This window comes from Benincasa hispida, chromosome 8 (assembly GCF_027475165.1).
Source record: "Benincasa hispida cultivar pf3 chromosome 8, pf3_genome.v1.1, whole genome shotgun sequence".
NCBI lineage: Eukaryota > Viridiplantae > Streptophyta > Magnoliopsida > Cucurbitales > Cucurbitaceae > Benincasa > Benincasa hispida.
This window is the reverse complement of record NC_143485.1, coordinates 36,742,699-36,814,787: the sequence shown is the minus strand read 5'-3', so window position 1 is coordinate 36,814,787 and position 72,089 is coordinate 36,742,699. Positions and strand designations below refer to the sequence as shown.

At 35.0% G+C, this 72,089-nt stretch overlaps 3 protein-coding genes, 1 long non-coding RNA gene and 1 pseudogene across 7 annotated transcripts; 3 read left to right on the top strand and 2 right to left on the bottom strand.

Annotated features, from left to right (window-relative positions):
* Positions 1-2,170: 2,170 nt before the first annotated feature.
* On the top strand, positions 2,171-6,005 carry LOC120082825 (uncharacterized). 2 transcript variants are annotated; one of them, XM_039038156.2, is made up of 3 exons: positions 2,222-2,441; positions 2,544-2,637; positions 3,831-6,005. In XM_039038156.2, exon 3 carries the CDS (start codon positions 3,858-3,860, stop codon positions 5,832-5,834), a length of 1,977 nt encoding a protein of 658 aa, XP_038894084.1. In that variant the 5' UTR covers positions 2,222-2,441; positions 2,544-2,637; positions 3,831-3,857; the 3' UTR covers positions 5,835-6,005. The 2 variants fall into 2 exon arrangements, with proteins under 2 accessions (XP_038894083.1, XP_038894084.1); XM_039038155.2 differs by lacking the exon at positions 2,544-2,637 and having other exon boundaries at positions 2,171-2,441.
* Positions 6,006-10,353: 4,348 nt separating this feature from the next.
* LOC150034553 (uncharacterized) lies at positions 10,354-11,112 on the bottom strand. The gene is made up of 2 exons (XR_016531426.1): positions 10,715-11,112; positions 10,354-10,600 (listed from the first exon to the last, which is right to left on the bottom strand). It is a non-coding gene; the product is annotated as an uncharacterized LOC150034553 (long non-coding RNA).
* Positions 11,113-46,111: 34,999 nt separating this feature from the next.
* Positions 46,112-51,277, top strand: LOC150034552 (uncharacterized; annotated as a pseudogene). Its single transcript, XR_016531533.1, has 4 exons — positions 46,112-46,246; positions 49,683-50,368; positions 50,436-50,533; positions 50,785-51,277. The product of XR_016531533.1 is annotated as an uncharacterized LOC150034552 (transcript).
* OTP87 (pentatricopeptide (PPR) repeat-containing protein) lies at positions 46,245-51,277 on the top strand. 2 transcript variants are annotated; one of them, XM_039037629.2, is made up of 4 exons: positions 46,245-49,473; positions 49,683-50,244; positions 50,436-50,533; positions 50,785-51,277. In XM_039037629.2, exon 1 carries the CDS (start codon positions 46,476-46,478, stop codon positions 49,194-49,196), a length of 2,721 nt encoding a protein of 906 aa, XP_038893557.1. In that variant the 5' UTR covers positions 46,245-46,475; the 3' UTR covers positions 49,197-49,473; positions 49,683-50,244; positions 50,436-50,533; positions 50,785-51,277. The 2 variants fall into 2 exon arrangements, with proteins under 2 accessions (XP_038893557.1, XP_090173038.1); XM_090316912.1 differs by having other exon boundaries at positions 46,256-49,473; positions 49,683-50,321.
* A 442-nt stretch (positions 51,278-51,719) lies between these two features.
* LOC120082450 (Pentatricopeptide repeat (PPR) superfamily protein) lies at positions 51,720-55,849 on the bottom strand. Its single transcript, XM_039037630.2, has one exon. The coding sequence runs from the start codon at positions 55,449-55,451 to the stop codon at positions 53,121-53,123; it is 2,331 nt and encodes a 776-aa protein (XP_038893558.1). The 5' UTR covers positions 55,452-55,849; the 3' UTR covers positions 51,720-53,120.
* Between the last annotated feature and the right edge of the window lie 16,240 nt (positions 55,850-72,089).

Here is a 72,089-nt window from a genome sequence, read left to right as displayed (position 1 = left end):
TAAAAATATTGGAATCGACTACCCTCCGACGGTGAAACTTGACAGCAAAAAACTGTTAGAAATCGTGGTCGTCAGATATGTGAAACCTGCAAAACAAAAAAAAAATCGTTACGGATGAGTCACGGATCTCACTCTCTTTACGGCGTTTCGTGGCTCTGCTCAGATATGCAAGAAGGTCAACATTATTGTCACGTCGTCCTCAAGATAAAACAACTCCAAAAAGGTTTTGATCGGAGATGCACTGTCACCAACCGGAAAATTCACACCGTTCAGACTAATTGCTAAAAAAAATGATTGGGAGAATATAAATTGGAAAAAAGGGTTGAGAGAGGAGATCAGAAAGTATTCTGAATGAAGAATTGGTTTGAGAGGCTGAAGGCTTGAGCCTTTTATAAGTGTAGAAAGCCAATAGTATCAGTAGCAAACAGCGCTCAGCCACAGAACATGTAGAGCCGCAAAATATGTGGAGCCACTGAACGTGTGCACTGAACATGCGTGCTGAAGACTTGACACTCATTGCAACACGTGGAGCGTTGAAAAATAATAATAAAATAAAAAAAATTAATAATAATAATTTTTTTAAGAAATTAATCACACACGCAAGGTGAGTGCGTGGGATTCCCACCATATCCATATTGGTCTATCTCCTCACTCCCTCTAAAATATGAGTATCCCTTGGGTCTCAAACTCAAGGTCCAAAATGTGAATATGTGAAGGAGACTTCAAGTCCCAATGTGAGATTCTCAAAAACCATATTTTCTTTTTAAAATCCAATTTTCACCAACATTTCATGATAATAATAATGATAATAATAATAATAAAATTGTTAGATTTCTATTTTCTATCCATTGTCTACTAATACTTTGTATTTTCTTTAAAAAAATTCAGGTATTTGTGAATACAAGATTGTGAACAATATCGTTTAAAAATTTTTAATAGTTGATTGAAATGATTTTTAAGTATTATGTATGTTTTTATTTTCTATTTTTTAATAGCCAATGAAATTTAAGTGGTTTGGATTTTAATTTTATCTTTATAATTTGAATTATCTAGTAATTAAGATTTGATAAAGGTTATTTTTGTCCATTGATGATTTGTAATTAATAATCCTAAAGATTACTTTTTTTTTTTTTTGCAATTTTTAAGATGAAATTTCCTATTTTGTTATTTCTCTCGCCAAACCTAAATTGTTTGAAATCTCAAGTAAGAGTTTCGATGATTTTTGTTGTATCAATTTAGGGCATAGTAAGGGATATGACTTAGGATCATTGTTGGGCTCACTCAAAGCCTAAGTTGAAGACTCCATCTTAGAGTTTTCCATACATATATTTGTGTGTGTGTATATATATATATATATATACATATATATATATTCTTTGTTTCAGTTCAACGACATTTAGGATTTGGACATATTTGAATCTACGATTTTTAAGTCGAAGATATGATGTTTTAAAATTTTTTAAAAATTCTATGCCATTTTCGTCTACTTCTCCACTTATAAAGTATCTATATTAATCAAGAATAAAGAAACTTGCTAGCTATTTTAGGTGCTTGAAGAGGATGACTCGCCTTCACAAACCTTTTTTATACCAAAATAGATTAAACTTCACTTTCTTTTATTTTCTTCTAATTATCTCATCAAAAGAATCCTTTCTTTTAATAAGAAGATACAGCTCTCAATAGTTTCATTTTTAAAATTGAAACTTTTTTCCACACATAGGTGTAGTTGAATTTGATTAAGAGATTGTAATCTCAACTAAAAGTTTAAATATTGGATGTCATTTTAGAATACTTATACATGTTGAATTAAAAAGACATTATTAATAGCCCTTTGTCATATATATTAATAATATTTTATTCATTTATTTAATTTGTGAAGGAATAGATATTACGGTAGTATTAGAAATTTTCCCTTTAAAACTTTAAACTTTTTACTATAAAGTATAAATATTTTTTTGCATTTTTCTATTGGTAAGAATTTCCTAACTTTTTTAAATGGTAAGTATAAAATATATGCCTTGTTTTGTCTCATGATTACAATTATAATAATCTCTCCGTTAATCAATTAAACCCATCATCTTGATTCATGTAACTCCATTTCTCCACCAAAAGTAATAATCACAGGCATTAGCAAACCCCATTAAACCAATTTTACGAACGAACTGTTTGCGAAAATGATTGGAGGAGTTTATAAAACCAAAAAATAAGTTGAAAAGAAAATGGTGGTTTAATTTCAATGGGGAGATGCCCGATTGGTTATAACATATGCTCTAAATTGGAAGAGGGAGATTGTTTTGCTGCAACAAACGCGGCTACTTATAAGTTTTCAGCTCTCTCCATCACAACCCCAAATCTTTTGCCTCGTCTCTCTGCAGCAAGAAAATTAGAAGGACCCTTTTTTGGGTCTTCTCCTTTTCTTTGCTTTTTTTTTCTTCATTTAGGTAACTTCTCTTTTTTTCTGATTGTATTCCTTTGTTTTTGCATTATCTGAATTGGGTTCGTCTCCTTTTTGCGAGTGACTTCGATTAGTTTTTTAAATGCAGGATAGTGACCGAAAATTGAAAGTTTTCTAAACAAGTTTATTGGGTTTTCTATGGTTTGATCATAAGAATGGACATAATATCGAGTTACAAATGGGTACTTCTCTGTTCTGTTCTGTTTTGTTTGGTATATTGAGGAGAAATCAGTGGTTTGATGAGTTTTTTTCCCCCCTTCAGGTTATAGTATTCATTTTTTTCTTCCCTAAATGTGCCTTTCTGGAGTAAGAGGTATTGGCAAAATGCCATTGATTTCATTGGATATTCTAGCTATGTCTTTGTAGATGGAGAAATCGTTGAGCAAAGAGCTCCCTTTTGTGGGTTGAGAAGCAAGTTTTATATTCTCAAGAATATAATAATAATGTTGTGATCATGGTTGAATTGTTTTCTTTGGCTATCTCTTGTAGTTAAGAATGTAATATATACCACGATATGATCATGGTTGCGATCGATTGTGCTTGTTCGTTTCTGTCATTTTTTTGCTCTCCCTTGTAGTTAACTAAAGACCAATTCATATAACACTAGGAATTATATGATCATGCATGTGATTGTTTGTGTGCATCACTTTTCTTTTTTTGCTTCTTGCTATGAACAATGAAATCATATGACAATTTAGGCACGATCTGTTCAAGGTTGTGATTATTTGTTTGCCTCGTTTGGTTGCTTTCTCTTGTTGTTAAGAACAAAATCATAGAACACCCAAAGCATGACACGATCATGATCCAAGAAGCACAAACACTTTAGTTTGGTTAGCGTGTTCATTTCCAACATGTATCAAACAGTTAGAAACTTTCATAATTGTTGATGCAATAGATGTATTAAATGCTATTTGTACAAACTCAAAATAGGACCAACATTTGTTAGACATGCATGAAACACTTGTTATGTATACTGAAAAATACTATGATAAAAATAATAAAATTTAAAAGTGAAATACATCAAATTAATTTTTTAAGTATATAAATGCATAAACTCGTTGACTTTGAATTTTCTTCTTGTTAGAAATGATGTATATTTTAAAAAACGTATGTTTTAATGAACGTGTCCTTGTCGTGTATGTGTCCTAGAATTTTTTTAAAAAAAACTGCATGTCGACGTGTTAGTGTCATATTTGTGTGTTGTATAATTGTATTCGTATTCATGCTTCTTATCATGATTTTGATTGTTTGTTTGGGTTGTTTTTCACTCTCTCTGTTGTAGTTCAGAAATACAAATCGAAATGCTCAAACATCCTTCAATCTTTTATCCAGCAATGATCATATTTTCTGTCTGAGTAATTCTCATCTGTTGCAGGGTTCTGTTCAATAATCTTTTCGTTTAATGGGGGAGGAAAATAGTGATACACCACTTGCTATGGAGGAGGTTAGTAAGGATGAAGCTAGCCAAGAGGAGAGTGCTATGGAGGAAGTTAGTGACGATGAAGCTAGCCAAGAGGAGAGTGCTATGGAGGAGGTTAGTGAGGATGAAGCTAGCCAAGAGGAAAGCTTTGATATCCCTGTCATTGCAGTTGCAGAGACAAGTGAGCCTGAAGATATCATTGAGGAAAACATTGATATCATTGATATTCCAGCCATAACCACTATAGAGTTAAATGAGCCCGAAAGTCGCAGTGTAGAAGTTATAGTGGACATTAATAGTAGTACCCCAAAGATTATGCCAAAGATACTCTCTCGCTATCTCTTTCCACACACAGGCTCCTGCCATGATTTTTGCAAATATGGTACAAAACATGGTCTTGAAGGGAAGCCTGCAAGTACAGTCTTGAGAAAAGTTAAATCAGCTGGAGGTGATGGCCGTGGTTTGAGGAGGATTATAGTTTCATCGGCAAAACAAAACAAAGATGCAACCAGTCCAAAGTCCTCCCCAGAACATAATCCCATCAATGTTACTGGTCACTTGAAAGAAGATATAATTTCCCCCCCTGAGATTGTTACTCCCTCTCCAAAAAGGCTTTTACCTTCCATCAAGGAAGTGCAGGCTGCGGCGGTGCATTATAGTCGGACGAAACTTAATTTGTCTCTATCAAAGGCTTCTTCTTTTGCAGGACAAGGCAGTTCACGAACCAAAAGAAACAAAGAAATTCGAAGAGGCAATAAAAAAGATGGAGATGGAAGTTCAAGCAGTTGTACAAATAGCACAAGTAGAAGCCAAGAGATGAATATCTCCGCAGAGGAGGATATCAAAGCCTTGGTGCCAGAAGTAGTTTCTTGGACTCCAAGAAATCGTGTCAAGCGAGTTGCAATTCCAGATAAAAAAATCATTGGGAGGAGTGGCTTGAAGAGCCAAAGTCATTCTATAAAATGTAAACCTGATCCATCTAACAATGAGGATGTAGAGGAGAAGACTTTATATATGATTGAACCATCTACCAAGAATGAAACAGAAGAAATGGCTCAAAATAGTGTCCATGCCACTGAGTCGTCTCGACCACAATCTTCATCTGCAACAGACAACAGCTTGAAGCATGAAAAAGAGGTAGATGAGAACCTCAAAATGCCACCATTATCAGTTAAAAAGAATGTCGTGAGGTGTGCTAGAAATGTAACTAGTTCTAAAATTTCATCTGCATCTCCACCAGTATCCAAGGTATTCAAAGGTATAAGACCTAAGAGATTTGGAATGGTTCAAAGGTCTGAGACACGATTGGCTCCTTCATCACCATTGTCATCTAGGCCCCCATTTGAACCCGTCCATGTTGAGCATCGTGGCTCTACTTCAGGAAATGAAGTGAAAAAAAGAGAGAATTCAGAGGTGAAACACAGGCTTAAGACCAAAAGGATGACTCTAACTGATTCAGAAAATGGAGATAGCCAATCTAGAAAGTTGAAGTTTAGGAAGGGAAGGGTGGTTGAACTTCAAGCCGAAACCAATACACCAAGGAGGCTTAAATTTCGGCGTGTACATTTACTAGGTGAGACTCAGAGTCCTAAAGGTGATCCAAGAAAGAGAAACATCAAGGGTAAAGAGGCCAACCAAAATGGTAATGAAGTGAAGGAAGCTGATAATAGTTCTTTGAGACAACAAGATCAGGAATTAAAGAAAAAGAGAAGCTTTAGGAGGAAGGAAACTATTGATGGTAAATTGGTTTCTAGTAGAATTAAATCTGAGAGAGTTGTCCTTAGACATCAGGATTCAAGAGGAAAGAAAGCAATCCAAAATCTGTTTAATAATGTCATTGAAGAGACAGCAAGCAAGCTTGCCCAGACCAGGAAGAGTAAGGTGAAGGCTTTGGTTGGTGCCTTTGAAACTGTAATATCTCTTCAGGACACCAGACCTGTTGCTACAAGTGTTGCATGAAATAAGCTTGTTTTTTACATATATGATATACATTTTATGTAGATAACAATCTAAAAAAGGTAATATAAATATATAGCTTCATATGGCATGAGAATTGAGTAAAAAGCTTTGATCGAAATGCTATGACTATGTGGAGAATGGTAGAGTTATTTCAATAAAGGCTTTTTGGAAGATTGGTTTTTCTTGTGTGGTGAGGTTCTTTGTTTCTTGAGTCTCCTTTGAAGGATCTTGTTCTGCATCATTAGAGTATTTGTAATTCAAAGATTCCAGGCTTGTGTTGTTTTTTTTCCTAGCTAATGGGTTCTGATCTTATGTTGTTTCCTTTGCCTTGTATTTGTGGGCCTAGGTAAAATGTAATCAATCAATAGTAATATGAAAAATGGGCCCAATTGATTACGTTTATTGTTTATTTAATCTATGTTCTGTAGTCGTAATGAATTGTTGTGGGGGGCGTCTCCAAATCTATAATCAAAATGCGCAATTTGATTAAGAAACAAAGGGTGCACAATGTGATTTTGTTTGAAAATTATGTAGGACCCACTACATTTCTCATTACTATTACAAATACTATTACTATAACAATATGAGAATATGAATTTGTCACATTTATTGTTATCGTTGGGGTCAAACAATAGCAATAATAATAAATGTGATGGATTTGTAATTCTAAATAAACACGATCATAAACAATATAATTACGTTTACGATTTAGGCCCGTTACGATTGATCCATCAATAGAATCTCATTATATTACACCTTCATTAGGGATTGGTAAATATGGCCTAATCACATACTTGAGAGTGATAGTTGAAGTATTGATTTTAGAAAAATAGATTTAGATAGGTATAATTGATTTTGTGAAACTAATATTCTTCCTATCATATTTATGTTTGGATCCGTGCTCTTAAAAAGTGATTTTCATAAATTTAAAAGTAATTCTAGAATTACCCAATTACTAAAAACAATATTGTCTATTTGATAGATTATTTAACTAAATAACTAGGACAAATATCTATTTTATTAATTTAGTCTATTTGTTAGATTTTTATATGCATGATTGATATGTTGGGAAAAAAATGTGTACAATAAACATAGAGATAAAATTTAAAAATATCTCATTTAATGTATTTGTTTTATTATTACAAATGCTTAAACTAGATATTATTAAACAAATCTTTACACGTAGGCACAATGCTTTAGATTAAAAAAATGGTTTTACACCTAGCTGAATCATAATTATATATATATATATATATATATAAAAAAAAAAAAAAAAAAAAAAAAAAACTATATAGCCATGTTTTTGGACTCATTCACGGTCAATCACATTCAACAAAAATTACTTACCAACTAATTCGTCTAGAATCTATTTTATTTCATTTCAAATATCATTATTTTAAAAAGTAATAATTTTGGCAAAAGAAAAAGTGATTTAAGACCATTTTTCAGTTTTACAATTTTTCCTTCAATTTTAGTTGGTAAAAAAAATATTTTATTTATTTTATTTAATGAGTGGGTAATTTTACACCTAAAAAAAATTTTGTTTTGTTTCTTCAAAAATCGTAATGGGTAGGAAAAAAATATGGATATTTGTAAATCTAACCATAATTTTCTAAAATTACAAATATAACGAAAAAAAAAAGTTTTAATTTGATTTTCATTCTTTTTAGTATTTTAATTTTATCCCATTTATATATTAATGAATATATCTTATATACTTTATATTTAACTATCAATTCAACTGATATACCTTATTTTTGTTATGTCAGTTAACTAACTAAAAAAATATATCACTTATGCCATTGATTTAAATATAGATATAGTATTTAAGTTTTAAATGTCGACATTTCCTTAATATTTCTACATTTTCATGGATTGACATGAGGGTAAATTGATATTTTCGTTATATCGTAAAAACAACATACAAAAACAAAAAATAATAATCAAAATGACACTAATATAAATATAATTAAATAATAGACGTATTAACTTGTTTGGAAATCATAACACGTTTATTTAGTAATTTAAATTTATTTGTTGAATTTTTTGTTTTTATAATCTTTTAAGGAATATCCATCAAAATCGATATTTTTATCTAAATTTCCATAAAATTAAGACCCCGCTAAGGGTGGGCATGATAAACTGAAAAACAAGCCGACCTACCAAAATTGACCGAATTAAAGGCAGTCGGTCGGAGAAGAGAAGGGGCTTGGTCAGTGTACAAATTTTAGTTTTCTTTAAGAATAAAATTGACTAATTGAGGCCAATTTGCAATCCTCTGGAGGTTGGTTTGAAAATTTACTAAACTGACCATAGTCGGTTTGATGACGATTTGATAAAAAAAAACTGACTCTGATCGCTCGCTGCACACCCCTAGATATTTCCATCAGTATCGACATTTTAAATCTTGGAGATGGGAAATGAAGATTCCTGAAAATAGCTTATTTTCCGACAAACTGTTGAAAATTGTGAAACAAACCTAAGTTTTGTATGCATGTGTAGATTCTCAAGCAGAAAACCCCCTACCAAACTACTCGTTATTGGTATACAAATTGATTTTCTACTCTGTTCTTCTTATATTGGTATGCTTCTAATCTCCATCTTTGTCTTTCTCAAATGGATCGCGGTTGGGATTTAAGGTTTGACTAAATTATACAAAATACTTTTAAGCTTTTTTCTTTTTTGTATAAAAAATACCATTAAACTTTCAAAAGTTTTATAATTACTCAAACTTTCAAAATGAGTTAAAAAAAATACTCTTATCATTAATTTTGGATAGAAATAATTAGTGTTTTTTTTTTGGTAAAAAATACCCTTGAACTTTTAAAAGTTTTAAAAAATACCATTAAACTTTAAAAAGAAAGTCTAAAAATATCCTTACTAACATGAACACAAACTGTTAATACCATCTTACTTCTTTATTTTTCATATTTTTTCTCCTATCCCTTCTTCAATACCCGATTAATTGTGTGTTATAACCAATTACATTTTTTATTTGACTATTTATTGTTTTTGCATGTTTTGGGGGGAGATTTTGGTTTTGAAATTTAATGAGATTTGATGTTTTAACTTAAAATTTTGATTGCTGAGAAAATTGGTGTAAGCTAGTGTTCGCACGAGGTTTCCTGAGAAACATATTTCGTGGAGTTGAACTTGGTTAATGTTGATGTTGATGTTGATTTGATGCGATGTAGTTTGATCTCTAGTATTTGATCTTTTGATTCTCTCTCAGTTAAATGCGTATGCTTGACTAGAAGTAGAGCGCGTGATGTTCTTGAAGTCAGTCTTAGAAGAAACTTTGAATTTTTAGGAGACTTATGTAGGGATGTGGAGTCGAATTTACTCTAGGTTCTGGAATATAGAATTGCCAACCAAAAATGAAAGAGTTCTTCAATTTATAGAGTTATTTAGTGGGCTTTGTGGATTTGGGCTTGGGCTTGGTTGGTCTATGAGCCTGTCCTTTAGGCCCAATTAGTTAGACTTGACCTACTTAGGCTTTTTGGCCAAATCTGAACTTACCCAAATCATAATATCAAATTGGGACTAATTTTACTCATTTGTGATGAAAACACACGAGGCATTTGCCAATTTATGTCTTAAATTTTAATGTTGGTACACATGTTAACTTCTAATTGATTCCAAATTCAATTATTTGAAATTTCGTTATTAATTTACTAAATGACATGACAATTTGTGATTAGTCCAAAATTTTTCCTTTTAACAAATGTCCATTTTCGAGATTTATGCATATTTATGGGGGTTGAATCTTGAAAAAGATAAAGTTGGAATCAAAATACAAGTTTATTTGTTCTTGAATTTTGATCCATTTGATATGTCAGTAAATTATGAATTTAATACATAAGTTTGAACTAGAATTTGAGATAAACTTTAGAATATGACCAACTTTTAATTTGAGATTTTACCCTTAATTTTATTTGAATTGAGGATAAAGGTTGAACTTGATTTGAATTTGAGATAAAATTTGAAATATGACCAAATTTTAATTTATGACGAATTTAGATTTTATCTCCAATTTATTTGATTTGAACATAAAAATTTAGGTGGATAATTTGAATTTAAGATAAAATTTAGAATATGACTGAATTTTAATTTGAAATAAGGTTGAAATTAAAATACAAGTAACTTATTCTTGATTTTGGGCTCCATTTAATGTATCAAATTTAGAAATGGAATTTAAATTTTCCTCAATTTTGTTTTAAGAAAAAATTAAATTATGTCCCCAATCTAAATTGGAGATAAACCGAAGACTTTATTTCTAATTTATCTTGACTTGGAGATAAAAGTCTAAATTAAATGATTTGATTGTGACATACAATTAGAAATATGACCAAATTTTACCTTTCAAATTTTAATTTGAGATAATTTGGAGATTTTTGACTAAATTTTTAAGTGAAAACCAATTTGAATATGATAAAATCTCACCATATCTTTGCAAATAAGGTGAGAAAATTATGACGACTCGCCCAACAATGTTATAACGTAAAGGTCCCAAATCTAGTTTGAAGGAAAAGATTTAAATCAAGAAATCTAATTTAAATAAAACCAAGATATCTCAAATTTTAAATCCAAAATCTAAATATGAAAAGATTTTGAGATATGATAAAATTTCAAATCCAGTTGACATTTGGATTGAGATCTTTCTCAATTTAAGTTTGTGGCTTATTCCTCGTTGTGCTGCTGCATTTTGTTCTTTTCTTTTCGTCGTCGCCTGGACACGTGGTAGTCGGCATCCCCAGCTTCAGCTTCTTGATAACAACAGAATGTCAATTTACAGTCCAATTCTTACAAAAAAATTCTTGAATACTACAAATTCATTGAACTCGAAGTTTAAAAAACAAAAGTGGAAATCAGAGGTTTACGTCCATGATGCTCTTGACCTTAGGCGCGTAAAGAGATTAAATAAGGGCATGAAAGATGTTGAACTTGTTTCACACGAGGAATAAGCCACAAACGAAAGAAGCTGGAACCCGAGACCACAAACGGCTGTGGCGGCGGTGAAAGGAGGCGCGAATCGAGCTTCCACGATGGTTGCGGCGTGGCGGCGACGGTATGCGCAACACCCCACGACTGTCGGCGGCGAAGGAGTCGGGCGGCTGGACGACCACGGGGGCGACGACGACGTTGGGCGAAACACCTCGGACGGTCGACGACTAGAGGACCACGGGAGTAGTGTGGCGTGGTGGCGACAGCTGAGAGAGTGAAACTGTGAAAGAGTAGAGAGTGAGAAAAAGGGGGGCGCGTTCAAACTAGGGTTTCTTTTTTTTCAACGCTTTCTTTATTCTTTTTTTCCCTCTTTTTATCCTTTTTTTTCTTTTTTTAAAAAATAAATTAATTTCAACCCCTTTTTTTCCTTTTGTTTTTTAAATTAATCTGATTCCAAAATTTCTTCTTTTATTATTCAGAACCAATTTCTTAAAAACCATTATTTTTATTTCAAATTTGATTTCCTTTTTTACACTGTTTAAGCTATCATGACTGTTGGGGTATTCTTCTTTTTATGCCGACTTCCGTATATATCTGCAAAATGTGGGTTTTTTTTTTTCAGACCAAATTCTTAAAAACTATTTTTTTTTCAAAGTTGATTTTTTTTTACTCACTTGTCTCCACATTTTTTTGACACGATTTAAAGCTATCGTGACTTGAATTTGATGGGGTATTTTTTTTTTCTTTTCCAACTTCCACATATCTCTACAAAAAAGGACAAGATCCTCTCCTTTGGAGAAGGCCAGATCATCTTACCCCTAGTGGGGGTTGGAGAATTTCACCCTGTCGAATCAGTGTCCTGGATCATCTTGCCCCTAGTGGGGGTTGGAGAATTTCACCCTGTCAAATCAGTGTCCCAATATGCACCTGCCACCTTCGTCGATTTCAGGGAAGATTGGTTCAACTAGGCTAGCTTATCTTGACCTTGGAGAGTTCCAGATCATCTGCCTCTAGAGAGAGTTTGACCATCTGACCCTATCAAGTCAATGTCCCAACATGTGCTCGCCGCCTTTATCGATTTCAGGAAAGACTGGTTCACTTAGGCTAGATCATCTTGGCCTTGGAGAGGTCTGAATCATCTACCTGGAGAGAGAGTCGGATCATCTGACCTTATCGAATCAGTGTCCCAACATGCGACCACCACTTTTGTTGATCTCAGGGACGACTGGTTCACCTGGGCTAGATCATCTTGACCTTAGAGAGATCTGGATCCTTTGCCTCCGGAAGGGGTCGAATCATCTTGCCCTTAGTGGAGATTGGATCATTTGACCTTGCCGAATCGTCTTACCCTTAGAGAGGATCGAATCCTCTTGCCCTTAGTGAAGGTCGGATCATCAAATGTGTTTGCATCATCTAAGGATAGTGACATTAGAAGTCTCCTTCAATTCTCTCTGTCCATGCGGTTTCAACATATGTCCAAGCCCCATAGAACTCACCATCTTTCGCTCCTGGTTCTTTTAAATTGTACCACTGAAACTTATTTCTCTTTGGTGACACCCTCTTCCTTTTTTGTAGAGCAATACTTCACTTCACAGAGCATGTCTCGTATGGGAAGAAACATCTTGTAATTCTTAACCATTAGCTTGTGGATTTTGTTTTGGTTCCTCAAGGCTCGAAGATATGACAAGCCTACTACTCAGAAGCAAAAGAAAGTCTCTCGCTCCCGATCTACTCAAAATCCAGATGGCGCAGACATCAAGCCTTGGGATTGGTCGAGAACAGAAAACATGTTATTCAAGGAACTCGGGATAGAAGACGATTTGAAGGATAAAATGTACTTGGCTGCATTTTTATCTTGTTGGTTGTGTCTTTTCGTATTCCTGTAAAAACGAGCTTACCTTCGTCCTAAATCTTTAAGGTTGCTAGTTTGATGGCCAACGGAAAGGCGTATAGCCTCGCCGTTACAACCCTAGCCAATGTTTACCATAGCTTAAGGTTGATATCTGAAGCTTTAACTCTGATTGGACGCATGGACTTTTACTTCCTCATGTGTCCATGGTTGGCTAGCTCATTATTTTAACACTCATTACCCTATTCTAGTGGATGTCCAGAGTTCGAAGATAGCCAACTTTTCTGGAGAAGGTGGTTCAATTTATTTTAGAGAATATAAAGCACGAGAACTGATTCATAAAAGTGCAAATATTCGATGGCATGTGAATTCTCAGAACCAGAGCAAAAATGAGCATCTGATTGATGATAGAGATCTATCCTTTCACTAATCCTGCCAAATCTTCAGTATGCGATCATGCTACCTATCATCTCGACGCGGGAATGTTTTGATTATAGAATCATATAGTTTTTATCGGTTTGGTCGGCAGTTTGGATTTTACCAAGACATCCCTAATGATATAGGGGAAATTCCACCTGCCCTACATTCTACAATGTGATATATCATTTTAGGGTTTGCACTAGACGTCGATCATTGTCTCAAGTGTTCATACCAGTCCATACGTTGGATCTATGCAACCATGTTACTCCACGATACAAGAAATGGTGGTTGACAAAATATGAGAGTTATTTTCAAGATAACATACACCGCTTAGTGTGTTGCATTATCCTTGCCCCCTCTCATCCTAAATTACCTAAGAATAAAAAGGGTGACTAGGGTGGTAAGTAAATTCGTTTAATCGAAGAGGCAGGTCCCGTCCCTCAGAAAGATGTTTCTGCCTACGAGGAAGAAAGTTATAGCAACAACATCGATCATCATTGGAAAAAACCTCCAAAAAAGGCGAAGACGCTCGGTGATGATTTTTTGAAGGAGTTCCAAGTGCCTCAGTAATTCCCAGTGGCCTTATAACATTGGTATATCTATCTTCCCTTTATGCTCTTTCTGTTTGCATCTTTAGCAACTTTTTCTTATTTTTTTTTGTAGTCACGCTTGAGCACTCATCTTTAGGAACTTGTCGAGTAGTGTAGCGAAGAATCTTTAGTGGGAGCTTACACTTTGGATTCATACATTGAGAAATTCGTTGCTTGCAAAATGCTGTTAGTTGAAACACTCGTACAACCCTTACAGCCCCTTAACATTTCTGAAGAAATTTGACGTGGCAAACAGAAAGTAGGAGTCAAGAAGTCAAAGCTTTAAACCATTCTCCCGATGAGGTTGGTCCTTTTAAATTACCTCAAATGACAAAAATTATGCCCCCAATTGGTCTCCTTAAGATTTCTGAGTCAACACGACGTGCAGACGATGAATTGGTTACTAAGCACTTTGAACCCTCTTTATACTTTGAGGAGGCAGTAGTTTCAAGCTTCTATCGGCAAGTAACCTTCTTTGTGGGAGGATATTCAATACAAGATTGCGTGCACTCCTTTTGAACACATACCAAATCTTAAACAGAAAATATCAACGATATTTCCAGGCCTTTCAAAGATTCATCAGAGAAATTTGGCTCTTCTTCATGAATTTGTGAATAGTTATCTAGAAAAGGTAGACAATTTCAATGAGGTGCAATCTTCATATTCCACACAAATTGCCTTCCACTGACAAAGGCCATCGATTGGGCAAGACGACATCACAAATGAAGAAAGTCCTGACTTCGATAATCCAGCTACAAGAGGAAGACAAAGTCTTTCAAGAGCAAGTTGCCCAGATATGCTTGGAAAAGTAAGAACTAGAAACCAAACTTCAAAGTCTAGACATTGAGTCCAAGAAGTTGTCAAGCTTATCCCATGAGAAAAAGGAAGCCATACCCAGAAAAGAACTTGAAGTTTCCAAAATCCAAGAAGAAATCAATACTCTGAAGAGCATCCTCACCATAATGGATGCGGTATTGAGGCTTTAGCTACAATTTGTAGAAACATGGAAACTGCGCGTGAAGAATTAAAAGACTTGAAGGGGAAGCTTTGATTTTAGCTAGCTCCCCTTCCCCTTATTGTGGTTTGAATTTAGTCTCATTGTCTTCCGCATGTAACCTTGAATGTTCCAATTTTATAAAATTATATATTTTTTTCTTTTACGAGACTGCACTTAAATTTCGGTTTATATTTTTTTAATCACGTGACAGAACTTAAATTTCTTTAAGTTTCTTACTACCCTTTATAATATTAGGGATCAAGTCATAATGTAGTTCGTAATATATATGTATGTGTGTGTTCTGGCCGTTGATTGGGCCAATTATTAATCCATTTTGATCAACATTTTATTGAATGCCTCTACAGACCCATTTGCAGCAGTGTTGTACATGGATGGCTTGTACTACTTGAACTTGAATTTCTCACACAACCAGTTCATTATCTGTCACAATTTGATAAAGGATACCGTACCAATAGATAATGTAAGGACGGATAAAGTCCACCATGTTTTCCTTCTTAGCTTCCCTCAAGGCGATAGCCTCGACCCACCTTAAAAGGTAATTAGTGGCTGCAAGGATGTAAGAATGTCATGTTGACGACTTAGGTGTTATAGGGCCAACAGGATCAAACCCCCACGCTTCAAAAGGCCATGAAGCCACATTCGAATGCAAAGGCTCGGGCAGTTGATGAATGAAGTTTTTATGGTATTGACAAGCCTCACACTTCTTTGCATATTCCATCGAATCTTGGATCATCCTTGGCCAGTAGTAACCCATCATTTTCAGTTGGAACTGAAGTTTTGGTCAGATTGATGTGCATTGCAGATGCCTGAATGCGCTTATTCCAAAACCTTTATGGATTCCTCCTTTTCAAGATATCGAAGAAAGAGCCCTTCAAGGGAGCGGCAATATAAAACCTATTTGTAATAAATGAAGTGAGCAACTCTTCTTCGAATCTTGATTTTATGGCAGAGGTCATCCAAAGCTTACCATGCTCAAGGTAGTCTATAATGGGTTGCTGCCAGTCTTCCTTATCAATTAAGCAGACTGATACCACATTCATTTCTTCACATGTAGTCTCGATCAGAGGTATAACCCACCTTTGACAAAGAAATATACTTAGAGACATATTGTCTAGAACTATCAGGGCAGTAGCCAAGTTCACCAAAGTGTCCACCTTCTTATTTTTTGTCCTTGAGACATGCTCCAACGTCATGCTTTCGAATTTCTCCATCAACTGTCTAGCATAAATGAAGTAAGGCTTCAAGTCATCATACTTCACATCATATTGAAGTAAGAGCTGATTAATTATGATCTTTGAGTCACAAAAAATATCTATGTATGATACTCCAATCTTAAGGCCATTTGGAGGCCGATTATCAAGGCCTGATACTCGACAACATTGTTTGAGCACAATTCAGCAAGCGCAAAGCTATAAGGAAACATGTGTTTCTCTGGTAAAATGAGGACGATGCCTGCCCTCGCCCCACTCCTTCGTGTTGTACCATTAAAAAACATGATCAAAGGCTCTGTGATTTTTGTGAAGAGAACTTCATCATCAGGTAAGTCTTCAATTAACTTCCAATCTGATGGAATTGGGTGATCTACTATGAAATCGACTAACACTTGTCCTTTAATCACCTTTTGCGGCATATAGACAATGTCGTATTGTTGAAGCTAAAGGAACTTTTAAATAAGAGTACCTATAAGCAGAGGCAAATATTTCCAATTCATTATGACAAAATTTCCACATATACATTCTAGCATACAGATATGCATTGAAAACACTAATTACTGGCATGCTTTAAAAGATAAAAAAAAAAAGACCGAGAGAACATACTAGTTGAAGACTCTTCTTCACAAGACTCGATCCAACCGTGAACGAACTTCTCCTGCTTCTCTCGTCCAGTAAGAAATCGTCTACATGAATAGCAGTGCATGAACAACAGTGAACGGGGACGACACCACCACTCGAAGCTCTCAATATTCTCAGAGTGAGAATCCAAAGGGTGGACTTTGATGAAATTGGTAGAGGGGAGGAGGAAAGGTTATCGTGTACTACAAACAAGTAAGTGGGAGAAAAGGAAAACTATCATATAGTCGGGTGCTTGATCATTTAAAGCGGGGTACACGATCATGTAGTAATTGCTAAGCGATCGTCTATGAAAAGGTAAGCGATATTTTAGTTATGCTTAGGCACTAAGCGATCGTCTAGTAAAGGTAAGCGATCATTTAGATAATCGCGGGCTATCGTTTAGAAAGCGCGGGTGTGCAATCATTTAGTAAGTGGGCGCTATCAAGGGAATAGATTCATAATAGTATCCATATGACTTGAATAGAACTTATATTTGATATAAATATGTGTGATAGAAGCTTTTCACATCGTGAGCAATTACGCGTGTGTCTTTTGCAAAATGAAAAAAAACTATTTTCATTTTATTCTTTAGTTACTAGAATTGAATTCAACTTCCCACTTTCGCACGAATTCGGAGGAAACTTTAACCAATTATCTCATAACCACCCAATTAATAAAATAATGAATATAATCATATTATATTCTTAACCTATAGTTTGATATCATATATCAATTATAGTGTTTTCTCCTCTACATGATATAAATCATATTTATATCTAATTTCCTTTAAAATAATGTATCTTATACATTTAGTCAATCATATCATATATAATTAACCAGTTCAATTATATCATATATAATCAAACTTCCTCTTATCAATTTAAACATGTCAAACTGACCTAAAAAATTGATTCTCAACTTGTATCCAAGCTACTAAGGGGACCTTATGGACCTATGGCTCGAAGCTCCAACGGTACGTGAATAGTTGACTAAACTCTTTAGCCACGAAATCCACCATCTGTTAACTACCAGACATTCCACTAAAGACCAACAACTGAAATTTTTTTTCCACAGATATATTTCTGTGTCCATCGGATATAACCAATCATGAGTACGATAACCCTTCACAGATGCTTGTAAGTACACCTGGGCCAATTTACTGTTTTGCCCCTATAGTTACATCTCACTCTTTAAGTACCACTGATCCCCCTAATGAACAATACAACATAGTTCAACTATGTGTGAACACCTCTTGGGCCATGAGAAGGTGTGTGGCACCACATCGTTCAAGCCTAGAATCAACCCTTAAGGGAGTTATCTATCTACTTACCCCTGCTTTAGGGAAGGAGTGAATTCCATCTTGTGTAGCTGAATTCCCAACCCCCAAATCAGACGAATCCCCAAAGTGGTAGGTTTGAGTCGGCGATCTGGCCACTCACACCTATACAAATCAAAGGACCGCCCTCAAAGGTAAGAGTTCCCAACTCACTCAGGATTGAGGTCGTGTTATGGTTATTCTAGTGAAGTGAAGTCTCAGTCATGAACAATGTTATATAACGAGACTATAACACTTTGTGGTCCGGTCTTATACAAACTCTTTGTATAGGATGCCCTCGCTCGTATGTCTCTGCATAAATGATCAGGATCAGAGCATTTGTAGCAAGTCAAAACACTTGTAACTATTCTATAAAGCGGGTCGCATCCATAGCGTTACTAGGATAAGGTTTCCCTCCTCTATCCATATACTACAGACCATTTTGGTTATTATTTAAGGCATGATCCACTTGTATGTTACCACATACATGCTTAAGTTACATAAAGATAACCAGGGATTTTAGTTTATTGGTTTGTGGTAAAGAAAATAAAACATTTAGATGAGCAAAATCAAGAAGTCAAGTAAATATCATATATTATACATCACAAGTGTTCATACAAACTGTTTACATACTACAGAACACGAGACTTTAGGGCATTAACCCCAACAGAAGCATGATTGCCTATTTGGCCAAATGTTTAGAGATGATTAGCCTAGACATAACGTACTTGATGGGGTCAACTTTCACAATTAGACGAACTATGAATGCCTGCATATAGTGTCTCAACTTGTTGATAGCGAAGAAGAGTGCAAGGCACATTTGCTCAATAGAAGAGTAATTGATTCCAGCTCCAGTTAATGTCCTGCTTAGATAGGAGAGTAATTCCATTCCCTCATCTCCTTCTTGCGCCAATAATGCCCCTAGCGATCTTTCCTGGACGACAATGTACAATATCAACGACTTGCCTACTATAGGAGTGCCTAGGACAGGGGGACTAAGCAAGTACCTTTTTATGCTATCAAAAGCATTTGGGCAGGCCTCAATCCCATTCAAATTTTTCTCCTTTTCTCATCAGTCTTTGAAAAGGTTGACATCGACTAACCAAGTTGGAAATAAGCCTTCGGATGTAAGCCAGACGCCCCTGAAGACTTCTTAACTCATGTAAATTCTTTGGTCTCGACATATTTTGTATGGACTTGATCTTGGATTGATCCATCTCGATACTTCAATTCCTTACAACGAAACCAAGAAACTTCCCTAAGGTTACACCGAACGTGCACTTAAAATGGTTCATCCTCAATTGGTATTTTTGCAGACCACAATTTTCAAATCCTTCAAATGATCTTGTCGTGTCTTAGACTTGACCACGAGATCATCAACATAGCATTCTACATGTCTGTGCAACATATCATCAAACACTTTCTGCATGGCGCATTGGTAAGTTGCACCAACATTCTTCAAATCGAAGGGCATCATCTTGTAACAATATATTTCTTTTAGAGTCCAAAAGGCCATCATTTCCTCATCAGAGAGAGTCATTCATATTTGGTTATAATCGGATGATCCATCCATAAAGGATAAGGCCCCATGTCTTGTTGTCACATAAACCATGATCTCCATGATGAGCAATGGAAAATCATCTTTCGGGCAAACATTGTTTAGGCCACGAAAGTCTATGCAAACACGAAGCTATTCGTTCTTCTTTCTGACAGGAACAATGTTGGCTATGGGGCCTTATCCTTACAACGAAACCAAGAAACTTCCATGAGGTTACACCGAACGTGCACTTAAAAGGGTTCATCCTCAATTGGTATTTTTGCAAACCATAATTTTCAAATCCTTCAAATTATCGTGTCGTGTTTTAGACTTGACCACGAGATCAACAACATAGCATTCTACATGTCTGTGCAACATATCATCAAACACTTTCTGCATGGCGCATTGGTAAGTTGCATCAACATTTTTCAACTCGAAGGGCATCATCTTGTAACAATATATTTCTTTTAGAGTTCAAAAGGCCATCATTTCCTCATCAGAGAGAGTCATTCATATTTGGTTATACTCGGATGATCCATCCATAAAGGATAAGGCCCCATGCCTTGTTGTCACATAAACCATGATCTCCATGATGAGCAATGGAAAATCATCTTTCGGGCAAACATTGTTTAGGTCACGAAAGTCTATGCAAACACGAAGCTATTCGTTCTTCTTTCTGACAGGAACAATGTTGGCTATCCACGTTGAGTATTTGACTTCACGGATAAACCCTTCTTTGATCAACTTATTGACTTCAGCTTCAACCTGAGGAATAAGCTCTGGTCGAAAGCATTGTCGGGCTTGCTTAATCGACTGACACCCCTACTTAATTACGAGATAATGGACTGCTTGTTGAAGTTGATGCCCTAAATCTTGTAGGTTCTTATAGTTTGTAATTGTATTATACAAACGATTTATTTATTTAATAAAATATGAGATGTTTTATTTGACATTTAGTAGCATTAAATCCACAAACCAAGAAACTAACATCCAAGGTTATCATCTATAGCTTAAACATGTATGTAAAGACATACAGGTGAATCATATTCAAGTGATAACCTAAATGGTCTATAGTAGATGGATAAGGTTGGATACTTTATCCTAGTGACACTACGAATACGACTCGTTTTATAGATGTTACAATTGTTGTAAAGTACTACAAATGATCTGATCCTAATCATTCATGTCGAGACATATGAGTGAGGGTTTTCTCTACAAAGGAGTTTGCATAAGACCGGACCACGAAATGACTAGTCTTATATATAACACCATTCATAATAGAGACTTACATTTCACTAGGATAACCATAGGCGATGTGACCTAAATCCTGAGTGAGTTGTGAACTCCTGCTTATGAAGGTAGTCTTTTGATTTGTATGGGTGAGAGTGACTAGATCGTCGACTCAATAAGCCTACCATTTTGGTGATTCGTCTGATTAGGGAGCTGGGAACACAGCTACACAAGACAGAATTCACTCATTTCCCCAATATTGGGGAAAGTAGATAAATTTTCCCTTAAAGGCTAAGTTCAGGGCTTGAACAATGTGGCGCCACACCCTTTCCTGGTCGGAGAGAGGTTTGGTCATAGTTGGACTATAACTTATTATTCACTAAAGGAATCAGTGGTACTTAATGTAACTACAAGGGCAAAACGGTAATTTTGGCCCAGTTGTACTTACGAGCAATTTGTGAAGGGTCATTGCACTATTGATTTGTTATATCCAATGGACAGAATTATATATGTAGGTGAATAGTGCAGTTGTCGATCTTTAGTGAAGTGCTCGACAGTTAATGGATGTTGAATAATTAAAAGAGTTTAACTAATTATTCAAGTACTATTGGAGCTTCAATCTACAGGTCCATGAGATCCCCTCTGTAGCTCAACAGGGATTTAATGAGCATCAATTTTGGATTAATTTGGATTGTTCAAATTAATTCAGAGAATTAATTATATGTGATATAATTAATTTTTACTTAATTATATATGAGATAATTACTATAATGTATTTGATACATTATTTGAGAGAAAATAAATATTTGAATTTGATTCGAATATTAGTTATGTGAATTGGATTCATAAAATTAAGTTTAATATTAGTAGGATTTATATTAAATATCATGCATTGTTGAGAGAATGAAAACTATAGGTTATATTGTATTTGATACAATATTAAACTATAGGTTATGTGTTATATTTGATATAACATATAGTTTAATATATATTATATGATAAGATAGTTATCATGTATATGTATATTAAATAGTTTTTGAAATAATTTTTAATTTATTTTAAAAATATTTTTGGGAGGGAGTTGTAACTCTCTCCCCCTATTTCTCTCTATTAATGTGTGTGTATGGTGGTGTGGAACATGCGCTCTTCCAATTCAAAAAAGATAAAAGTTTTTCTCTAGAAAAACACAATTTTCCTCTCAATCTCTTCCTCTCTTCCAAAATTTAGTAGCCCACAATTTCTTAGTGATTCTCATCCCAAAAGAGAATACAGGAGGTTCTTATTGTGGTGGTGTTCATTTGGATCACTTTTCCATTCGTGATTGTTCGTGACAAAACTGGAGAAGGCAATTGGTTTTCAAGAAGAAAGGTTCTTTAAGAGTAAGTCTTTTCTCACCCTAATTCTCTCTTTTCCATTTATGATTGCATGCTGTAAATTTGTGACTAAGCATATTGTTTGTATTATGTAATTTTGATTTTGTGAAAATAAAACTTGGACCGATCTCCACGCTTTCGCTCAAGGATCTTCAAGGGTTCCTTTAATTAATATCAGAGCTAGGTTTTGACCCCCATTTTTTATTGTTTCATAAATCAATTTTACAGTATTAGTGGGTTTTCATCCTGTGTTCATATGATTACTAGAAGAAATTCTTGCTTTAATGTCGGTTTTAAACCGACATTAAAGATAGTGTCATTAAAGCCTCTATTTTTTTTAATTATTAACCGACATTGAAGCCCGAATCTGTCCGTTTTTTTTTTTAAATTCCGTTGCCGAATCTATTTTTTTGGTCAAAAAGTATAACATGACACATCATCATTGAATGGAATGTGTTTTCTGGTTTACAATTATGGATGTTTTCGGGATTAGCCATTTAGTTTTATTTCTTTCCTTTACAAAGTTGGTTTGTAAGGGCCCATGTTTTAAGCATAAATTTTACGATATAGTCTGTAATTCATTTTTTTTAGTCGCTTGTGTTCTTCCTATTGTGTTTCTGGAGAAAACGAGGTCTAAAACGGAGGAAAACGAAAGTTTTCACGGTTGTATAGTATATGCGTATTTACTGTGCGATTGTTGTGTGATTGTTGAGCGATCGTTTTAGGCGAGACGAAAGAACGGATTACTGGTCAATTGGTTTGCTTGTGGTTCGTTTCAATTCGAGCGATTCAAGGCCCAGTTCACTTGTTTCAAACTGGTTATCTCTTTACTTATAATAGTTAGTTCATTTTATTAATTAAATTAATATAAAGGTTATACTAATTTAATGAATTGTTTAGGTGTCTAATCTCGATCCAATAATTGTTTTAAATTATGCATTTGATGTATGATTTAATTTTATATATTGATATGTCATAATATATGTCATATATAATAAATCCCACAATAGGTTATGCATATTTCATGCACTATTTAAATTATAAATGTTATAATATATAGTTACATGATTTTAGATTTATAGCATGCTCATGCATCATATAATATAAATGTTATAATATATGCATGCATGCATTAATAACATATCCATGCATCATTTATATTATAAGAGTTATAATATATAGTATGTATGTATGGATAGTTGTATGTTATCAATTATTCCATTGCTTTATTATATAAGTGTTATATAAGTTTAGTAATAAAATGGAATTGCATGATGCATGACACTACTTTAGGTAATTTTATAAATGCTATATTTTGTTAAATGTGTCAGTAAATGCAATTGTGGTTTTAATTTATTTGAATTATCTTATAAAAGTTATTATTAAATGAAAATAGAAATTAAAATCAATAATTCAGAATTACATGCAAACTTTTGGTTAAAATCATTTTTTTGAAATAGTTTTAAAATATGATTCATATAGACCTAAGATCACATTTCTAGTAAGATTAGAAATTAAGTTTAATCTTCTAATCAGTTTAATAGGATTAAATTAGTTTTAATTAAAAAATTAAATTGGTAGCAAATGTATTTATAATGGATCTTTTGTCTAAAGCTGGGGTATTTAAGTTGACAGAAACGTAACACCCCTACCTGAGAACTTATCTAGAAAGGTGAATATGATAGATTTGCTACACATATGCAATTGTTGATTAAAGATTATTAAAATCTTTAATAAATATTAATCAATATTGTTTAACTATCCAAAGTAAGTGCTACTTTTGGGCAAATTTAAACAATCACTTAGTTAAAATCAGTATCTAGATTTTCCTAAGTTAAATAACCCTAGGTAAAACACTCAGTGGGAGAAAAATGGGGTATATGATACTTCATTTTACCTTTTCACATTTCTCCCTAAAAGTTCACACCGTGAGATATATACTCGACCTCGAGACACCTTTTCTTGTGTTCCTTTACGGATGATGTTTATATAGGACAATATCAAGGTGAATGGAGAGAGTGTGTATAATAAGTGGGAGTGGGACATGTGTCAACACATGCCACGATCTCTCTCATTAGTTTGTAGTAAAGTTTCATGCTCGGCCTCGAGGCACCTTTGCTCGTGTCCCTTTACGGATGTCATTTGCATGACTCTTTACTCAAACTCCAAAAATGGATAGGCTTACTTTAGTTTTTGCCTCGATTGGTTTTTTTTCTACGGTTGGCTCATTGGGGCGATACTTTATAATCTAAAATGATGGGATTACATTTACAAGAAAATTTTAAGCGAGTTCAACAATTTCTAGACCGAACAATGGTAACTGATAGTTACTAACAAGGAATTGTTTTGTCTATTGGTTGAGATAGTCTCATTTTAGTGAAGGGGCACTTGATCAACCTATGGTAGCTTTTGTCCTGCCTCACTAAAATATCATTGCAAAATAAATGTCAATTAAGGTGCATTGAATTATTTGGCTAAATTTGATTGGTTTTTACAAATGGGTTAATGCATATTTCATTATATATAAATAAATCGTATGGTTTCAGCAAATTTCAGTATGACTTCTGCTACATTGAATTTACTCGCTGCCGACAAACTTACCAGCAAAAACTATACAATATGGATAAACACAATCAACACAATACTAATCATCGATGACCTTTGTTTTGTCCTTATGGAAGATTGTCCTCCTATTCCTGCTCAAAATGCTACTCGAAATGTTTCGGAGACATACGAGCGTTGGACACATGCAAATGAAAAGGCTCCAGTATATGTCTTGGCAAGCCTTTCAAAAGTCTTGACCAAGAAGCATGAGCCCATGCTCATTGCTCGTGAGATCATGGAGTCTCTGAAGGGAATGTTTGGACAACCGTCCGCACAACTTAGGCATGACACTTTCAAATTCATTTTCAACGTCTGTATGCAAAAAGGGGCATCTGCTAGAAAACATGTTATCAATATGATGGTCCACTTCAACGTGGCGAAGATGAATGAATCTTTCATCGATGAGGCTAGTCAGGTTAGCTTCATCTTGGAAACTTTATCTGAAAGTTTCCTACAGTTTCGTAGCAATGTTGTATGAACAGGATTGACTATAACCTAACCACCTTGCTCAATAAGCTACAGACATTCCAATCCTTGATGAAAAACAAAGAACAAAAGCGTGAGTCAAATGTTGCTTCATCCTCTAAAAATTTCTACAAAGGTTCGACCTTTGGAATAAGTTTGTGTCTTCTTCTTCCGACATCAAAAAGTGGAATAAAAAAAAAGGTGGAAAGGGGGAAGCTAACCCATCAGTTGCTGCCCATAGAGGCAATAGGGCCAAGGCTGCAAAGGGAATCTGTTTCCATTGCAACTAGCAGGGACATTGGAAGAGCAACTGTCTTGACCAGCACTAACCTTTGGGCTTGATGATCTTCTTGGAGGATCAATGTTTGCACGTGGCTTTTGGAAAAATGTATTTCATGGAGTTAAACTTGTGTTGATGTAGATTTGATGCAAATGTGATCCGATCTATAGTACTTGATCCTCTTATTCTCTCTCAATTGAATGCGTGCTCTTGACTTATGAAAGCAGAACACGTGATGTTCTTGAAGTCGAAGTCTTGGAAGAAACTTTAACTTTTCAGGAGACTTGTGTCTTCAAGGGATGTGCAACTTCAAGAGTCAGGGAGTCTTCTGATTGTAGAGAACTCTCTCTAGGCTCTCTGGAATGTAGAATTGTCAATCCCAACAAATGAAGAGAGCTCATCTATTTATAGAGTTCTCTGGTGGCTTCGTGGGCTTGAGTTTGGGCTTGGTTGGTCCATGGGCCCAATTAGTTAGACTTGGACCTACTTTTTCTTTTGGGCCAAATTAAGCCCATTTTCGAGCTCAATTGGACTTTAGCCCAAATTATAATATCAAATTGGGTCAAATTAATTTCACTAAATCCGATGTTTGTGATGAAAACACGTGACATCATCGGACTTTGCCAATTTATGTCTTCAATTTCAATTTTGGGACATATGTTTGTTGGGGTTAATGTCCTAAATTTCGTGAGTTCTGTAGTTTGTTATTGTAATGTACAAACATTTTATTTATTTAATAAAGTATGAGATGTTTTATTCAACATTTAGCAGCATTAACCCACGAACAATAAACTAACATCCAAAGTTATCTTTGGTAGCTTAAACATGTATGTAGATACATATAGGTGGATCATGCTTAAATGATATCTAAATTGTATGTAGTAGATGAATAAGGTTGGGTACCTTATCCTGGTGACACTACGAATTCGACCCGTTTTGTAGATGTTACAATGGTTGTAAATTCCTATAAATAATTTGATTCTGATCATTCATGTAGAGACATATGAGCGGGGGTGTTTTATACAAAGGAGATTATATAAGAGGGGACCACGAAAAGACTAGTCTCATCATATAATGTCGTTAATAATAGAGACTTACATTTCACTATGATGACCATAGGTGACATGACCTGAATCCTGCATGAGTTGTGAACTTCGGCCTATGAAGGCGGTCTTTTGATTTGTATGAGTGAGAGTGGTCAGATCGCTGACTTAATAAACCTACCATTTTGGGGATTCGTCTAATTGGGGAGTTGGGACCACAGCTACACAAGACGAAATTCACTCATTCCTTAATGTCTAGGTAAGTAGATAAATTGCTTCTTTAAGGGCTGATTCTGGGACTTGAACAATGTGGAATTGCATCCTCTCTTGGCTCAAAAGGGGTTTAGTCATAATTGGACTATGACTTATTGTTCATTAGAAGGATCAATGGTACTTGAGGAGTTAGATGTAACTACAGGGACAAAATGGTAATTTTGGCCCAACTATACTTACGAGCATTTTGTGAAGGGTCATCACATTGTTGACTAGTTATATCCAATGGACACAGAAATATATCTATAGTGTGAAGAGTGCAGTTGTTGGTCTTTAATGGAGTGATTGTCAATTAATGGATGTTGAATAATTAATTATAATTTAATTAAAGGAGTTTAATTAATTATTCAAGTACTATTGAAACTTCAATTTATAGGTCCATAAGGTCCTCTCTGTAGCTCAATAGGGATCATTAATTTTGGACTAATTTGAATTGTTCAAATTAATTGAGGTATATAATATAATTAATTTAAATTAATTATATGCGATATAATTAATATAATGTATTTGATACATTATAATATAAGTTTATTTGAGAGGAAATAAATATTTGAATATGATTCAAATATTAATGATGTGAATTGAATTCATATAATTAAATTTAATATAAATATAATTTATGTTAAATATGATGAATTATTGAGAGTTCAAACTATAGGTTATATTGTATTTGATATAATATAAACTATAGGTTATATGTTATATTGTATATAACATATAGTATGTATATGTTATATATTAAGGTAATTAATATATATATATTAAATAAATTGAAATTAGTTTTAATTTATGTAATTTTATTTAAAATTTTTGAAATTTAAAATACTAACTCCCTCCCCCTAATATCTTTCTCCATCCTTTACATGATGAGGTGGTTCAATTTTTTTAGGCTCTCTATCTTCTTCACAAAAGATCCGAAGTGAGACTCTCTGGATTTTGCCTAAGAAATCATATAGAGGCAAATTGATCTTCCTTCTAAAAATCTCTCTCTCTTCCAAAAATCTCAGAGCCCACATCTCCTGAGAGATTCTCATCCCAAGAGAATACAGAGGTAATTCTTGTGGTGGTGCCCCTTGGTTTTACCATTCGTGGTTTAGTGTTCATGATTCTTTGGAGAGGAGAATTCGAGAAGGTTTTGTGTATCTACAAGGGTAAGTTTCTTGAAACCCTAACCCTAATCTCTTTTCCTTCTCCTTTTGCATGCTGTAATTTTCTCAAATATTGCATAATTGTGTTTTATAAATTTTTTGTTATGTGAAAAATAAATTTGGGCCGATCTCCACTTCCGCTACAGAATTTCACAATTTCTTCAATGTCAACTTCTAATCGGTCCCAAATTCAATTATTTAGAATTTCCTCATTAATTTAGTAAATGACGTGGCAATTTGTGATTGGTCCAAAATTTCTTTTTCAACAGCTAGAAATTAAATAATTAAGGAAAAAAATGAGAGTATCTATATGAAAAAAATTACGATATCTATATAATTTGTTTTAAAATTGGTTCTTTTTTAACTTAAGAAAATTTCAAACAAATTCATCACTATATTAACGAAATGAGCATTTTTAAACTTTTTTTTTTAAACTTTAAAGTTATTTTTACAACGATGTGTTATTGATTTCTGTTCATATACTAATGGTGAAGGTATTTTTTTTTTTTTTTTAAGTTAAGGGTATTTTTAAAACTTTTGAAAGTTCGGAGTATTTTTGAAACAAAACTTAATGGTTTACATCTAAAACTAATGGTAAGTGTATTTTTAAACTCTTTTAAAAGTTTAAGGATATATTTGAAAATTTTGAAAGTTTAGGAGTATTTATGACCCAAATGAAAAAGTTAAGGGAATTTTTTTATAAATTGATCTGGAAGTAAAAAAGGAAGAAAAACGAGAAGGATGAAGCCTGAAGTGAACTGACGAAGGAGAGACGAAACCGGAACCCATTTACTTGATTACCAATTGCTGTTCTCAATAGTTTCGAGGAAATTTTGTATGGATGACCTAATATTTGGGCCCAAAATGCCAAATGACCTATTTTTTCAAAAAAAAAATGTCAAATGATCCTCATCTAATGTCATCGCCATACCAGATTACTAAAACTGCCCCTTCACGATATGGTCTCGCTCTTGTTTCACTCACTCTCTCTCTTTCTCACTCTCATTCTCTCTCACTGTCGCTCTTCCTTCATGATGTAATTGTTTGTCAATATACGAATGATTTGACAATTTTCATGAAATAATCTGTCTGTAACCTCAAATCGTTAATACCCTAACAAACAATGGTGAATTCTTTAAAATTTAAACTTCATTTCAACTGTGCTTTTGTTGAACGGGGTTCACTTCAACGGTGTTTTTTTAACAGAGTTTTTTTAAACGAGGTTTTCCAGAATGGGGGATTTTAGATCGTAACAGATTTTTTCTAGAACGTGGTTTCATTTGAGTTATGCGATTTATCAAGAAAATGTTTGTAAATAGAGTAACGAAAGGAGTGGGAGGGTGGGAGCGAGAGACCATTACCAAGGGTTTAGAGCAACAATGAGAAAGAGTGAGAGAGAGCAAGATCGTGAGAGAGCAAGAGCATAATTGAAATTGTGTATTGGACTAATATTTATTTGCTTATACAACTTAATGACAAATGTTCTCTTGCTTTGTACAATGACAGAAAAGTGTCTACTCATTCAATATGAAGATGATTGGGATAAGAATCAAAGTTTGTATATGTGAGGCGAGCTAATAGGAATCATTGTGCCTATTACATTGAAGTATGAAAAACTTAAAGTAACATTTACAGGGTTACAAATATAAGTTCTTCAGAGTTTGGTGTTATCATGAGAGTTAAATATAAGGTTGACTATGAAGCCCCTCTACAGTACATACAGAATGATGGTGATGTTTGCTTCTTTCTTTTTTGGGAAGATCTTTCTAGAGTTCAACTATTTGTAACACTAGAATCGAACCATGACAAAAATGTGAATATGAATTATGATGATTATACGGGTATAGACAAACAACACGAAGAATCATATGAGTTTAATTAAGAAGAGGAGATGATATTCCATTGTCTATGAACATTAAACCATCAACATTATCAATAGACAATGACTGCACTATTATGGGACTTGGAAAGAGAAACTAAGAGTAACCGACCAATGCTTGGTAATGATAGATCAGCAAGATTAAATTCAATGGATTATGGTCCTTCAGAAGAGCGTGATCCTTTCATAACTGGTAACGAGAGACCAACAGGATTGAGTTCTATGGATTGTGGTTCTTCAATAGAGTGCGATCCTTTCGTAGCTGGTAATGAGAGATCAACAAGATTGGATTCTATGGATTGTGGTCCTACAGAAGTGCGTGGACCTGCAGTGGCTTCAGTGGTTCCACAATTCAAGTCTTATGTCGTAGAGGAGAATTAATTATGCCTGGTACCTTTTCATCTAGGACATAAGTTGAAATTGGCCAACTTTTTTTTTTTTTTAATAATAAAAGTGACTTTAAAATGAGATTATCTACTCTGTCCATAAACCATAATGTTGAATATAAGATAAGGAAGTCAAGTACGTCTTTGTTCACTATCAAATGTATTGAGGAGAGTTGTAAGTGGAGCTTTCGTGTAGTGAAAGTATCAGGGTGCAATATATTCAAGATCACAAAGTATATGTGGACACAAATATGTTTTATTGGAATTCTAAATCATAACCATATACAAGCAACAGTTGTGGTAGTTGACCAGCTAATAAAAGACAAGTTTACAGGCATAGGACGTGTTTATAAACTCGTCACATCCAAGAGGATATAAGGAAAGAGTATAGTGTAAGCATAAGTTACGGCAAAGCATAGCGTGCAAGGGAAAGCACTTATGGTCTCACTAGGGGTACTCCAAAAGAGTCGTACGTCATTTTACATGCTTATAGGGAAACGTTAAAAATAGAGAATCCAGGTATAATGTTTGAAATTGAACTTGAAGATGATATGCATTTCAAGTATATGTTTATTGCATTAGGGCCTTATATTAGAGGTTTTGCAAATTGTCAGCCTGTGATAATTATTGATGGGTCGCATTTGAAAATAAAATACAAAGGGACCATGTTGGTCGGCATTTCCATGGATGGTAACAACCAAGTATACCCACTAGCATATGCCATAGTGGATAATGAAACTGATCGAGCATGGAAATTGTTTATGTCAAATTTGAAGTGTGTCATTGGAAAACCCCCTAATTTGGTGTTTGTGTCCAATCGAGTGGTACCTATCGGCAATGCCATTCGTGCAATTTTTCCCACGAAATTTCAGGTATTTTGCACGTACCACATAAAAAATAATATCATTTCAAACTTAAAGGACAGTACGGTTATTAGGATGTTCAAGGATGCAGCTAGGGCATTTCGCATGTTAGAGTTTCAATCACATTGGGACCAACTTCCTAGTTTTCGAGATTGTGTTGTAACAAAATATTTGAAGGACATTTGTCTTGAAGGTGGGCATGTGTTTATCAAACAGAACGAAGATACGATAACATGACGTCGCATAGTGCAGAGTGTTTCAATTCCTTAACTAAAGAATATCGATTATTGCCCATAATGTGTTTGTTGGAACATGTTAGAGGCCTCATCCAGTCGTGGTTCTATGAACATAGGAATTATTGGGCATCTCAAACGACGTTATACTCAGACTATTGTGAAAACCGATTAGCAAATGAGTGTGATAAGGGTGGACGATAACGAATTGAGCCGATTGATTATTATAGGGTCCACGTGCAGGAAAATCGATTGGACGGTATTGTGAACCTTCATAGGAAGGAATGCACGTGTAAGAAATTTGACTCACTTAGTATCCCATGTTCGCCTACAATTGTGGTCGCCTGAAAATGAAATATCCCCATCCAAAGTCTTTGCAGTCGATTTTATAGCATTGACTCTCTCATGGTTGCTTATGAAGAGCTTGTAAACTCTCTCAGCTACACATCTGAATGGAAGAGACCTTCGAGATATGTGAAAAAGAATATTCTTCCTCCAAGAAGAGTGGCATAGGTCAAGTGACGAAGAGTACGAAGAATACCATCTAAAGGAGAACATCGTATACAAGTAAAATGTGGTAGGTGTGGGAACTATGGGCATAATTGATAAAACTACAGTGAACCACTCACGACTGGGCGACATAATGAACATGGTAGAAATGATTCAAATGTTGGTCAAGATTGATTTTCTATGTGCCACTTTTCCTTCTCAATGTATGCTCTATGAATAAACAAATGTCTACTGTCTAAAGTGTTTAAATTGTATGTGCCACTTTTCATCCTTAATGTATGCTCTATTTACAAATAAATTGTTTAAATTGTATGTCACTTTTCATCCGCTATCTCATTATGACTCGTTCTGTTAATATCTCACTCCTTCTGAATCTCATTATTGTTAAGTCTCACTCTTTCTAGTAACGTTACTTAGCATATGATATCTCATTATGACTTGTTCTATTAATGTCTCGCTCCCTCTAGGTCCCACTCTTGCTAAGTCTTGCTCTCTCTGGTAACGATACTTAGCATATGCTATCTCTTTATGATTCTTTCTGTTAATGTCTCGCTCCCTCTAGGTCTCGCTCTCGCCAAGTCTCGCTATCTTTAGTAACGTTACTTAGCATACGTTATCCCTTTATGAATCGTTTTGTTAACGTTTCGCTCCCTCCGAGTCTCACTCTCACTAATTCTCGTTCTCTCTAGTAATGATACTTAGCATCTGCTACCTCTTTATGTCTCATTTTGTTAATGTCTCATCCCCTCTGAGTCTCACTCTCGCTAATTCTTGCTCTCTCTAGTAACGTTACTTAACATATACTATCTCTTCATGACTCGTTCTGTTAATGTCTCACTCCCTTTGATTCTCTTTATCGCTAAGTCTCGCTCTCTTTAGTGACGTTACTTAGCATATGCCATCTCTTTATGACTCGTTCTTTTAATGTCTCACTCTCTCCAATAACCCTCTCTACTATCTCGCTCTTTCTAAGTCTCGCTATCTGTGTACGAGATGTTAATAAAATTACACTATGATTTTATATACATAAATAATTATACTGAGATTCCAATTTATCTACATTGCTTGTAAAATTATATTAAGATTTTACATACATAAAAAATATGGAGTGTTTGCCCACAACTGACATGTTAACTGCATCCTATAGTCATTCATTTTTTCCTGAGTGATTACAGAAAGATTGTCACCCATTACTAAATGTTCTAAAAAGTTTATTGAAAATATGCTACAATCAAGGGACCCGTGCTGTATGTTCGTATTAGTAGGTCGGGATATTTTTTAATGGGATATATCTAGGTCCAGCTTCAAACGTTTCAAATCACAATAGTTAAGGAGAAATAGCGGGGTGCAAGTCAATGGCTAAAGCCAAGACTCCACCTTCTTCTTTGGAGTATTGGACGGAAGTGGACCGAACACAAACAACCAACCTCGATTATTTTCCATTGCAATTAGCATCCAATGTTCATTGATGTTTGTTGTCGTATACATAAAATTTGTATTTGCCCACTTGATGTCGAATTACCCATGACGTAATCCTTACACGTGTTTTCTTCCCCCCATACTAAGGCAGTGTGTAGTGTCGACTTGTTCTTAATCAATTTATATACCACATCTCGAGCATTAAGGTGACTCTACACAATGAATCCAACATTAGTAGCACTAATAAACAACCAACATAGTCATATTCACAAGTACAGTAAATAGTTACTGTTATTCCAATTGGCAGGATGGTGAACTTATTCATGCACATGTTCGGTCGACTGTAAAATCTATATTTTATGAATTGAAACAAAATATTTATAGTCTGCATCCAGAATATGGTATAAGTTAGTATTAAGGATTTCATGGTATCTAATTGTAAAAAAAGACGATAATTGTAAACTTACATCTCACTCAACCCATGAACTTGGTTCAGTCAATTCCTAAAAAAATGACTTAGATAATGGCCCAAATGTATTTTCTCGAATCTCGTGGTGTATATTCTTATCGGTAATCCAATTCATCATTTCTGTAAAGACGGTAGGTGGAATCTCATGTGCTAAGTTATCTTAGACCGTTGCTCTAAATAGTTTTTTAGGTACTCCAAGGAGAGGGTACTTAATCGTTGGTTTGTCCAAAGGAAGTTGTACCCTACTTTACTTCTGTTTCGTTATTTTCTTCTTTGATGGGGTCGAAGGTATGTACTTGTCAACACTTTTTCTCTTACGAGCGATTTTTCGACTTTCAACTGTAACCTACATAAATATAACAAAAGGGTGAACATGTTGAATAACAAATATGAACAAAGAATATTTCAAATCACAGAAGGATCATACAAGTGGATCGAGATGCATGGTGTCAAACTGTGTAATAGGTGTTGGCTCTAACAAACATTGTATCTTAGAAAGTGGAGGTTCAATGTCCTCTTTTCTGGGTTGTATGTCCTAAAACTCGTAGTTTGTAACATTAAACATATTCTATTTGCAATAAAGAAGCTATTGAGTTTTTTTTTTCAATAAATATGTTATTGAATGTGTAAATAGCACTTGTACAGACTAAATCCAATATACTAAGATTCGTGTCTATTACATGAGTACTTGGACTTTATGTGGAAATATAAGAATGGATTAAGTTCGAGTAAATAGTCAAAACGGTTTATAGTATACGAATAAAGTTGGGTACCTTATTTTGGTAATACTATTGGGCGCGACCCACTTTATATTTAGTACAAATGATGTGACTCTGAATCGTTCATGTGGAAACATGCGAGTGAAGGTGTCTTATGCAAAGAGTTTGTATAAAATCGAACAAAGAAATAAGTCACTCTTACTTTATAACGTTGTTTACTATTTAAGACTAACTATTCCAAAATGATGACCTGGGTAACTCGTCCTTAATCCTGAGCTAACTATCACTCCTGTTTATTCGGGATTATCCTTAGATTTGCATAGGTGAGGATTGGCTCAATAGGGCGGCTCAATAAGCCTCCCATTTCAGGGGTAAGACCGGATAGATAGCTGGGGACCTAGAATGCAAGATGGAACTCACTCCTACTCGCTTTTGGGGAAAGTAGAGAAGTTGTTTTCTTAAGTACTGATTCCAGGTTCTGAACAAGGGTCTCCACCCTCTCACTGGCCCGAAAAGGATTCGGTTTGGTGATTGGATCACAAACCAATTGTTAAATCAAGTGGACAAAAATATATCTATAGCGAGGGGAGTGCAATTACTGAGCTTTAGTAGAGTGACTTGATAGTTAACGAATGTTGGTTAATTAGGTTTAAAGAGTTTAGCCAATTAATCTCGGATCGTTGGAGCCCATGATCTATAAGCCCATTAGGTCTCCATACTAGCTCACAAACAGATTAAACCTTAGAATAGAGCGATGAGTAAATTTGAAGTGTTCAAATTCGAGTTAAAGAAATTAGTAATTATATATGATATAATCACACGTTTAATTATCGATTTAAATGAAATTAGAGAATTAGATAATATTTAAATTTGATTTAAATATTAATTTCATGAATAGGGATTCATGTTTGTGGAATTAGTCTTTTAATATTAGATATTAAAATTAATTAATTAAATTGTTTAATTGATTAAAAATATTTTATTTAAAATTAATTACTTGAATTAATTTTATCTAAAATTAAATTTTGAATTTTATGAAAATTCATATGATAAAATAAATTTTTTATTTTAAGTTTATAAATTTAAATTAATTTTTGAAAATTGATTTTGTTTTTTTAATCAATTTAACTAAGTGGGTTTATCCCACTTTTACACCCAATATGAAGCTACTTGCTGTCAATTTACTATGCAATTAGATTGCATGAATGACTTGATATAAATTGAAGCAATTTCAGTTGATAGAAAGGCCATGCAAATGGGTTTTTTTTTTTTTTTTTTTTTTCTTCTGAATTTTAGCTGAGGAAGGTGTTCTTCATCACTTAAGTACAAAAACCATCAAAACCTTATCTTCTTCTCTCAAATTCCCTATAATTCTAACTCATTTTGGATTCCACAATCTAATTTAAGGTTCAAGAGAATAGTAAGGAAGATCAAGTGATGGTCTACAAAAAAATTTTGAAGAAGAATCGAGCTGGAATTTGAAGATCAAAAAGTTCTTCAAAGGTATGTTTCAGAAGCACTCTTTTATTTGATGAACATACTTACTTAGATGCTAAAATTGATGAATTAGAGTGATTAGTGATCCTGATTTCTTTCGTTGATTGCATGTTAACTCTACCAATTAGTATTAGAGCATGATTTAAGCACTCAATTCGTGGTAATTTTAGCTTGGTGGATGATTTTCATAGGATGTATGAAAATGATTGCTGATATGGATAATTTTAGTTTTGACATTTAAATTCTCTTCAATTAAGTGTTAATTGTTGTAATTGGCTCTTTGTTTATGGGCCTTAATGAGTGATTAAGAGTCTGCAAATTTGTTAGAGTAAATAGAGTTGCAATTAAGTTGTAATTGAAGAAAAAAGCAAGAAAGGTCAGCTGCAAAAATTCAAGTTTGAAGCTACTACCAGGCAGCGTTGCAACTCTGCTCATCAAATTTCCTAGATGAGAAGGAACAAACTCATGGCATTGCAACGCTGGGATGAAGTGTTGTGATGTTGTTCATCCCAACCTAGAAAGAATGCGCGCGACCCGACCAACAGTTCAAGTGAACCGATTTGACCAATTCGGGTCTTGGAGGATCGATTCAGCCCAGTTTGGGTTGGTTCAACCCATTTTGATACTTTGAAGGTCCGGTTCGGGTCAGTTCGGGAAGTCCAAAAGTAGTTTGAAGTTGGTTTTAATTATTATTGTAATAATTTAGGCTTTTGCTTGCTTAGAATGCCAAAACTAGTCTATATCAATGTGTGTTTAATTATTTATGCATTATGAATGTATGTTATAATTAAATAAATCTTGTATGTATATAGTATGACATGTAGATTTAAAATCCCACCATAGAAAGCATGTAGCATGCATTGAAAGTATGTTATAAATGGTTATAATATATAGTATACATGATTAGGGTTTCAAGTGTTTAATATAAAGTGTTATATTAAATTATTAAATGCTTAATGTATGTTATGGATAAAAAACATGTCTAAAATTTTATAAGTTGTTATAAATTGAATTAGACATTTAAAATCCATAACAAAGATAAGATGTATGCTCACCTAGGTTAACAAATAACTACTTGTTTTAATAGTTAAAATAGGTCGTTATCTTGTAAAATTTGGTTACAAACTTAATCGGTCTATAATCCTGTCTAAGGCTGGAGGTATTTAAGTTGATGGTTTATGGAACACCTCCTACCTAGGGATTATAATCGAATAATTGAGCGTTGTTAACCCGGTTTTATGAGCATGTGTGAGCGATGTGAGGTTTTAAAACTGGTTTATCGTTTAGACATCGTAGGTTAAAATCTAAATATAAACGTTATACTTGGATAATCACCTAGACTTAGGTTGTTTATTTAGCCAGAATAAACCTAAGTAAAATGTTTACCCAAAACAAATAAAACACTTTATTGGGAGATTTAATAACATATATGATATATTATTCTTAGCTTTCACATCTCGAAGAATTCATACCGTGAGATCCATGCTCGACTTCATGTCGATTATACCTCGACTACTCCATTTGGAAAGTGTTTGTATGGGTCAATAGCAAGGTGAATAAGGGAAGTAGTTCATACTAAGTGGGTGAAGGATGTGTGTCAACATGTTCTACGGTCTCTTCCATTAGTTTGGACATGAGATTCCTATGTTGCACCTGCTTGTCGTTTTTATGTGACATAAAATAGTCGTTTTACGATGGCTATCCCTTCGGAGAGTTGTAACATGGGATTCAGAACAACTCAAACTCTAAAAATGGATAGAATTTCTTAGGTCCATTCCCAACCTTGACTCTCCACTTCGGTAGCATCGTTAGGGCTGACCTCTGAAATCTGAAAATAGAGGGTTACACTTACAAGAGTTACTAAATGTTAGTAAGTTCTTGACCAAAAACGATAACTAAATAACTATAGGAATAAGAGTTATTCTCAAGACAATATCTAATTAAGTATTGGATTGCCCCTCGATAACATCTATTCTAACTCACTAAAGTATCGTTGCAAATAAATAATGAAATTTGGGTACATTATTACTTTTGCTAAAAATTGAATTAGATTTAAAAGCAATTTATTAATTAGAATTTGTTTATATTTTCAACATGTTGAATTCTTCAAAATCACTTGCATCTGACATGTTTAACGGTTTTAATTATTCAACATGGAAATCGAACATAAACATAATACTAGCATATGATGATCTAAAATTTGTTTTAGCAGAGGAATGTCATCAGTCTTCCAGTTCATCAACAAATCAAAAGGTTTGGAATGTGTATGACAAATGAGTTAAGGCAAACGAAAAAGCCTGAATCCTTATCTTAGCAAATATATCTGATATACTGGCTAAGAAATTCGAGAACATGGCTTCTACTAAAGGAATCATGGATTCATTACAGAAACTGTATGGACAATTTGTCAGAAACAATATTCTCAAAGAAGTTTATGACTATAATGTAAAAGATAGAACCATTGTTAATGAACATGTTCTAGATATGTTAAAAGTAATAAACATAAATGTCATAGATGAAGAAACACAGAAAGCACAACAAAGTAAATATGATTTACTTGTCATTGAGACATGTTTAGTGGAAAATGATAAATTAAGCTAGATAATATATTTAGGTGTCGCTAATCATATATGTACTTTCGCTGAGGAAACTAGTTCCTAAAGACAACTTACAGAAGGCGAAACAACTTTTAAGGTAAGGACCAAGGAGGTTGTTTTAGCTAAAGCAGTTGGAGATATAAAGTTATTTGTTGGAGATAGATAAATTTTTCTTGAAAACGTTTATTACATTCCTTCTATGAAAAGGAATTTAATATCTATCTCATGTTTGCTGGAACAAAATTATAAAGACTCTTTTGAAAATAATGAAGTGTTGATCATATCGAAAGGTATCAAAATATGTTCTGCAAAATTGGAAAATAACTTGTATGTGTTAAAACCAACTGAGGTAAAAACCGTTTTGAATATAGAGATATTTAAAACAACTGAAACTCAAAATAAGAAACGAAGAATTTCTCTAAACGGCTATCTTTGGCACCTAAGATTAAGCCACATAAATCTCAATAGGATTAGGAGATTGGTTAAGAGTGGACTTCTAAATTGGTTAGAAGATAACTCTCTACCACCATGTAAGTCTTGTCTTGAGAGTAAAATGACCAAAAGATCTTTTACAGGAAAAGGTCTTAGAGCCAAAGAATCCTAAGAGCTAGTTCATTCAGATCTTTGCAGTCCGATAAATGTTAAAGCAAGAGGATGGTATGAATATTTCATCAGCTTTATAGATGATTATTCTAGATATGACTATATTTACCTAATGTGGCATAAGTCTGAAACACTTGAAGAGTTCAAGGAATATAAGGCAGAAGTTGAGAACCAATTAGGTAAAAAGGTTAAAACACTTCGATCAGATCAATGTGGTGAATATATGGACATAAAATTCCAGGACTATTTGATAGAACACGAAATTCAGTCTCAACTCACAGCACCTGTTATATCTCAACAAAATGGTGCAGCAGAAAGGAAAAATAGAACCCTGTTAGACATGGTTTGTTCGATGATGAGTTATAATTGCCAAATTCTTTTTAGGGATATGTAGTACAGACTGCAATGTATATTTTGAATATGGTTCCCTCAAAAACTGTTTCAGAAACACCTTACGAGTTATGGAGAGGATATAAAGGTAGTTTACGTCACTTCAGAATTTGGGGTTGTTCAACGCATGTACTAGTGCATAACCCAAAGAAATTGGAACATCGTTCGAAAGTATGCATATTTATAGGTTATCCTAAAGAGACAAAAAGTGGTTATTTCTATGATCCTCAGGAAGATAAAGTATTTGTATCGATAAATGTGACATTCCTAGAGGAGGACCACATAAAAATCATCAACCTCGCAATAAGCTAGTATTAAACGAAATAACCATAGAAGCTATAAGAAAATCAACAAGAGTTGTTCATCAAACTAGTCCTTCAACAAGAGTTGTTGATCAAACTGGTGCTTCACGTCCTTCTCAAGAGTTGAGAATGCCTTGACGTAGTGGGAGGGTTGTTCATCAGCCTAACCGTTACATAGGTTTAACAGAAACTCAGGTCGTATACATGATGATGACTTAGAGGATCCATTGACTTTTAAATAGACAATGAAAGATGTGGATAAAGACCAATGAATAAAAGCCATAAACCTCGAAATGGAGTCAATATACTTCAATTTAATCTAGAAACTTGTAGATCAACCAGAAGGAGTAAAACCTATCGGTTACAAATGGATCTACAAGAGAAAACGAGACCAAGCTGGTAAGGAACAAAACTACAAAGCTAGACTCGTGGCAAAAGAGTTTACCCAAAGAGAGGAGGTGGACTACGAAGAAACCTTCTCTCCGATTGCCATGATTAATTCTATTAGAATACTCTTATCCATCACTGCTTTTTATGACTATAAAATTTGCAGATGGACGTCAAAACAACCTTTTTGAATGGCTATCTTAAAAAAAGTATCTATATGTTTCAACCAGAGAGGTTTATAGAACAAGATCAAGAGTAAAAGGTTTGCAAGCTTAAAAGATCCATTTGTGGGTTAAAACAAGCGTCTCAATCCTAGAATGTGAGATTTGACACTACATCAAATCTAATGGTTTTGAACAGAATGTTGACAAACCTTGTGTTTGCAAGAAGTTTGTCTACAAAACTGTAGTTTTTTTGGTTTTATATGTTGATGATATTCTACTAATTGGAAATGAAGTAGAATTCTTAGCTGACGTTAAGAGATGATTGGCATCACAATTCCAAATGAAGGATTTGAGAAATGCACAGTATGTTCTTGGGATCCAAATAGTTTGGAATCATAAAAACAGAACACTAGCATTATCTTAGGCATCTTATATAGACAAGATGTTGTCAATATATAAAATGCAAAATTCCAAGAAAGGAATGTTACTTTTCTGGCATGGAATTCATTTGTTTAAGGAATAATGTTCTAAGACATCTAAGGAGGTTAAGGTTATGAAACAAATTCCTTATGCATCAGTAGTTGGAAGTTTGATGTATGTCATGTTGTGTACACACCCTGACATATGCTATGCAGTTGGAATAGTCAGCAGATATCAGTTCAATCCTGGATATGATCATTGGATTGCCGTTAAGAACATCTTCAAGTATCTTCGGAGAGCGAGAGACTATATGCTTGTGTATGGTGCTAAGAATCTGGTCCTTATAAGATACATTGATTCTTATTTTCAAACCGATGTAGATATAAAGAAATCAACTTCAGAATCAGTATTCACTCTGAAAGAAGGAGCTATAGTATGGAGGAGTATCAAGCAAAATTGTATTGTTGACTCCACCATTGAAGCAGAGTATGTAGCTTCGTGCAAGGAAACCAAGAAGGCAGTATGGCTTAGAAAATTCCTGACCAATTCGGAAGTAGTTCCAAATATGCACCTGCCGACCACCCTCTATTATGATAATAGTGGAGCAGGTGTAAATTTCAAAGAACCAAGAGACCATAAGTACGAAAAACACATCGAGTGCAAATACCATCTCATCAAGGAGATTGTACACCGGAGAGACGTGATCGTCACGTAGATAGCTTAAGAAGACAACTTAGCTGATCCATTTACAAAGGCTTTCCTAGCTAAAGTGTTCGAGGATTACCTAGTGGGACTAGGACTACGAGATAGATAAATCTAGGGCAAGTTGGAGGAATATCGGCTATCTGATGTCCTGGTTTATTGTATTTATTCTCTCATTACTCAACATTGTATATATTTTCATATACGTAAATCCATTGGAGTTTTAGTCCAAATGGGAGTTTGTTAGGTTGTATGTTCTAAAGTTCGCAGTTTGTAATATTAAACACATTCTATTTGAATAAAGACGTTATTGAGGTTTATTCAATAAATATGTTATTGAATGTGTAAATTGCACTTGTAAAGACTAAATCCAATAAACTAAGATCCATGGCTATTACATGAGTACTTGGACTTTATGTGGAGACATAAGAATGGATCCAGTTCAAGTAAATAGCCAAAATGGTATATAGTATACGAATAAGGTTGGATATTTTATTCTGGTAACATTATTGGACGCGGTTCACTTTATATTTAATACAAACGATGTGATCCTAAGTCGTTCATGTGGATACATGTGAATGAGGGTGTCCTATGCAAAGAGTTTGTATAAGACCGAACCAAGAAATAAGTCACTCTTACTTTATAACGTTGTTTACTGTTTAAGACTGACTATTTCAAGACAATGATCTAGGTAACTCGACCTTAATCCTGAGCTAACTATGAACTCCCGTTTGTTCGGGATTATCTTTAGATTTGTATAGGTTAGAGTTGGCTAAACAGCGTCGGCTCAATAAGCCTCCCATTTCAGGGGTAAGACTGGGTAAATAGCTGGGGACATAAAGTGCAAGATGGAACTCACTTCTACCTGCTTTTAGGGATAGCAGAGAGGTTATTTTCTTAAGTACTGATTCTAGGTATTGAATAATGGGCCCCACCCTCCCACTGGCCCGAGAAGGATTCAGTTTGATGATTGGATCACAAACCAATTGTTCATTAGAGGATCAGTGGGACTTATGGAGTAAGATGTAATCTCGAGGGTAAAATAGCAACCTGTGAAGGGTCGACTTACTGATTATGATTAAATCAACTGGACATAAATATATCTACAATGAAGGAAATGCAACTACTGGGCTTTAGTGGAGTGACCCGGTAGTTAATGAATGTTGATTAATTAGGTTTAAAGAGTTTAGCCAATTAATCTCGGATTATTGAAGCCCATAATTTGTAGGTCTATTAGGTCTCCCTACTAGGTCACAAACGGATTAAACCTTAGAATAGAGTGATGAGTAAATTTGAAGTATTCGAATTCGAATTAAGGGAATTATTAATTATATAAGATATAATTACACGTTTAATTATTGAATTAAACGAAATTAGAGGATTAGATAATATTTAAATTTGATTTAAATATTAATTTCATGAATAGAGATTCATGATTGTGGAATTGATGTTTTAATATTAGATATTAAAATTAATTAATTAAATTGTTTAATTGATTAAATATATTTTGTTTAAAGTTAATTACTTGAATCAATTTTATCTAAAATTAAAATTTGAATTTTATGAAAATTCAAATGATAAAATAAAATTTTTATTTAATTTAAGTTTAGAAATTTAAATTAATTTTTGAAAATTGATTTTAAATGAAAATTAATTTTGTTTTTTTAATTAATTTAACTAAGTGGGTTTATCCCACTTTTACACCCAAATTCCGCATAAATATGAAGCTAATTGCTATCAATTTACTATGCAATTAAAATGCTTGAATGCCTTGATATAAATTGAAGCAATTTCAGCTGATAGAAAGGCCATGCAAATGAGTTTTTTTATTTTTATTTTTAGCTGAAGAAGGTGTTCTTCATCATTTAAGTACAAAAACCATCAAAACTACATCTTATTCTCTCAAATTCCCTATAATTCTAACTCATTTTGGATCACACAATCGAATCTAAGATCTAAGCGAATAGTAAGGAAGATCAAATGGTGGTCTACAAAAAATTTCTGAGGAGAATCGAGCTGGAATTTGAAGATCAAAAAGTTCTTCAAATGTATGTTTCAGAAGCCCTCTTTTATTTGATGAACACGTTTACTTAGATGCTAAAATTGATGAATTAGAGTGCTTAGTGATCCTGGTTTCTTCCACTTATTGCATGCTAACAACATCACTCTTTACTCGAATCAAGATCTGGATGTGGAAGGATAGTGGGTAAGGCGGCGGTATCTAGCTCTGGAGATGAAAGTAGGGTGGATGAGGTAGAGGTATCAGGCTTTACAGGTGGGTGAGAAATAGGTGAGGTTGTGGAAATGGGCTCTGCAGGTGGAAAAGGAATGGGTGAGGTGGTGGTATTAGGATCATGAAGTGGAACTAAAGCACGTGAGGTAGTGGTATCCAAAGGAAAATGTGAGGTAAGTGACCAAGGTAGTAGTGGGGTGGGTGACCAAGGTAATGGTGGGGTGGGTAACCTAGGTAGAGGCTGGATGGGTGACCGAGGTAATGGTGGGGTTGGTGACTTAGGAAGAGGTTGGATGGGTGACCAAGGTAGGGTGGGATGGGTGACCTAGGTAGAGGTGAGGTAGGTGACCGAGATAGAAGAGGGATGGGTGACCTAGTGTCATCGTGATCTGTCTATGGAGTGGGTGAAGTCGTCGCCTCAAATACCGTAGAACCCTTCATAGATTGTAACAGGGACATAATGGCTGACATTTTGACTTTCATGTATCTCGTTTCTCCCTCGAGGTTCGATACACGATCATCCAACCTTGATATTGAGCTGTCAATACTCTGTAGGTACGAATATATAGAAGGATCAACATTAGCTCCCTCCCCGTGGCCTGAAACCTCAGGCTCAGGACGCTCCTCCACAGGCTGAAGATGCTCATCCTCAAACTTAGGTCATATGTGGCCTACCAGCACATCATGAAACATATCCTCATTGGGGGTGTAGGTGGACTCATGGATGTTTATGTCATCCTTAGATTCGTCGTCCCTCTCTCTCTTCTTATTCATCACCATCCCCACTTTTTGAACTATCGTCTCCATTCGAACTACTAACACTTTCTAAACTAGTAGAGCTTTTGGAACTCTTGACGCTAGAATGTACTTGTCTTACGGCCCGTCTATCTACTAGGGTGTCCTGAAACTCCTTCTTATCATCGGACATGACAAGACCCTATTTGACTTTTGTCTGCATTAACAGTCCAACCCAGTAAGATGGTTAGTGTTAATTTAAGAACCAAATAAACATAATGTGGTTAGATTATACATACACTTTGAGACTAAACAATGTCTCTCTCCAGTATTTTGAATGACACCGAGTGGGAGCATGAGCACTGTAATATACGAGGCACAACTACCTTGCTCTTCCGAGTGGCAATGTTCTCCACTACTGATGATAAGATCTCGTATGTACATACCTAAATATGAAACAACACATATTCAGAACTATGTTAATGTTAAGCTAAAGATAAACTTATGTTAAGGAATATTTACCTAGAATGCTTGGGAAAATCCATGCAGAGAGTACTTCAGGATGTAACTTTTATTTCCTTTCACCTTTTCCTTGTATAAACCAACCTTATCATTCAATGCAGTCTTAAGGGTATCAAGTGTCCTCTTCCAATAACTGTAACCCAATCTAGACTATTGTAATAATCTACTTGTTCTTTCTCATCATTGCAACCCTCGTGTAATACACTAAGGTGATCTTAATAGCATCATCATCATTTTCGAACTCCAACTTATTGTATTTTTCTTCTAGTAAATTCAGGTGGAACGAGTCCGAAGTCGATCGATTACTAAAGTACTTAATTGCAAGTTCTTGTGAGGACTCTTCACTCCGAAGAACTGGCGTAAGGACCACCACAAACCTGTGATAAACAAAAAGTCATCTTTCGAAAATGTGATGACCTTTCCTCTAGCTAAAAAGCTGATCGAGTCAGCTTTCTTCGTCTTCAGTTCCCTCAACAGCATATGATGGACAAGTGGGTGGTTGAATACGATGTCAATGTCTATGAATTGCCCAAAAACTGCTCTCTTGAAAATCTCTAACTGCTTTTGGGTAAGTTTCTTTTTCACAATCTTGTTGGCATTCGCGATGTGGGCCAAGCTCATTACTTGCTTGGGAAATCGATCAACTTCACGTATTTTCAAACCTTTTGACATCTTAAAGTACTCCTACATGAAATGAATGTTCAATCTATTAGATAACTGGCTCTTAAAAAAAAATCAATAACCATACATTTTGTTTTAGTCTTGATAGATTCGCTCTTACATATATCGCTCTTTCCTATTATGCTCTCGCCTATATCGCTCTCTCAAATCTCGCTCTCACCTTATCTGGCTCTAACTATCGCTCGTCTTCGTCCTTAATAACGCAGAACATATAGAAACCCAAAATATAAACAGATGCGACCAATTACTAAACCCTGAAACCCACAGAACGTGCCAGTCGATTCCAATCCAAAATCTAAACAATTACAACATGCACGACGACGATTAAATTCACTAATCCAAGAGCTTCGAATGTCGGTAGCAAATAGACGATTTTACAAAGTGAGATTGAGCGATGCTTCTAAGAATATCGAGTGATAATTCCACACGAGTATCATTACGTTTAAAGAGAGAAATTTCGTATGAAAGATAAAAGGAGAATTTTGTAATCTGATATGACAATAACGTCGTTTGACATTTTTTTCAAAAAAAAAAAAAACGGTCATTTAGTATTTTGACCCAATAATCATTGGCCCAAATTTCCCTAGTCGGGGAGGATTGAAGCTTAGCCGATCAGTCACTTGGGTTGTCGTCGGAGAGAGAAGAATGACGACGTCAGGACAGTGGCTGGAGAAGGCGTTGGACGCTCTCTGCAAGAAGATGGAAACTGGTTGCGGTCTCGATAAGGATATGATTTCTAGCTTGGTCTCCTACTGTGAGCTCGCCCAGCCCCAAGCCGGATAAAGAGTATCTTGATGTGATTTTTTTCTCTCCGCTTCCTTTTTTGCAATAATCTGAATGATCGATATGTTTCTATCCATGAACTTTGCGTCAGGCTTTAGATATTGTCGCTGTGTTAGAGTTTTTGCATCGTGGCTTTGAGAACATATTTCTAATTCTTTCACCTACCGTCTTCTTCCATTATTTTCCCGCTCTAGGCAAAATTCTAAGACTCCTTTCCCTTCTTCAAATGAATCAAATGAATTTTATTTCCCTTCTTCAAATGAATCAAATGAATTTTATTGCAATTCAAACCTTCGTAAACAAAACACTATTATCCCCACGTACATTGGTTTCCTCTGTTGCGACTGTAGACGATGTGTCCAATTTTTCTTTCACCAAAATTCGAACTTTCCCTCATTTGGATCCTTTACAGTTTCTCAATGATTTTGTAAAATCGAGAAAATGCTCTTTGAGAAACACGAAAGTTCTACACGCAAAGTTACTCCGAGCAAATCTTCTTCATTCCAATATCTATGTTTCAAATTCTTTGCTAGATTGTTACTCAAAGTCTAACGCTATGGACCATGCACTCAAACTTTTTGATACAATGCTCCACCCAAATGTCATTTCTTGGAATATCATTATCTCGGGTTTCAACTACAAGTTCTTACATTTGGACACGTGTAGAACATTTTGCAGGATGCATTTCCTGGGTTTTGAACCTAGTGAGATAACATATGGCAGTGTTTTGTCTGCTTGTGCTGCCATTCAAGCCCCAATGTTTGGTAAGCAGGTTTATTCTCTCGCGGTGAGAAATGGGTTCTTTGTTAATGGTTATGTTCGAGCCGGAATGATAGATTTATTTGCAAAAGATTCTAGTTTTCTAGATGCTTTAAGGGTGTTTCATGATGTTGATTGTGAGAATGTGGTGTGTTGGAATGCTATTGTCTCCGCAGCTGTAAGAAATGGGGAGAATTTGATGGCTTTGGATCTTTTCAACACAATGTGTAGTGGGTTTCTGGAGCCTAATAGTTTCACCTTTTCCAGTGTTCTAACTGCGTGTGCTGCACTTGAAGATCTTGAATTTGGGAAAAGAGTTCAAGGGAGAGTGATCAAATGTGGTGGAGAAGATGTTTTTGTTGAGACAGCCCTTATTGATTCGTATGCCAAGTGTGGAGATCCGGATGAAGCTGTTAAGATATTCTTGCGGATGCCCATTCGCAATGTGGTCTCTTGGACTGCTATAATATCTGGCTTTGTGCAAAATAATGATTATTTAATGGCCCTCAAGTTTTTTGAAGATATGAGAAAAGCGGGAGAGGAAATTAATAGCTATACAGTTACTAGCGTGTTAACTGCATGTGCTAATCCAGCCATGACAAAAGAAGCAACCCAACTTCACTCCTGGATTCTAAAAGCTGGTTTTTCTTCCCATGCAGTGGTGGCGGCTGCTTTAATTAACATGTATTCAAAAATAGGAGCAATTGACCTTTCATTGATGGTTTTCAGGGAGATGGACAACCAAAGGAATCTGAGTTCTTGGACAGCTATGATAACTTCCTTTGCGCAGAATAATGATAAAGAGAATGCAAGTGAATTGTTCCGAAAAATGTTGAAGGAAAGTGTGGGGCCAGATACATTTTGTACTTCAAGCGTCTTGAGTGTGACTGACTGTATTACTTTTGGGAGGGAGATACACTGCTACACACTTAAAACTGGATTAATATTTGATGTTTCTGTTGGCAGTTCTCTTTTTACAATGTATTCCAAATGTGGCCATCTTAAGGAAGCTTTTCAAGTTTTTGAAAACATGCTAGAGAAAGACAATGTTTCGTGGGCATCAATGATTTCCTGTTTCTTAGAACATGGCTATGCAACAGAGGCCATTCAATTATTTAGAGAAATGTTGTTTGAAGAATATGTACCCGATCATATGACTTTAAGTGCAGTCCTAACTGCATGCTCTGTCCTTCACTCTATTCAAATAGGCAGAGAAATTCATGGATACTCTGTTCGTGCGGGACTTGGCAAAGACGTAGCTGTTGGAAATTCACTTGTTAATATGTACTCGAAATGTGGCAACCTGGGATTGGCTAGAAGGATGTTTGAAATATTGCCCCAGAAAGATCATATTGCATGCTCTTCATTGATTTCAGGATATGCTCAACAAAAGTGCAACGAAAAGGCTTTTTTGCTATTCCGCGATCTTCTGGTGGCTGGCTTAGCCATCGATCCCTTCTCAATCTCATCCATACTGGGAGCTATTGCGCTTTTAAATAGGCCTGCAATTGGGACCCAAATTCATGCAATCATTATGAAAGTAGGCTTGGAGAAAGATGTTTCTGTTGGGAGTTCATTAGTAATGGTATACTCCAAATGTGGAAGTGTAGAAGACTGCTGCAAAGCATTTGGGCAGATTGGAAAGCCTGATTTGATAGGCTGGACAGCCATGATTGTCAGTTATGCCCAGCATGGGAAAGGTGCTGAAGCTTTATGTGTCTATGAACTTATGAAGAAAGAAGGATTCAAGCCTGATCCAGTCACCTTTGTTGGGGTTTTATCTGCTTGTAGCCATAATGGTTTGGTCGATGAAGCCTATTTCCACCTTAATTCAATGGTGAAAGACTATGGTATACAGCCAGGATATCGACATTATGCGTGTATGGTAGATCTTCTTGGGCGGTGTGGGAAACTGAAAGAGGCAGAAGAATTGATTAACCATATGCCTATTGAACCTGACGCTCTTGTTTGGGGAACGCTTCTTGCTGCTTGTAAAGTACATGGAGATATTGAACTTGGAAAACTGGCAGCAAGAAAGGTGATGGAGTTGAAGCCAAGTGATACCGGTGCGTTTGTCTCTCTTTCAAACATCTGTGCTGATATGGGCCTGTGGGAAGAGGTCCTGAAAGTTAGAAGCCTAATGAAGGGAGCTGGAGTGACGAAAGAACCTGGTTGGAGCCATCTGTAAGAAGTTCGAGAAGTTGAAGATATTATTGCCTACAAGTAGAGGGTTGACAATCAACAATCATTCCCTACATATCTTATAAACATTGTGACATCTTCTCAGCTTTCTAACGTGAGATCCTCAACATGCTCCTCAAGAGGGTTCATCATTCTTGGGTCGTCTCATTTTTATTAGATCAAATACTCGTTTGGGTTTTATGAGCTCTAATATCATAATAGATGAACATAAGATTCCATCTCAAAGCAATTGACAATAAAAGGAGTAATACAAGTATCTTGATGTAAGTTTCTTCTCTCGGTTTCATTTTTTGCAATAATCTGAATGATTGATATGTTTCTATTCCACGAACTTCGCATCTGGCTTTAGATATTGTCGGTGTAGTAGGACTCTTCGCATTGTTGGTGAAATATTGATGAAATTGTTGCATTTAATTTATGTATCCTTTTTTGCAATAACAAAGTGACAATTTTTTAATTTACTTTTTTGCAGAACATCATAGGTCAGGAAGTGGGAAAAGTGGGATAGATGAGTATTTGCGGCTGCGAGGCCACTCTGACCTCTGCATCAAAACGTTGGATGTTCAACTTCAAACTTACATGCCTATGTCAAGCCACCCTCCCGTGAAGGTTCTTTTGATGGATCCAAGAAACCTGTTCAAACACCAAAAACTATTTCTGTCTCCAGTAAAGAGATATGACCAAGGAAGGCTACTAGCTCTAGTAAATTGAAAAACCAGGTTTTCATTAGACAGTCGCAATTCATCGTCTGGCCAAGGGAATCAAAGTTCTAAAAAGAAGGCTACCAAATTTGTTTCTCTGGCTGAAGCTGCCAAAGGATCGATTGTGTTCGAGTAAGGATAACCATGTTCATGCCACGCTCATTGTCATAGACTAGCGAGCAATTGTTTATCATGTGGCAAGATTGTATGTGAACAAGAGGGATAAGGGCCATGCAGTTTTTGAGGTTCCCTTGTGCTGGGAGAAGGGAGCACGTATGCTGGTATGGATGAAAGTTTTACCCCACTTTCAGCAGCTGAAGCTTATGCAAAAAGGTTAGTTGAATATTACAGAAACTCTGCTGCAAGAACATCCGTAATCGATGATCAAAGTGATTATTACCAGATTGAGGGTAATAGCTGCTTGTCTAACGAGGAATGTCAATTTCGTGCAGCATCAGTAAGTAGTACATTCTATAATTTCATACTACAAATTTGACTGAAAAAATTATCTTTTTTGGTTAAAGGAAAAGGAGCTTTTGAGAAAGAAACGAGAGGAGATTGAAGAGGCTGAACGAGCTAAACAAAAGAAAATGTTGTAACCTTTGACTTGGTTGGCCGCAAGGTAATCATCTTTATTTAACTATGTTTTAGTTCTACTTCTAACCAACAGCATATGGATAGACCACCATCCCTTGCCCTGCAATATATCATTGGAAAGTTATTTTCTCCAGGATCCCTCTGCATTTTGTTATTGCTTAGGATTTTGGATGATTTGATCTTTGATTCTTTCTGGAAATATTCGATCTCATCCTTCACCTTCATTGTTCTCTCTTATCTTCTTGTTTTTGGCTTAATGAATTTAATCTTCTGTAGGTTCTTTTGAATGAAGATGATGTCTCTGAACTTGAATCACACAACAATATCTTGCGGCCACCAGATATGAAGGAGAAGTGAATATGATTAAACCAAACCCATCTCTTCCTGTCTTTTAAGATCCAGGCCCCAAAGAGAAATCCACCAAAGAAAGAAACTCAAACAAAACCGTAAGCAAAAGAAGGCATTTGTCTGGAAATTACTGGCAGGGTGCAGCATGATAGCAATGAATTGAAGCATTTTATGATGGAGAATGATTTGGAAACGTCAATCAATAGGAACGCTTGGGAAGGGCCTTCTGTGAATCACAGGCAGCAATTGCAGGACAATTATGAAGGTTCTCTAGATGCTCGTTGACGCATAACAACTTAGCATACGTCTAGACTTGTATTCAATTATACTACTAGCCTGATCTCAGTGTAAAACTTTTCACAACAGAATTTTTTAATTCTTTATGCCTCATATATATTATGTTTTTTCCCCTTCTTTTTTACATTCGAGAGTTCCACATTTTACGTCTCAGTTTTTTGTTAATTAAACCATATATTCCCAACAATATTTGAAGCTTCTTTTGAAAAATAAAACCTGCAGTAGGACTCCACTTTCTTCTTCCTCTCTCATTAATCAGCTAGTTTCAAGGTCTGGGAATTTGCCATTTGTAGTATAATAGCATTAAAATGATGGTAATATCGTCAATAGCTAGTCTTTTTGTCATTTGACAAAATTAAACATTTCTTTCTGTTTTTCCAACATCTATACGCAGGTGATTCAAAAAGGAGAGCCATATATTAGAGGTAATACTATCCTATTTCCATATGGTCTCTTTCCATATTTTTCCAGAAGAACAAAATGTGAAAAACCACGGGAATATTTAATGCCTTTGCAATTCTTGGAAAAATAAAAAAGCATGTACCATGTGGCTTTTAAGCATAGAATTGAAGACAACAAACTTTTCAGTTTCCAAGTCTAAATTCAACAATTATATGGTTTTCCATGCACGGTAGTGTCTGTTTGTGAAAGGTCATCTGAAACAGTTGGAGAAATCTTTTAGTTTACACAACCATATCTACTACTCTAATCAATGATTAATGGGCGTTTGATGAAAGCCAAATCAAGTAGTAGTAACCCTTCATTTTTTCTTTAATACTTTTTAGTGTCTATGATCCAATCCTTTGACACTTAAGATGGGAATGGGTTTCCAACTTGCCACACTGTCTGCAACCTTCTTTGCCATAATCAGCTTCTTTCCTTTCCCATCTTTTTATTTCTTAAAAGCTTGTCTTTGACTTGAAATCTCTATATAAACTCCTGTATATCATCAACACTGGTCTTTGTCCATTCTGCACTTTTTTCTTGTCCATTTCTGCTCTTCTCATCAGCTTCTCTCCCCTTTCATTCTGTGTGCTTTATTCTCTTCTTCCCCTCGGTGTTCTTTTCAACTCCTTGAGCCATCTAGATCTTTCAACTTTTCTACAGTTTCCTGTCTTTGTGTGGACTATGGAAAGTGAATGCTAACCCCATCTAGCCAATGTTTTGATCTCTTCATATCTTGTACCAACTGAAGACAAATTTGTGCAGAAGAATCCTCCTGCGAAAGCTGAATAGCAGCAACTTCTTTCTGCTATCAGTGCAAACCAAAAGGCTGTGTTCCAAAAACATGAAGAAGACAAGTGCAGAAGAGGAGGTTGGAGTGTTCAGAGCTGAAAGGTACTATGGCATGAAACTGGAAGATGACAACACAAGAGTTGTTGACAATTGTGGCAGCAACCAGGCAAAGAAGAAAGAACAACCACCTAATGTGCAGTATAGGAGACAAAAGAGCAGACCAGGAACTTCAAGTGTGACTTTTGAATCAAGTTGAAATATATCAGCTTTAAAACTCTAAAATCCCAAAAAGATGAGTTAGGTTCTCAATGTGTTATTGCCAATAAAGAAAATATACATGTTTCATTAATATAAACCAATTTTTTTAGGAATTATTCTAATTCGTGTCATATTTTTCAGTCCAACCCATGTTTGTGCCTGGTTTAGTTTCCTTCTATACATTTTCAGTAGTAAAAGGCACAATCATCCTTGTGCATCGTCTGCAGATTCTCTACCTTATCTTCTCACTTGAGCCTCTACTTTACAACTTCTTAATCTTTGTGGATTTCCAATAAGATTCAGGATCCCTAGAAAGCAATAACACCCAAAAGAAGACAGCTTATATTATCTGGCAGAACTAGCAAAGCATAAGCCAATAAGAATCGATATGGTTGATATGTCCGAAACACTACTTAGTAGCATCTTTTTTCTACTGTATGTGAGATCTAACTTCTGCGTCACATTTTGATCTTTTAAATAGGTCGATGAAGATTCACATGCCTCTTTCCTGAACCTAGGGATGGGCTTCTCTTGAACTTTTTTTTGTCCAACTTCCTATCCCGAATTCCATCATACAACAGTTCATAACTATAGTATGTGATATGGGACTTCTTCAATAGATATTCTACAACAATTTTAGGTGCAGCTACTTCCTTCTTGTCAGCTTCAAATATTGAATTCACTTCTTCAGGAACAATGCCATTCTGCACCATAAGGTTGATAATATCAACTGCCTCACTTAATTTGTGCTTCACACAAAGACAGTTCAAAACCCTTCCACAGGTTGTGAATGATGGAACCAACCCTTTATTGATCTTTTCTAGGAGAAAGGCGTGTGCAGGGTCAATGTTCCCTGTTTTGCAGTAAGAATCTATCATGACACGGTAGGTGTAATTGTCTGGAGCACAGTCACAGCCACCCAACTTATGAAAGAGCTTCTCTGCCATACTAATATTTAGTTTTTCACAGAAAGCATTGATCATAATGTTGAATATAGCTGTTGAATATGAGAATTTGTATTCTTTCTCTAGTGTCACAAATAGCTGATAAGCTTTATCCAGCTCTCCATTATTGCATAACCCACAAATCAAGGTGCAAAGAGTAACAATATCTGGAGTCAAACCTCTAGTTTTCATCTCCTCGAACATGTCCATTGCTTTGCTAACTTTTCGATCTTTACAAAAACTTTCAATCAATATGTTGTATGTAATTATGTTTGGTGTACACCCCTTCTCAAGCATAACTGTAAAAGTGTCCACCACATTGTCTAGCTTTCTTGCCTTGCAAAGGCCATTTAAGAGTGTGTTATATGTAATCACATCAGGAGTTATACCATGACTCAACATTGTGTCTAAAATCTCGAGGGCTTTGTCCAAGTTAAGTTGTTTACAGTAACCATCAATCAATGTATTGAAGGTAAATATATCAGGAATACAACCTTTGGCAATAGCATCATTTAGAAGTTCATTGGCATCAGATAGACAACCCATCTTGCACAACCCATTCACAACTAAATTGTAAGTCCAAATATCAGGGCTACAACCATGCTCCATCATATCTTTCATCAGCTGCAAGGCCTGCAAAACAAGTCCCTGCTTGGACAACCCTTTTACTAATGTATTATAGAGAATAATACTATGCTTAAATCCCTTTTCCATTGCCTCATTAAATACAGCCATGGCTCGGTTCATATCTCCATAGTCGCATAATCCATTAATTAAAGAGCTATATGTGAATTCATCAGGCATGAACCCTTTAAACATTGCTTCACGAAGAATTTTATCTGCATTTTGCATCATACCCATTTTGCAAAATCCATTAATAATTGTATTATAGGTAAATTCATTGGGCTCAAATCCATTATTCACCATTTTATGCAAATAACACTCTGCTTCTACTAATTTAGAATGTTTACAGAATCCACAAATCAGCGTATTATACGAAACTACATCAGGAGTTAGACCTTCTGATATGATACTCTCCAACAATCTAGCAGCCCCATCTATTGCACCTTTTCTACAAAGTCCCTGAATGAATATATTGAATGTGAACAAATTTGGGCACACTCCCCTCTTCAGGACCTTGTTGAAGAGTTTCTCGCTTTCTTGAACATTACCCTTCTTACAAAGAACATGAATGAGCTTATTGAATGTTAAAATATCAGGACAGATACCTTGCTTAAGCATTTCATCGAACAAGTGATATGCCTCAATTTGACAGTTCTCTTCATAAAATCCACCAATCACAGTGCAATATGAAACAGCATTGAACTCACATCCCTGGGCAGGCATATTATTAAGCAGCCTCATGGCAGCACTTGGCCTACCAGTTCTACAAAAGGACTTTATCCTAATTGTGTGTGTATAAACATCTGGATAAATTCCAATATCTTTCATCCTCATATACACTTTGTGAGCTTGATTGAAATACCCGTATTCAACTAAAATGTTCATGATGACATTATATGATTGAACCGATGGCTCACAATCATAAAAATCCATCCTTTCGAACACATTAACAGCTTCTTGGACCTTTCCTTTCCTTCCATAGTCCCTCATAATTCCAATATATACTCCTTCAAGCATTTTGTTATCGAAATTCTTCCTCATTTCAGCAAGCACATCCTCCATAGCTTCAAATTGTCCATGAAGGCCAAGCTTCTCAATCATGCACTTATACGTTTCCAATGTGTGCTTGAAACCATCTTCGGTTTTCACTTGGTTGAACATTCTGAGTGCTTTTAGGGGATCATTTTGATATCTTATTACAGCAGCTACATGTTTGGGCTGCAAAGCTCGATTCATTCTCAACAAGGGAATTGAATTAATATACGAACACAAAGCTCTTAAATATGGTTATCTCACAAATCTTCAGGAATTCCAAGAGTTGAGGCTTATGCACAATACAGAACAGTATCCAACAAACTCCATTAGTTTCTAAAAAAATTTGCAATCGAGGAAAGGAGATGTCGGTGTCGTATCTCTCGATTTTCATCTTCTTCCTAGATTAATCATTCATAAATATTCAAATGGACAAGAAGTTTTAAGAAGAAAAAACTTAGTTACCTGGAAGCAAAGCTCCAGGCGAATTTTTCAGCAGACGGTAGCCGAAATGAGCATTAGGTTAAATGTATGGCAGTTGGGGTTTAGGGTTTTAAGAGGAGGTCGGAGAATGCTGTAAATGGAACTGGTCAACTGGAAGTAGAAACGGAAGAAAGACGGCTGAAAGTGAACTGACGAAGGAGAGACGGAAGCGGAGCGGAGCCCACTTTCCTTACACGTGGCAAGAACTTAAAAGCGTGTGTATACAAATAAATGTGGTGCGCGTAACACTCGATTACCAATGAGAAAATGGTCTGATTGAACCGAACGCCTGTTGGAGGGATTAGTGACTTCATGTGCATGCCGTTACAATCTGCGTACGGTTTGATCTTATATTAAATTCACCCTCGTTAGATGATATAATTAAATTTATATATATCAATTAGTTTCAGTTTTTGAGTCAATGGATGATTTAACAATTTTATTTCCTCTCTAATTAATATTGATTTTCATTTATTGGACATTCTTCATATTTAAGTCTACAAGTGAGGAGAGTATTAGATATGCAATATTATTTCCTCTCCATTTAATATTATTTCTATTTGTTGGTTCTTCTTCATATTTCAAGTCCATAACTGATTAAATACTCTTGTGCAATCTTATCTTACCCTAATGCTTCTCTGCTTTTGAAGTTCTCTCACAAAGTTCTCTTTTCTTCTCATATATTCTACACTAAACTTTTTGCTTCAACAAAACTCAGAAAGTCTTATAAGCAAAACAGTTTTCTTTCTTCAAATTTTTAATAGCCATTTTATTTTCAAATCAAATGATAATAGGTTGATTTGTCTATAATGTTTATTTAGGTCTTGGTTGCTCTCAGTATTTTTCATTTGAAGGATTTTATGTGTTGGTCATGATGTCCTTCGCTGAATGTTAGTATTATCAATTCTAATTCTTGATTCTTTTACTGAGTTAGTTTATATATATATATATTCCTTTGTTTCATTTATATTTACATTTTCGTAAAGTATCATTATCAAATGCTAATTAAAAAGTAATTTGAGGTTAATTTAACATTAAAGAAAGTGTTTTTTTCAATAAAGAAACAATTTCATTAATAAATGAAGGAATAGAACTCTAAACACCTAAAGGAGCAAATTACAAATTACAAATTACAACTGGAAATCAAATAAGAAGGTAATTTACAAATATTTTCCTAACTTTACACAAAAGAAAGTAATAGAAAGAACCATGTTCATAAATCATTCAAAATAGGAGAAAGTTCCCTTGAAAAGACAACAATTTCATTCTCTCCAGAGATGCCAAAGAAAAAAAAAAGAAATGAAAAAAATTTTAAACAAGGGAAAATCATAATACCCTTTAGGGGGTATTTTAAACCTAAGAAGGTTAAGCTTTTGGGGATTAGGCTAGGAGGTTTAGGTATCCTGAGTTTAATAAAACTTTATTTAGAGTGTAGGTTTTTGAAGTTTGGGTTTTAGAAGCCTGTCTTTGAAGTACAGGCTTAAGTAGCCTGGGAATGAAGTGTGGATTTATAAATATTTAGTTTGTGAAATATTTTCTTATATTTAATCATTAGTTAGTTTTTAGATTAGTTTAAATGTGTCATCTTAATTATTTTAATATAGTTAAGTTTAAAATAAACTAAAAAAATTAGAAGAATATTATTTTCAAAAAAATGAAATGGAGATTTTGACTAAAATTATAGTTTTATTTAATTTATTGTTTTAATAGTTTGATATTTTAATCTTACTAGATTTTGAAATAAAATTTCATAGATTTTTGCCACTTTAACTAATTTGAAAATGACCATTTTTTTATCGTAATATGCTAACTTAAAATTGAAATAAACTAATATTTTAATATTACATTCAATGATTAAAAAACTATACTTTTTTTTCTTATTAAATTATATTTGATGAATAAAAAATCATAAATTTTAAGTTTTAGTTTTTATTTGGTCGCCAAGTTGTTTTAACCATTTTAAATCTTTACATTTAGAAAATGATTCTAAGTCATCGAGCTAGTTAAATTGACCAATAACAAAAATTAAAATGTTATTAAATTAAATTAGAGATTTCTAACATATATAGTTCTACAAATATAACCTAAATAAATATAACTTTACAATTACAGTCTATTGGCGTATTTGGAATGACTTAGAAAAACATATCTTTCAAAAATTTATTTTTAATTAAACACTTTTGATAAAAACTCATTAAAATAAAAAAAACATACATATATTGCAATTCTTTCTTAAAAGTATCTTTATATACAAATTTGTCAAGTTTGTTATATACTAAGAGTATTTTTATTAATGTTTTTCAAGGTTGGTTGGTAGCGGTCGCCAAAGATGGCCAACAAAGTTGTGGCCAAAATTTTGCTAGTGTGGGGGGAAGGAGGTTGCCAGAGGTTGCTAGAGGTTGATCAATGGTGGTCGAAGTTGGCTAGTGGAAGCTAGAGGTTAAACGATGACGGTCACCAAGATGGCGGCCAGAGTTGACCGGTGGCAGTTGCCGGAGGTGGTGGGCGGACTTGGTCGACGGTGGTCGCTGAAGGTGGTGTTGAAGTTGGCTGGCTCATAGTAGTCATCGAAGGGTGGTAACTGGAGTTGGTCAACGACAATCGTCGGAGGGAGTTGGCCGGAGTTGGCCGCAATGGTCACCGAAGGTGGTGTCTAGAGGTTGGCCGACGTAACTCCTAGATTAAATTAGAAAAAAAAAAAAAAAAAAAAGAGAAAGAGAAAAGGAAGGGATAACCACTATTCAAACCTATGGGAAAAGATGTAGGAAGCCTTGCCCCAAATAAGGGTTGGGTTTATAAGGCCTAACCCATCCAATCTCAATCCTTGAAACAAACATCCCCTTTTAAGAATCACAACTTAATGCTAATAAAAGTTAACATGACACTTTGATATATATTATATAATTACATATTTTGATTTGAAAAAAATGTTCAAATGTGTAAAATTAAACTAAACTCATAATGGCCAAATAAAACACACACAATTAGTAGATAAATCGAAAGCAATAAAGAACAAAACAGAGACACAACGATATATAGTGGTTTAACCAATTTGATCTACATCTACTTTGAGAACTAGCTTGGAGTAATTTTATTAAGAGTAATCAAGTTACAAATTACAGAAATTCAACAAAAATTAATAATCTGTCATTTATGAAGCAACCACGATTATTCCGCCTTTTCACCAAAACCAATCACTTGAATTAAAATATGCCAAAATCTGACTTTACCGCCTGCGAAACACCCATTGTACTGAGAGAACCACGTGTTGAATAATGTTTTTGAAACCGAGACCCACACATCCGAAATTAGCCCCTAAACCAGACCCAATTTGCTAACAACACCCACGCCTAACTTTTCACACGTTGAATGTGAAATTGAACACACCTACTGCCCAACGTTGGAGAAAAAAATGTACATGATGAACAAAAACCACCCAACATCATGAGTGAGATCATTGTCTTCGACCTCTCTTTCTTTGTCAACCTACGAGTGAGATCATCGACGTCGACCTTGTTGGGATTGGTGTCCTAATTCTCTCAAAATCTCATTGTTTTGTAAAGATACACATTGTTTAATGAATAAAATATGTGTTACTTAATTTTGATATTTACTCATATCCAATAAACAAAGCTCCTTGATTATCTTATGTGAACTTAAGTATGTATATGTGATATACAAGTGGATCATACCTTAAGTGATAACCTAAATAGGTCTGTAGTATAAGGATTAAGGTGGGATACCTGATCCTGGTGACACTACGAATACAACTTGCTTTGTAGAGGTTTGTAAGTGTTGTAAACTATAGATGGTAGATCCTGACCATTCATGTGGATATATGCGAGCGATGGTGTCCTATACAAAGAATTTGCATAAGACTTGAACCATGAGATGACTAGACTCTGTATATAACACCGTTGATACTAGAGACTTGCATCTCACCTAAACGACCATAGGTGACACGACCTCAATTCTAAGTATTTTGGGAACTCCTGCCTTTAAGGGCGGTTCTTTGATTAGTACGGGTGAGAGTGGTCAGATTGCCAACTCAACATGCCTACCTTTTTAGGGACTTGTCTAATCTGAGAGCTAGGAACTCAATCCATAAGATAGAATTCACTTCTTTCCCGAAGTAGGAATAAATAGAGAGATTGCTCTCTTAAGGGCTGATTTCGGGGCTTGAACATAGTGGCCACAACTTCTCTTTGGAAGATAAGATTCAGTCATAGTAGGACTATGACTTATGTTTATTAGAGGGATCAGTGGTACTTAAGAAGTTAGATGTAACTACAGGGGCATAACAGTTATTAGCCCAGTTGTACTTACGAGCAATCTATGAAGGATTATTGCACTACTGATTGGTTAAGATGGACACATAATATATCTGTGGTAAGGAGAGTTTAGCTGTCGGTCTTTAGTGGAGTGTTTGGCAGGTAACAAATGGTGGATCCCGTGACTAAAGAGTTTAGTCAGTTATTCACTTACCGTTGAAGCTTCGAGCTACAGGTTCATAAGATCCCCTTGGTAGCTTAATGGATTTAGTTGAGGATCAGTTCTTGGTGTTGATTTGAAATGTTCAAATTGACCAGAGATATTTTGATTATATATGATATAATTGATATGATGTATGAGATATATCTAGTGGAGGATTGATGTAAATGAGATTTACATTAAGTACCATGGAATAGAAAAAGAACCATGGTTTATATGTTTCATGAGATGAAATATTAAAACTATAGATTATAAATATAGTATGATAAGTTGGTTATCATTATATTTATAATAATATTAATTATTGGATAATTAATTCTTTTTCTTTAATAACCAATTAAGTAGGTGGTTATTGGATTTTCATGGTAACCGTGAGTTAAAAGGAAAATTGTTTTCCTAATTTTAGTAAGTTTTGGAAAAGGTTTTACAAACATTGAAAAAATTTGTTTTGAGTTTTTTTCTCTCGATAAAAAGAAACTCACGGCGGTTGTCAAGTAAATATAGATTTACTAAATGATAGCTTGGGTGAGCTAAACGATCAAGCAGTATTTACTAAACGACAGCTTGTACAAAGTAAACGATCGTGTAGTGTCTGTAGGCGATAGACACTGAGCTATGCGATGAGCCAAACAATCGTTTAGATTTTGCTAGATGATCACTTAGCTTTAGCTAAACGATTGAGCATCGACCTATATGATAGGTCTCCGCCATCTCCCACTTGCCCAATCGTATATACGATCGGTGTTTCCTTCTTTGTCTGCCTCATTTCAAATCCGAATAGAGCCCACCCTTTGGATTCTTACACTGAGAATACCAAGGTAACCTTCTTGGTAGTGTCATACTCAACTCGACACCGTCGAGGTTCTGTGGAGGCTGTTCATGTTGCTGAGAAGTTTGTGACCCAAGCGATCGTTGAGGATGAATGTGAAGTGTTCGTGTAGAGCTTCGGTCGTGTTGTTCGAGTGTTCGAGGTTGTTGTGTTCGAGTGTTCGTGAGCAAGAAGCGTGGAGACGAGTCTACAAATGTTCGTAGGGTTTTTCCCTTGTTCATTTGTAGTTATTCATGTTGTAATTTCTATATTAATTGCATAACCGCATGTTTCTATACGACTGTAATTTGTAATGTTCATTCATGATTATAATTTGGAATGATCTTTATTTTGCTGCTTATGGAAATCTTGAGTTCGATTTCCTTCAAACCTCTCTCTCTCAAGGCTACTGTAGAAGGTTTTCACTATCTTTCTCAAAATGGTGTGTTATCTAGCTGCTCTCCCAATTTTCTTCCTTTTGAGTGAAAAAATTCACAATGACCCAAAACCCAAAAACTTTTCTACCAATGACCTCTTTCTAAAAACTTTTCTACCACTGACCTTTTCCCTATGTGAAATATCAAAATTATATTTAATTTTTAAAAAGTCTTCAGACCGCCACATTTCTTCTTCCTTTTACGATTTCCTTAGCCATTCATTCAATGTACATTCAATACACCACCCACGTTCTACCAACACATTTATTCCCAATTAGTATTTTGAAGAGAATGGAACGTCTCTCTCATCATTCATTTTCTGTCGTCGAACTCCCCACAAAATTGTCTGATTGTTCTCTCGTAGCTCTCTCTTAGAGTTTCGGCTCAACATCTTCGGATTCTCTGGTAGCTTTCTCTCATAGCTTTCATCATCGGATTCTGTCCACATTTCTTCTTCCTTCAACGGTTTCTTCAACCCTTCATTCAATGCACGATTTCTTCTCTCAGATCGCTTTCATAATAAGTGTCGTTTAGTAAATTATAAACGATTGTGTAGTAATTTATACACGATCATTTAGTAAATTATAAACGATCGTTTAGTAATATATGTAATGAGTAGTAATTATACACGATCGTTCTCATTTAGTAAATTATAAACAATCGTTTAGTAAATTATAAACAATTGTTTAGTAATTTACTATGCGATCGTTCAGTAATTTACTATGCGATCGTTTAGTAATTTACTATGCGATCGTTTAGTAATTTATTATGCGATTTCTTAGTAATTTACCATGTGATCGTTCAGTAATTTACTATGTGATTGTTTAGTAAATTATACTTATTACATATATTACTAAGCAATCGTTTATAATTTACTATGCGATTGTTTAGTAAATTATAAACGATTGTGTAGTAATTTATACATGATCGCTTAGTAATTTGTACACGATCGCTTAATAATTTATGCATGATCGCTTAGTAATTTATGCAGGATCGCTTAGTAATTTATGCATGATCGCTTAGTATTTTATACACGATCGTTCACTTATCAATGATTTGTTTATCCAATTGTAGATCAATGGCGCCACTTTGCATCTTTGTACGATTTGGTGGGAATTGGGATGAGTCTGGAAGAAATTATGTTGGTGGTCATATGAAAGATCTGAAAGTCAAAAATGATATAACAGTCAGTGAATTAGTGAGTATGATGCACCAACGACTGAATATCGATCCGGATATGTTTGATTTACATATAAAATGTGCTACAATTTATTGGTCCCAACTCCCCCAATTGACATAGTTGATGATGAAGATCTTAGCTTCTTTTTAGAAGGCAGTGAGGTATCCCAGATGCCATTATTTGTATCAGTTATACCTGTTAATAGTCATGGAGTATACCAGCATTGCAATCCAACCGATCAACCCAATCTAATTCATACCATGTCTTCAATTGATGATCATATTGAGCCATGTAACTTAGGGGATGATCGCAGTGAAGCTTGGTTTGGTCAGAACAATGAACCCAGATGTACTTCACAATTCAAAACTGAACATGGATATGATCATCAATTGAAGACATGGTATGAATTGGATTGGGTTGATTGGTTGGATTGCAATGCTGGTGAAATTCGGAACTGATGAAAATCAAAGAGGACAAGTGTCACACCCCCTCCCATACTACTCTCTAAGTCTAGGAAAGGACGTGACTGCAGCAATTATCAACCCTTTCACTGACACTTATTGCCTAATAATTCTAGCGGAAATAACTCTGATACCTACATTCAGTCTCATACACAGCGGATGCCTCTATGGCTAAAACATTAAGTCTTTCACTGACACCTGTTAACAATCATGGAATACACTAGCATTGCAATCCAACCGATCAACCCAATCCAATTCATACTATGTCTTCAATTGATGATCATATTGAGTCATGTAACTTAGGGGATGACCGCAGTGAAGCTTGGTTTGGTCAGAATAATGAACCCAGATGTACTTCACAATTCAATACTGAACATGGATATGGACAAACTTCTTCAACACCTAACATTCATGTTTCAACCCCACCTACTCCCGTTCCACCTGTTGTGATGCCTTCGGTTCTAATGCATTCCACCGTTCCAACCGAATCATTTATTGATATACCCGGACCATCAAAGGGCCCATCATATGACAATCTCGTCACAATACCTCATGACTGTCTGAATGACGAGGATATAAATGTTGATCAAATTTTCTTTTCGAAATATGACTTGTCAGTTAAATTATTGATGCTTTCAATAAGAAAGAACTTTAACTATCACGTAAAAATGTCAACAAAGAGCTTGCTAACTGTCCGGTGTTCGGTGGAGAAATGCAAGTGGAGGGTCCACGACTATAACTTCTTCAAAACCTAACATCCATGAACCAATTCTACCACCGCAAGAGGTAGTAAGTGTAGGTCGACGTCAAATCGTCAGGATACCTTCAATTGGGGAGGAGCCACGACAAATGCACAGGTGTACACGATGTAGTCAGACAGGACATAACAAGAAAACGTGTAGAAAAACGTTGATAACACCTGGTACTGGCCCATCTAGACTAAACAAAATGTAATTTTCGCTTCCGTTTCGATTTTTCTGTATAATACCAATTCTATTCTGTATAACACCAATTACTTTGTATAAATTTAACTATACAATATGTAATTTTAGCACAAAGTGCATTCTGTACAACACCAACTATATTGTATAATATGTAATTTTAGAACAAATTTATCTAAACGATTGATTAGTTATTTATTTTCTTAGTTAAATATACAACACCAATTGTATTCTACAAACTTAGCACAAATTTATCTAAATGATCGCGTAACAGTTAGCTAAATGATCACTTAGTATTATCTAAACGATCGCTTAACAAAACCTAAACGATCGCTTAGTATTATCTAAACGATCACTTAACAAAACCTAAACGATCGCTTAGTATTATCTAAACGATCACTTAACAAAACCTAAACGATCGCTTAGTATTAGCCAAACGATCGCTTTATAAATTACTACATGATCGTGTAATTGATATTTAAACGATCGCATAACAGTTAGCTAAACGATCGCTTAGTATTAGCTAAACGATCACTTAGTATTATCTAAACGATCGCTTAGTATTAGCCAAACGATCGCATAATGGATATCTAAACGATCGTGGAATAGTTAGCTAAACGATCGCTTACTATTCTTTAAACGATCGTTTAATAAAAACTATAATGGATAGCTAAACAATTGCTTAGTATTCTCTACACGATCGCATAACAAAACCTAAACGATCGTATAACAAAAGTCAAACGATCGCATAATGGATATCTAAACGATTGGGGAATAATTAGTTAAACGATCGCTTAGTATTCTCTAAACGGTCGATTATAAAAACTATAGTGAATAGTTAAACGATCACTTAATAAAAACTATAGTGGATAGCTAAACGATCGCTTAGTATTCTCTCCGATCGCTTAGTAATATCTATCCGATCGCTTAGCAATATCTAAATGCTCGCTTAAAGTATCCGTAGAGACGCGTTCATCGTGCGGTTTAAAGGCTTTTTAAAAACTGGGAGTAATTTTGAAATTTTGCATGGGAAAAAGGTCAGTGGTAGAAAAGTCTTTAGGAAGAGGTCATTGGTAGAAAAGTTTTTGGGTTTCGGGTCATTTCGTGAAATTTTCCCTACACGATGGCTGCCCTAAATTAGAGAAGATCCAACTAATTAGAAAAAACCACAAGTTTATAGTTACAAAAGCCATTAGGCCTTAAATTCCACCAATTTCCCAATAAAAGCCCACTTAAATTACTTGTTATTTTCTACAAATCTCCCCCATAACAAGAATATTTAAGTGTCAGGTTGATTCTCCACTCACCCTATCATCCACATTTAACCTTCATTTCATCTAACAGGTATTTAAACCTATGAGCTAGAAGAAATTTGGTTAACATATCTGACAAATTCTGTTTTGTATGAAGTTTGACCAGTTCACATCTTTTTTAGCAACAACCTCTTTAATAAAATGAAATTTGGCATTGATATTCTTATACCGTTCATGATGAGATGGATTCTTTACAAGATGAATAGCACTCTGGCTATCATAGTGGATGATAGAAATAAACTAGTAACTCACCAACAATACGTTTCAACCATACTGCTTCTTTAATAACTTCACCCACTGAAACGTACTCTGACTTAGTAATAGAAAAGGCAACAACGGATTGTAGAGAAACTTTCCAGCTGACCACATTATCATACAATGGAAAAATGTGACCCGGTAGAGACCTTCTTTTGTCAAGGTCTGCAGCATAATCTGCATTTGTGAAGCCTTTCAACAATGTTGATTTATCACAATTCCTGTTAAAACACAGTGAGACATTTGCACTACCTTTTAAATATCGAAACAACGATTTAGCTGCATTCCAATGGTCCTTCCCAGGATGTGACATAAACCTACTTATCATACTCATAGCACAATCCAAGTCAGGCCTAGTATAAATTATCAAATACATAATATTTCCAATAGTAATACAATAGGGAATATTAGACATCTCTAACTTTTCTTGTTCAGTAACAAGACATTGAGACGAAGTGAGATGCTAAGGGTGTCGAAATTGTCTTACAACCAGGCATGTTATACTTCTCAAGCAGTTTACGCACATAACTCTCATGTGAAATGGTTAACAAACCGTTCTCCCTATCTCTTTTCACATCCATGCCTAGGATCTTTTTCAGTTCATTTAAATCTCCCATCTCAAACTCACTACTCAATTGTCTCTTAAGTTCACAGATTTCAGAATAATTCTTAGACACCAGGATCATATCATTTACATACAGCAGTAGATAAATATACATACCTTTCTGAGATAGTTTCCAGTACATGCAAGCATCATATGAGCTCCTGTGAAACCCCTACTTCAGAATAAAGGTGTCAAACCTAATATACGATTGTCTCCGTGATTGCTTTAATTCATAGATAAACTTGTGAAGATGACAAACCATGTCTTCCTTTCCCTTCACCTCATAGCCTTTAGGTTAAGCCAAGTAGATCACCTCCTCCGATTCTCCATGAAGGAATATTGTGGTGACATCCATCTATTCAATAAACATATCAAGGTAAATGCAATAGATAAAATTAATCGAATGGATGAATGTCTCACCACCAGAGAGAAAATCTCATGAAAATCAACTCCCTCCTTCTATGTGTAGCCTTTGGCCACCAGCATAGCTTTATATCTAGGTTTACTGTCACCTTCTATACCTGGCTTCATTTTATAAATTCACTTTGACTGAATGAGTTTCTGATTAGGAGGCCTTGGAACCAATGGCCACGTCTGATTCTTCTGCAACGAGAACAACTTTGCTTCTATAGCATTCTTCCATTTTTCCTTCGAATCAAATACGATTTTCTTCTCAAAAGTAAGAGGTTTTGCTTCAATACTGTCAGCTGTACAAGTAAGAGCATAAACAACTAAATCAGCATAACCATACCTCGTAGCAGTCTGTCTCACCTTTTGAGGTTTTTCATGTGTAAGCTTATAGTTTTGTAGGTCATTGCTACTTGAACTTTCTTCATTGTAAGCTCCCTCATCAATCAAAGTCCTCTATTGTTAAGGTTGTCCATCATCAGTACTAGACTGTTGTAAAGATTCTGTTTGTGAAACCAATGGTGGTTGATCACTAGATTCACTTGAACTAACTAGTGGTCGTGCTTCAGAATCAATTTTAACCTCTATCTCAACTTGATCAACTGTCTGTTGTTTCTGCTGCTCCTTAACACAAAATGACATCTCTGCTTCATTAAAAGTTACATATCTGCTAATGATATATTTATTTCTACTCTCTTCCAAGCATCAAAGTTTATATTCTTTAACACTATGAGGATAAAAAATAAACATACATTTCAAGCCCTCTTATTCAACTTCCCTTCCTTAACATGAGCATAAGCTAAACATCTAAACACTCTGAGATGATCCAAACTTGGAGCTTTTCCTGTCCATATCTCCTGAGGAGTCGGAAGTAGACGAACTCCTATTAATGAGATAACAGGTTGTTTGGGCAGCCCAAAAACTTCAAGGGTAATGAAGCATTTGTCAAGAGACATCTTGTATGCTCCATAATATTATGTTAAACCTCTCAGCTAAATCATTCTATTGTTAAGTGTACGTAATAGTAAAATGCCTCATAATTCCCTCAAATTTTTAAAACTTGTCAAATTTGTTATTTACAAATTCTAAATCATTATTTGTCCTTAGAAACTTAACATTTCGTTCTCAACCTGATTCAAGGAATTTCCCAAAAGCTTCATCCTTATGTTTCAGTGGATACATCCAGACCTTCCTTGAAAAATCATCAATAATTGACATGAAATATCTCAAACCTTCCGTAGAAGGTACCTTAGTAGCACAAATCTGAATGAACATAGTCCAATATACCTTTTATAGAATGCTTCCCTTTCATAAACTTCACTAGAATGTTTCCCTTTCCCAAACTTTACTTTGGTAAACTTTCCCATTATGCAATGTTCACAAAATGAGAGTTCAATATCTTTCATTCTTCCAAGCAAACCCTGTTGAGAAAGAACTTGGAGACCTCTTTCATTCACATGAGCTAGCATTTTGTGCCACAACATAGATATATTTCTCTCTTTTCCAGATGCGACAACAACACTAACTAAAACTACAGTACTTTCCAACACATATAGGCCATTCTTCAAGGTCCCTCTCAACTTAACCAAAGAACCCTTGATAACCTTCATAACTCCCTTTTCAGATCTATAAGAATAACTTTCTCTATCTAATTCACCTAGAGAAATTCAACATACCTGACATTTGTAAGTATTTTGATCATACCATCATGTGTTTGCTATTCGAACTGACCCAGTTCCTTTTACATTATAGGTATCGTTATCGCCAAGGAAAACTCTTCCCCCACCATTTTTCTGAAAGTCAATAAAAAAATCTCAATTAGGAGTCGTATGAAATGTGCACTTTGAATCCATAATCCAAGCATCTTGAATATCCCTGTTGGACACCATCAAGACCTCTGCTGAATCATACCTTAGATTCACCTGCATGCTTGCTACTTGAAGCTTCCTTGCTCTTATTCAAAGGGCAATTTTTCTTGAAATGTCCTTTATGAAACAAGAAACATTTCCTGACTTTCCTTTTGGACTTTGACCTGGTTGTCGTCTTTTTTCCTTTCCCTCTCTTTTTCTCACTTTAGCCTCTGGCCATGAGTAACTCTTAATCCTTGCTTTCCTTTTTAATTTCGAGATTTTCAGTTCTCAAGGAATCCAACATTATATTCATGGATAATGAATCTCGTCCATATTTAATAGGTTCCTTAACTTCTTGATACGATTCAGGCAATGAATTCAAAAGAATAATATCTTGATTTTCCTCCAACATCTTATCACCGATGTTATTAAGATCAACAATAATCTTTTGAAATTCATCCAAGTTTTCTTTTAAGCCTTTACTCGAGTCCATCTTATATCCAAAAAATTTCCCTTTTATATATAATTTATTAGGCATGACTTTGTCAAGTGAAGAATTTCTAATTTTTTCCATAATTTTGTTGTAGTAGTAGCCTCATCTACTAGCCTAAGTACTCCATCTGAAAGATACAGTATTATTTTAAGTTATTTCATCCATATCCTTTTTCTCAGCTTCTGTAGTTGTTGGCAAAAGTTTTTTTTTCGTCTATGAATTTAGCTATCTTTTGTTGAACCAAAAGAGCCCTAATCTTTTTTGTCCATACCCAAAATCACTATTTCCATCAAATTTAACAACTTCGAACTGTGTAGACAAAGAATTCATTTGTCAAATTAATCCCAACAAAAATAAGCTGAACAAAGAATATGCAATATACTACCACACACCCTCGTTTGGATCGAATGAAGCTCTGACACCACTTGTAAAATTAAACTGAACTCAGAATGCCCAAACAAAATGCACACAATCAGTAGATAAAGCAAAAACAATAAAGAATAAAATAGAGGCACAACGATATATGATGGTTTGATCAATTTAGTCTATATCTACTTTGAGATGAAGTAATTTTATTAAGATCAAAGTTACAAATTACAGAAATTCAACCAGAATTAATAATCTGTAATTCATGAATGCGACCACGATTATTTCACCGCTTGACCGAGACCAATCGCTTGAATTAGAATATGCCAAAATCCGACTTTACCGCTAGTGAAACACCCACTGTACTGAGAGAACCACGTGTTGAATAATGCCTCTAAAATCGAGACCCACACGTCCGGAATTAGCCTCTAAAAGTGGATCCAATTCATCGACAACACCCACAACCCAACGCCTCACACGCTGAACGCGAAATCAAACACACTTACTACCCAACGTCGGAGAAAAAAATGTACACACTGAACAAAAACTGCCCAACGTCGTGAGTGAGACCCCAACGTTGACCTCTCTCTTTCTCCGTCGACCTGCGGGTGAGACCACCGACGTCAACCTCTCTCTCTCACGACTATTTTAGAAGGTTTTCACTTTCTCTCTCAAAATGGTGTGTTATCTAGCTGCTCTCCCAATTCTCTTCCTTTTGAGCTACACGATGGGTGCTCTAAATTAGAGAAGATCCAATTAATTACAAAAAAGCCATAAGCCCATAATTACAAGACTACCATTGGCCTTTAATGCCACCAATTTCCCTAATAAAAGCCCACTAAAATTATTTGTTATTTTTCTACAAAATGATATTATGACCACGAAATAGAATGCACAGTACAAAGGATATATATAGTAACTGAACAAACAAGTATGTGAACAATTTTCAGTGTTCAAATTTATTATGGCAAAAACGACCAACTCAGGCTCATAAGCGATAGAGAATCATGAAAAACGACCAACTCATACATATAACTTGAGCACAGCAGATTTCGATCTTCTAAGTGAATTTTCAAAATTTTTCATTCATGTAAACTTTAATAATTATCTGATCTTGCCTACAAAGTGAGCAAGAAATATTTGTAGCTACCATTGGAAATATACCCAATTTCTCAGCCAATGGAACCCCAAACTGGTTTTTGAACTCAACTTTGATCTCCTTCATGTCTTTATCAGTTCTCGTGACGAAGATTCGAGTCAATACCTTCTTTATCTTTTGTCCATTCAAAAGAAATTATATGACATTATTCAGTAACATTCATAAAAAGACTTGAAAATTTTGATTTTATTGCGAAAATCAAGTGGGTTTGAAATTTACATACCTGAATGAAATACCCAACAGGATTGGCTAAGCATAATATTGCCTCTTGAAGCCTCTAGTTACCATGAAGATCCTATCGAAAGAAAGAAAGAAAATAGAATCTCAAACCTCAGCAAATATATTTCATTCATCAATAAGTTTACCATTAGAGAGCATTATATTAGGTAGGTACCTCATCAATGGAGCGACTAGTGAGATTTCTTTGTAGTGTTTGTAAAGGGCAGGACGAAAGTGTTTCTTGTTGAGAGTATTTTCTCAACCTCTTCATACGAAGGACCGAAGTAACACCGATTCAAGTTTCGTTTGTCAACTATTTGGTCTTTAGTAATCGTCCCTGTTTGATAATCACTCAAGCCACTTCGATAAGAATGTTAATGTTTTGGCTATGGTCCCTTTACTCGATGCTTCTTTTACCAAACGAACATCTCTTTCCCATGGATGTGTTGTCCACAAGGTTTGAAATATCGTTGTCTATAGAAATATCAAGGTTCCATTTTTATAGAAATATCGATATCGATGAAAATTTTGAGAAATTTTATGGAAATTAATGAAAATTATTATAATTAATTAATAAAACTTTGGTTGTGCTTCAATTAAACTATAATTGACCATTTTTTGTAAATAACTATGTAAATATCATTTGTTTTCTTTGAAATTTCATTGAAATCTCGTTGAAATATCGAGATATTATGAAATTTAACGAAATATCAAAGTAATAATCGATATCAAGGGAAGATTGACTTTTCTCCTAATGTTTCATTTCGAGGTGGTTGACATAACAACATATCGATCGAAATTTTGGTATGTCGTTCGAAATTTTAAACTATGGTTGTCCAAGCACCACAACATTCTAGTATCACATTCACATTTATATAAATCTTAGCTTCGTTTGAAAATTATTTAAAAAAAGAAAAAAGAAAAAAGGATATACCTGAGAAATGAGAAGTCTCACGCCATGTTCTTGCCAACGCTCAAAGGAGCATTCATCCTCACTGAAAAAGTGACTACTCTTTTTTAACGATTTCTTCTCCTCATGATCCCTTTTTTCCAATGTTTCTGTCATTGTCTTCTCAGTTATTCCATGCTCTGTTTTTCATTTCATATTTTCTCAACATTATTAAACTCTCCCTTCCCAAACATTTTTATATTTTTATAAACAACGGATTTCTTGAATCTTTGCGTTTATTTATGGCATGAAACAACTTGAAGTATGGGTCTAGCTCATTGATACGTTCTCTAAAAGCCCCTTTGAACTTGTCGGCTTTATGCAAAATACTCATTTGGACGAGGGCTTCCAAAAACATTGTAAGCTAAATCCATGCTGGAGTTGAAAATAAGTGTAGATACGGAGATTCCCGAATAGGTCAATCT

Bases quoted from the DNA above. Each gene is read 5' to 3' on its own strand.
- LOC120082825 (XM_039038155.2), top strand. From the start codon at position 3,858: ATGGGGGAGGAAAATAGTGATACACCACTTGCTATGGAGGAGGTTAGT.
- OTP87 (XM_039037629.2), top strand. From the start codon at position 46,476: ATGAATCAAATGAATTTTATTTCCCTTCTTCAAATGAATCAAATGAAT.
- LOC120082450 (XM_039037630.2), bottom strand. From the start codon at position 55,451: ATGAATCGAGCTTTGCAGCCCAAACATGTAGCTGCTGTAATAAGATAT.